Source organism: Lytechinus pictus, chromosome 18 (genome assembly GCF_037042905.1).
Source record: "Lytechinus pictus isolate F3 Inbred chromosome 18, Lp3.0, whole genome shotgun sequence".
In the NCBI taxonomy this organism is placed as follows: Eukaryota; Metazoa; Echinodermata; class Echinoidea; order Temnopleuroida; family Toxopneustidae; genus Lytechinus; species Lytechinus pictus.
This window is the reverse complement of record NC_087262.1, coordinates 19,030,445-19,102,533: the sequence shown is the minus strand read 5'-3', so window position 1 is coordinate 19,102,533 and position 72,089 is coordinate 19,030,445. Positions and strand designations below refer to the sequence as shown.

At 36.3% G+C, this 72,089-nt stretch overlaps 3 protein-coding genes and 1 long non-coding RNA gene across 5 annotated transcripts in view; 2 read left to right on the top strand and 2 right to left on the bottom strand.

Annotated features, from left to right (window-relative positions):
* The window catches only part of LOC129281899 (CCR4-NOT transcription complex subunit 6-like), a 16,478-nt gene extending 8,198 nt beyond the window's left edge, over positions 1–8,280 (bottom strand). Inside the window, exons 1-4 of the mRNA XM_054917829.2 lie at positions 8,085–8,280; positions 5,255–5,323; positions 1,981–2,138; positions 431–585 (exon numbers count right to left, since the gene is read on the bottom strand). Of these exons, the coding sequence (XP_054773804.2) occupies positions 431–585; positions 1,981–2,138; positions 5,255–5,323; positions 8,085–8,256 (554 nt within the window). The 5' untranslated portion in view covers positions 8,257–8,280. The remainder of the gene's footprint in view (positions 1–430; positions 586–1,980; positions 2,139–5,254; positions 5,324–8,084) is intronic.
* Positions 8,281–22,266: 13,986 nt separating this feature from the next.
* Positions 22,267–29,068, bottom strand: LOC129281238 (uncharacterized). 2 transcript variants are annotated; one of them, XR_010296512.1, is made up of 4 exons: positions 28,939–29,068; positions 26,157–26,336; positions 25,498–25,791; positions 22,267–24,356 (listed from the first exon to the last, which is right to left on the bottom strand). It is a non-coding gene; the product is annotated as an uncharacterized LOC129281238 (long non-coding RNA). The 2 variants fall into 2 exon arrangements; XR_010296511.1 differs by having other exon boundaries at positions 22,267–25,791; positions 28,939–29,067.
* A 6,650-nt stretch (positions 29,069–35,718) lies between these two features.
* LOC129281178 (large ribosomal subunit protein uL1m-like) lies at positions 35,719–55,159 on the top strand. The gene is made up of 9 exons (XM_054917121.2): positions 35,719–35,806; positions 41,354–41,477; positions 43,409–43,574; positions 47,507–47,635; positions 50,284–50,364; positions 51,249–51,438; positions 51,810–51,913; positions 52,534–52,615; positions 53,881–55,159. The coding sequence occupies exons 1-9, from the start codon at positions 35,740–35,742 to the stop codon at positions 54,015–54,017; spliced, it is 1,080 nt and encodes a 359-aa protein (XP_054773096.2). The 5' UTR covers positions 35,719–35,739; the 3' UTR covers positions 54,018–55,159.
* Positions 55,160–58,042: 2,883 nt separating this feature from the next.
* LOC129281971 (extracellular superoxide dismutase [Cu-Zn]-like) lies at positions 58,043–64,772 on the top strand. The gene is made up of 6 exons (XM_054917901.2): positions 58,043–58,391; positions 58,831–59,213; positions 60,583–60,696; positions 61,503–61,669; positions 63,038–63,158; positions 63,791–64,772. The coding sequence occupies exons 1-6, from the start codon at positions 58,280–58,282 to the stop codon at positions 63,872–63,874; spliced, it is 981 nt and encodes a 326-aa protein (XP_054773876.2). The 5' UTR covers positions 58,043–58,279; the 3' UTR covers positions 63,875–64,772.
* The last annotated feature ends 7,317 nt before the right edge of the window (positions 64,773–72,089 follow it).

The window sequence follows — 72,089 nt, the reverse complement described above, 5'->3', positions numbered from 1 at the left end:
CTACCATGGTATCTATCTTTGAATGGTATATTATCATAATCGTACACACAAAGAGGCCAAGATTCACAGTCATCCTTGTCGTTCATGTTAAAGGGATTAAAGGGATTGTTTAACGTCATTCAGCATTGGAAAATATTTGCCTTTCTCTTGCAGCTTTTGCTGTAATCATAATTGTAAACCTTCAAGTCAGACAGGAATAACCAGAGTTTATACAGCTAATCAGTCGCTTAATTGTTGCGATAATGACAAATTCAGTCATAAGCGACCACATGGACGCTTACTAGTCTAATGACGCTCGTAAATTGAGATTTTTTTAGGTTTCTTCTTGAAACACTTTAGCATGCACAACAACATGTAGGGCCCTACAGCTCAGACTTTTGCAAAACTCTATAATTTACTTTATTCCTTGAAACTAATCCTATAAACTTACTTGCTGGTCCTGAAGAATATGGCACAGCCATCAACGTATTTTCTGTCCTCCTCTGACATGGTCTTAGCCCTGGACTTCGGGCTGAAGACACTGTCGTAGCCGTGCTGCTTGAGGGTTGGGCTGAAGAAATTGTAATACTGTTCCGTTTCGACTTCCTGGAGAGGAGATCAATCATTGGAAAACATGAAACAAGGTGAACTCATGTTAGCTGTCACTCGATGAGGATTATTGTTATCCTAAATCAAAAGTATGGACTGAAAGGGGGTATAACCCAGTTCCAGTTTGCAATGGGTTACTAAGCAGTAGTGCGCGTCCTCTTAGTATGATTTGACCAATGCGGTGATACCTTTTATATACCACGCGAAACTGGATTTAAGTGCGACTCTAAGTGGAACTCACCTCTTTGTGAAACACCCCCCTGGTATCATAGCAGCTAAGTAAATAAGTAATAAGTGCTTTACTATGGAAGGTTTGAGACCTATCAAGCACTCTCCTATTCCATTTTCATGAAACAGACCGAGAAGTGCTAATTTACTATCAAGACATTAATAATAATGTATTTACCAAACCTATTATCTATTTTAAATCATCAAGAAAGAGAACGGGGTTTAATCAACTTTTGTATGCAAAAAGCAACTGAAAAATACATCTAAGCTAGTAAGCATAAATAAAAGGTCAAATTGCCAAACTTCAAATTACAAAGAGAAAATTAATTTGTCTGATCCAATAGATTTTTATTCTCTGCCTCTTAAAATTAAAAACAAAATATCTAATATCAGCATGGAATTCCTAAAAAAAAAGATCAGAGCAAAAAATGAGAAAGATCATTCTCAATTGAGAGACGCAAGTCTACACCTTTCTGGTTTTCACTTGGCAATATGATGACCTGGAAACAAGAGCAGGAGGATATGGACAACAAAATGGAAATGGAGATTATATACAAAGTGTCACGTTTCTGTAAACACAACTAAAAATAAAATACATATGATTTCCTGAAATTGTTTTAGCATTGTTTCAATTGTGGTGTATTACAATAAGTACTAGTAAGATTGATTTATGAAGTAACATGTTGGAATGCCTCTTTAGCCCCATGCTGTCTAAGGAGTAAGTTTGTATGAACTTAAAGGAAAACACTAAAACTATAATAGAGATGTAACACAAAATTGATTTCAGAAGAATGCATGATTAAGATGTTTAAACTGACAAACTTCAAATAATAATCTGTGCTTTTGGCAAAGGACTCTAGATTAATGTTTGTTGCCATTTTAGACCATGGTTTATTTAGCCCTAAATGTATTCAGATGAAATAATCCATGCTCATGGATTACACTGTAGCCCCTTTGGCCATAAGCACATTCATCATTGGACATTTTGCACAATCATACACAAAATCTGCAGAATACGTGTTTCGAACCCCCTTCTGTTTTAAAGCTCTTTGTGAATTCGGAATGGCCTTAAGAGTTGAATTTTATCAAGTCTCGTAAAAACAGCCTCTAAAACCTTGGATGGGTTCAGCTGGAAATGAAGAATTGATTCTAAATCCCACATACCTGGAGGCATATGATGTCTGAACTTGCACCAAGGATCTCGTCCATGATCCCTTTTCTTCTATACTCCCACTCCAGCGCCCACGTAGGGCAGTAGGCATAGATCTGCTTGGTTGCGTACTTGTCGCAGAGAACGTTGTAGCTCATCACAGAGAATATGGCTGCAGGAACAACGAGGGAGGAATTGGGTTATTTGTGATGTGCCTATGTAGGCTAGGATTTTGAAGCATACTTTGAAATGATATATTGTAGGGTATGCTTTGATAATACTTCCGGCCTATGACATCATACTGTATATGAAGGGCCTATTCCATGAAATAATCAATCTTATTTGTCTGTCCAGCACCCCCCCCCCCCCAAAAAAAAAAAGAACTGTTCAAACCATGATAATTGGAAAGCTTTATAACTTTTCATATGAACTACAAATCAGAGACAAAACATTTAGGAAGGTCCGACATGTAGGGGGCTGGACATACTACTTTGTGGAATTGCCAGGGAGTGCCGTTTTCTATGGCTAAATACTACAGCCAGTTGCTGTAGCAAGGATTATGAAAAAAGGTGAGAGGACCAAGAATTCAAGGATTGGAGGAAATGCAAGAAAAGGCAGATGAAGGGATCAAAAAGCCTTTATCTCCAAACACATCTTCTTCTAATCCCTTCTTGTGTTTAATCACTGTGGCTATTCTGTATATCTACCAACATAATCTCAGTTTTCCTCTATTAACGCATCTGTCTGTGTGTTATTCCCTTGAGCACTTCTCAATGCAGGTAAACAATAGATTTTCAACAAGATACACCTACACAAATCCGTTAAGGTGAATATATACAATATTGATGCGATATCTGCAATGATATAACTTATTCATGTCATTAGAGCTTTATCTCTTGCTAATTGCATTTGTGTTGGTGCCAAACACCTCATTACCTGAAAGCAAGGTCATGTTATGAAAGGCAAACTCAGCCAAAAGTGTGGTTTGCGGGTTTTGATTTCACATTAGCCATGTCTGATTCAATGTACAATACTGTCATTAAAAAATATGCTAATATGTTGGATGAAAACAGGATATCTTAGAATTCCCGTTATTATTCTCACAGAGGTTACTAAAATCTTATCAGTTCAATTCATAATTTCATCAGAATTATTCGTGGCTGCTGGGAGCTTAATTGCTTACAATTAATCTATGCTTACAGCAAATTGAGGTATGCTACAATATCAGCTCGACACAGAAATCTCAAGGTTCAACCAATATGATGTGCTGTAAATATCGCCTTGACCCTGTTATCTCTACCAAGGGTTTCGCTATCACAGCTAGACTCTTGCCGTGTAAACTGGGAGAGCCACTGGCATCCAACAAGATGCAAGCGTTATCTATCTTAACACTCCTTTTTGGGCAAAAACCTTGATGTCATCAACTCCGGAGCTCCACAAAATCAATTTAAATGATTTCTTCATGCAGAATGAGTATAGTTGCATGGTTCAAAGATTATTTAAAGAACAGAATTCAATACACTGAGGTCGACTTAAATAAATCACAAATTTTAGAACTCCAGTGTGGCGTCCCACAAGGATCCATTCTTGGGCCGCTTCTTTTTATAATATATATGAACGACATTGTAAATTCTTCCAAAATGCTTAGCTATGTGTTATTTGCAGATGATACGACACTATTATATTCTCATCATGATTTTAATAAAATGATCGTCACTATCAATGTAGAATTACGTAAACTAACCAACTGGCTACAATGTAATAAGTTATCTCTAAACCTCAGTAAAACCAATTATATTATATTTCACAACCCAATCAAAAAGATTATGAAAGACCAGTGCCAAATCTTAATAGACAATACCCTAATTGAAAGGAAAACTAATGTTAAATTTCTTGGCGTTGTTCTCGATCGACATTTAAACTGGAATTTGCATTTTCAGCATCTAAAAACTCATATTTCTAGAATAATTGGTATAATGTTTAAACTTAAAGATACGTTAATGCCAAAGTCTATTATACTATTGTACAATTCTTTCATATTATCTTATTTATCTTATGCTAATATTGCGTGGGGTTGTGGAACCAAAAGAAATGTTAATTCCTTATTGCTACTGCAGAAAAGAGCCATAAGAATTTGCACAGGTTCTCCTTACTTAGCCCATACTGATCCAATTTTCAAAAAACTGAACATATTAAAAATATCTGATATCAATATCTTACAAACTGCAAATTTTATGTTCAATTATACTAATCACTTGGTTCCAAGCAATTTTAATTCAATGTTTATACGCAATACCCAGGTTCATGAACACAATACCAGAGGTTCTAACAATTTTCATCTTAGTAATCCCAAAACAGTACTTGCTTATAAATCCATCAGACATAGAGGACCTGATGTTTGGCACTCGCTGCCTTGTGAAATTAAAAAATGTTCTTCGCTTTATTCTTTTAAGCGGAAGCTAAAAAAACACATTATATCATCATATGACTCATAAATCTTCTTAAAGTGTATTTTGATAATTTATATATTGTTACACTGGCTTCCAGTTCCCGATGGGGGAGGGGGGGGGGGGTTAGGACATTTGTATTTATATTTTTTTCATCCTGTTCATGTCATCATTATTTTTAACCTATGCCAATATATGTATTGCCATGATGGCACTCGGGGTCTGCCTCGTCAAGACCTTTCGGTCTTTTGCAGTCTCCCAAATTTCATTTTATATTTATGTATGTTTAATTGTTTTGTTACTATGTATTTCTCTGATATTGTATCTTGTATTTTTATTGAATGGAATTTGAATAAATTGCATTGAATTAATATACAGTCACATGTACAATGTAAATCATAATTCTTGCATGGCTGTTTTCATCAGATTCAATGTGGGGGAAGATGCCATCTCTGGCCAACAACTTGCAGCACATCCCAATGAGGTTTGCTGGTAGTGAACCACTGAGGTACACGCTTTAATGATGGAGCCAAAACAGGGGTGGGATTTCACAAAGATTTCATACATGTCTCATTGGCAATCAAACTTAACATTCCAGTGTGTAGTATACAACGAATCACCAGATAAGTCAGAGCATGCTCATGGGACGCCCTCTACTGCATATTAATTGGTGAGATTACGTATTAAAAATGTCATGTGCGTATTGTTACTTTAATAAGCATGACTTTTAATTAGATTTCTCTCTCTGTAAAACACTATCATGGTTTTCCCTGCATTGTGTCGTATAAGAACAGGGCCACAAATCATAAACTCTTCAATTTAAAATGTATCATGATCTTACCTGAAGGTTTATTTCTGTTTGGATGCGATACATGTATCCAAGGCCTTGCTGGGGGCAATGTGCCTGGGGCTACGAGAACAAAAAAAAAACAAAAAAAAAGAATTGTTACGATTATTAAAAGATAGAATGAACATCAAATTGACCAATATTGCAAAAGTCAAAATTAACAAAATATGACACAATCACTAATTGAAATGATTACGTAGCACTTGGGCAATATACTGTACAAAGAACATGGCAAAGTATTTAGTTTCAACTTTCTGGTCTCCAATTTGGGGCACACATCGCTAGGATCCCTCAACTAAAAATCAACTTTCAAAGTTGTCTATGAGAAATACATGTGACATTACTTTGAAATATGAAATGGTGATGATCATTCATATAGCACTACATGCATGTACATGTATATGTACAAAGGTGCCTACAGACTCTTTAAAAAAAAGTTCAAATTGCAATTTTGTAAACAATCAAAAGAATTCTGCAGTCTTCTGAATTCATTAATTAAAAAAAAAATTGACTGGAATATCGTGAACAATACTGGCATGAAATCGTAAACATTGATTGATTATTCTATCACGATTTCACTAAGTTGTGAATCCCTTAAAACGTAAAGGACACATGACACTAGAGTTGTGATTACTGTATCTCTTAAAACCTTGGTAATTATCAAGACTTAAAAAAACAACTGGCAGTGCATTTAAAATAGTTTTCAACCTCAATAGTTATAACCTATACACCTACATGTACATGTACAGACTATTGAAGGATAATAATGATAATTGCTCTTTTTTACATTTTCTTAGATTTTTTTTCCTTCCTACTGCACCATTGATACCGATATTTATTTTGTAGATGTTACATACTACATGTATGTATCATTTTAGGTTTGGTGGTACACATACATGTATGAAGGAGAAAAACTAAATACTGTACCGTACAATCATTGACTTCGTGTAAATTTTGAAGCATGGCTTACATACATGTATGAACTGTTCATTTGACAAAGGAAAAAATAATAACAGAATGGAAATTAGACCAACTAGGCATTAAACAGGCTGTAAATGAGAATTGAACTAAAGAGGTTATTAGACAGCGCGTGACACTGGCACTGGTCCGACGGTCCCAGACCGGTAAAAATTGCTGTCGGCCCGGGCCAGTAACTATTCAGAAATAGCCAGATTTACTGGTCCGACATGACCAGTAAAAAATATATCAAACTGTTACAAATTGATATTTTCTTCTCTTTTGTAAATTATAAAAAATGGCTCTGCCATCTAAAAAAATGGCTCTCATGAATTATGTTGTGGGTGTGTGTTTGTATTCTTTTTTTTTGGGGGGGGGTACATTATAACAATAAGCAATGAAAGACAGCAAAATGAACTAAATCCTTTTTTTCCCCCTTAATTTTGGGGACCATTGAATTTTAGGTCCAGACCAGTAAAAAATTGAAAAACTTGGTATCTACTGGTCTGACATGAACAGGCTGGACCAGTAGGGTAAAATGGTTAGTGTGGAGCCTTTAGAACAAGTGCAGTGTAGACCAAATTGATAGTAGACCAAATGGTTTAGCCCAAGTGATATTAGAATATCTGCGACGTAAATCGCTATTAGACCAAGTGAACCCAACCTTTAAAGATAAATACCTGTTGTGGTAATGATCTCAAAATGAGTTCTAACAGAATCCAATAAAATTTCCACCCATGTGTTTGTATGCACAAATAAAAAAAAATATACCGCTTATTGGATCTGGAAGAAAATTTGTTATTGCTGAGAAATGAGCAAAATAAGCACAGAATTCTATCAGATGTTGGGTATTTTTTTAAGCAATATTAATACACTGTCCCTAATTATGCTTTTCTCTGTTAGTGATAATCAGAATTATCGGTTTTCAGATTAGATTTCACAAAGATAAGTTTACATTAATGTACCAGATGTAGATCAATTATACATGTAATATTGTGACCATTTGAACCTTTATTTAAATTAAAAGACTTTGTCATGAAATAATAGTTTGCTGCAACTACAGTACTATCTTTTACCTTTAAAAGATGATTCAGAGTCAGGCAAACCACAGCCATAATCAGACAATATGAATCTTTTCAAAGACTGATCACATTTTGTTTGATTGATTCCATCAGTGGAGAAAACTCGATTAAGAACACAGCAAAGGTTTAGTATGAGCAAAATTTAACAGCCCTCATCGCTGCTAATTTACAGAAGCAGGCGCCCATGGGCCAAGTAAAAGGTCGACATCCCGTGATGCGGTCTCATGTGGTTATCGTTAGCCAGGTGTGCTTCAATACTGTATATTGCCAATTCAACTAATTAGGTGGTCACTTCCCTTTTACTGCCATTCAGTTATTAATAATATTAAATACAAGTATGAAAAGCTTTGAAAATCGTCTTATTGGTGCACTATGAATAAAAATGTGTCAGTTTGAGTATTAATACATGTAAGTCATTTCTAATAAAAGGCAAGAGCGGTGTGTGTTTTCAGTGTGACTGCCCCCCCCCCCCCAGCCTTGTTAGTGTTAATACTGGCCTTAGATTAATTTGAACCTTGTCATCCCACCAGGGGCCCGTTTCATAAAAGACTTGCAACTGTTGTAACTTTGCCATTATGGCAACTACCATGGTAACAGGGCTCAGCAGCCAATCAGAATCAAGGTTGCCATGGTAGTTGCCATAATGGCAAAGATACAACAGTTGCAAGTCCTTTATAAAACGGGCCACAGATCATCTTCTAAAAGATGAAAACAATGTCATGTGCAGGGTCTTACTAAGAACTGATGATTAAAAAAACCCTAGAGAGGGAAATATAAAAACTTACGATGTATGTGGTCCAACATGTAGGAGAGAAGCTTGTGGGTTCCTTTGGGTTCATTGTAGATACCCATGACATCTGAGGCAAGGGGATTTCCCTTCAGACCTAGCACCTGGAGGGTGATGATGAGCCGCCCTAGCTCATAGGGTAACAACCGCAGCTGGTTGTTGTTCAGCATTAATTCCCTGAGGTGGAGAAATGAACCAAGGAGAGAATGGGAATGAATTGGCAAGTAGGCGATTTAACTGGCAAGCTTTCAATGTTGGATTTAATGTTGGCACATGAATATGGGTGTGCAGAGCTACACTGTACATGTTCATGCACAGTTGGGAGTCTAGAGTTACCATACACCTTGCCAGGAATGATCTCCATGTACCGTAAGTAACGGACTATAAACCGCACCCGTGGATTAACCGCACCCCCAACTTTGGACTAAAAAAAAAAAAAAAAAAATCCTTCTCACATTATATTTGAGGTACGAAGAAACAAAAACTAAGTTAAAGATTTCAAAGTATCCAAAGAGATTACCGGTATGCGGAAATCTGCTCTTCTTGATCAATTCATCTACAAATGTTAGCAAGAAAGAAAGGTCCCGACAATATTGGACACTTACACACTCACTCACCTCAAAGTCACAGTGTACACACACACAGCACTGCCGTTCTTGTACATTGCAAACTACGATACGGTACCAGTACATCTTATCAAATAATGATCTGTGTCTTTCCCGGCGTAGGAGGAAGAAGCATTCACATTTCTTGCATCACAAACTCACAATCACTTTCAGAATTTGTCTAGCATTCAATGTCTTAGCATGAATTTTGGATACAGGATTACAGGAAGGTTCAAGAAACAAAGAAATTGGCATTTTTTACAGTTGTTATTAAGGCTTCGTGCCGTCTTTCTCGTGCGTGGTGTACATGGTATCTTATGAAGAGCAAACGGGAAAGAAAAAATAAACGGGACTTTGGAGGGGATCGAGGGTTAAAATGAATAGCGCCAGCTGAAGTCGCACTCTAACCACAATACAACGCAAGCTAGCTCAGCTCACTCAACTCTCGCTCAGCTGTGACAAAATATTACCGAGTATGCTTGGCATCTCTTTGAAAGGGAACTTCGCTGCTTTGAACCGAGAATAAAGTCGAAATTAGTGTCATGAAGGTGGGTGCGTATTTTATGGACAATATTTGATAAGATCGTAATAATCGCTTCTCATTACCCGCGGCTCATACCCCTCTAATTAAACGACATTGCCCTGGGCGGCTACGCCTGGCCACTCGATGTGTTGTGAACTGGCAGTCGTCTTACATGTTCGGGAGGCTGAGGGGTTATGACGGGCTGGCTCAGACCCGTCTCCGTGGATAAACCGCACCCCCGACTTTTGCTTCTATCCCCCGAGAAAAAGGTGCGGTTAATAGACCGTTACTTACGGTATATGCAAAGAAAGTGCTTGTGAATATCATTAAAGATAAATGAAAGTAGTTGCAGTTAACACTGATTTCACAAGAAAGTCAGTAAAACCAGGCTTAATTGTCACTATATCATAGAGGATCTAGATCTGGTATAGTTACATAAACTGAACTTTGTGAAATCTTGAAATCTACGCTGAAAAATGTTCACACTGAAGATCACCAACACAGATAAGCGCACGTGGGACAGTGTATTATTATTGCTTTGAATGTCGGCCCGACGCTTGACCCGAATCCCGTGCTTATTTATTTATTTCTCATCAATTACACAATTTCTTCCAGAATCCTTCGGCACATATTTTTTATTTATAAATACAAACAGACACTTTGGTGGTCATTTCACTGGATTCTGTACGAACTCATTTTGAAATCATTACCACAACTGGCATTTATCTTTAACCAAAGCTTTTCTCCAAAAAGAAGTCCAGGGGGTAGGGGGTAAAGGTAGTTCAAGGTAGTACGGAACCATTAACATTTATTGTTGGAGTCTAAGCCATATTTAGAAAATCCTTTGTTAGGATTTTTTTACAGTGTTAAGCTGCAAGACCCACAGTGCACATCTAGTATTACCCTTGGAGTCATTCAACATCATACTGAACAGTGTAATCCTGCGCATTCTGAAGAGAGGAGGGCACATCCACTACTTACTATTAAAATGTACTTACGGGAGCAATCTATGTGTATTCAGAGAGTGTACACCATTTTCTACACAAAAATGCCCAATTTGTTTCAACCTGTGCTGTTCAAAACTGTTAATATTTTTCAGAAATAGTTCATCACATTAAAAAAATCCAGACTGTGCATGAAGGCCTACAGTACATATTGTACATGTACACTGTATACACTGTATGTAATGTACAGGCTCGTAGTCTAATACATTGTATGTGTTGTTGTTGCATAGTTAGGTTGACAATGTACTGTACATAGATAAACATAAAACAATAATTCAATAACATGAAGAAAATTAAACAAGTGGAACGCCTCTGGCTTTCTCGCCTGCATTACGCAATTCAATATACTGTAGCAACAGTGCTAACTTTGAAAACAGCTATTGAATAATTATTCACAAAAGAAAAAACTCATATGATAATAAAATATTATGTCCATAAGTCCATTGACCTTGGCTTTGACCATAATCATGTGACCAAAGACGTATGCAAAACATACTTGTTATTCATGTATGTCTATGTTTCATGAACTACATGTCCACATGTGTAGATCCATAAACTTTCGAAGTTATGATGCCAATTCAACAAATACATGTACCCCAATACGGCCAAAGTTCATTGACCTTAAATTACCTTTGATCTTGGTCATGTGACCTGAAACGCAAACAAGATATTCAGGGATACATGGTTACTCTTACATGTATGTCCAAGTTTCATGAACTAGATCTATAAACTTTTAAAGTTATGACAATTCCACAAATATCCCCAGCATTATCAAAAATCGTTGACTCTAAAATGACCTTTGACCTTGGTCATGTGACCTGAAACTCGGGCAGGATCTTCAGTGATACACTACGGTATTACCATTATAAGTTTCATGAACTAAGTCCATATACTTTTTAAGTTATGACGACATTTCAAAAAATTTAACCTTGGTTAAGATTTTGATATTGATTCTCCCAACATGGTCTATAAAGTTCATTGACCCTAAATTACCTTTGACCTTGATCATCAGGGACTCGATTTTAAGGCGCGCGAGAGCGATCGCGCGCTACATGCGCGCCTTAATCCATTTTAGGTAGCGCGATTAATAGCGCGCTCGCGATCGCTGAGCTGCACGGAAATGCCTAAAGTCGCCCTCGAAATCACCCAAAATCATTGCCGAGTGATAACAACCCAACGGCCCACTAACGCCATATGTTCAAGCTCCGCTTACCATTTAAAAATCATCCAATATCCACACTCAAAATCATGAATAAGCCTTGAAAATAGCGAGGAGCGCAGTTTCAAATTCCGAAGTTGCGTCTTTTTTTCTGTACCACGTATTTCCATACACATGGTACCAGGTATGGAAAAAAAATCAACGCAACAGTCGGGAAAAAACAGGGGTCCATTATGACTACCACGCACGATGTGCAATTTCTAATGCACAATTCAGAGTCTAGTAACCTAGCATTGGTGAGTTGTCATTCGGCTTTGCTTTTCAAAACGGCCTATTAACATCCAAAATAAGTTACCTTATGTATTAATTATAACTAAAAAATCATTTATTTTCTTTTTCTAGGGGATGAGGTAAATATCAGAAAATAAATCATCAAACAAAGCTCCATCTATTTTAGAAGGCGGCGGCAGGCTCACGCACGAACACATTGGCGCATGTAGCCAGTCGGAGCTCTGTCTCTCTGCCAGAGCTCTGGGGGACGATTCGCTCAGTAAAGGCCTCAACGATGGTGATTTTCTGTTTCAGACAGAGTTTACATTTCATGTATATTATTCAAAACTGCCAATAAAGTTTGATGATTTCTTCATTGTCATGTATATTTAAGTTCTTAATGAATACATTCTCACCGAATTTAGACTCCCCAATAGAGAAATGCAATTTTCGTGGAGATCTGCGTTTTCAAAGAACTTCAGGAAAAGTTAGGGTATGTGGGCCTTTATTACATGTACATGGCTGAGTACAGGGTATTGTACTGGAATAGACGGAGTAGAAATTAGATATTGAATTCATTTATATCCAAGTCCAACTCACAGTCACACACACACGCACAGTGCCACACACCCACACACACCCACATCCAAGATTCTAAGCATGAAAAAATAACTTAAAAAATCATACAATATTTTAATAACAAAAAGTAATAATTCATTAATAAGTGAACAGGTATTCCTGAAAATACAAAAAAGTAGCATTTAAAAAGAGCCCCCAAAATGCAAAATTAGCCCTAAAATTTGACAAAAAAATTAAAATGGAGCCCCCGAAAAAAAAAATTTTCAGTGACTTAACTTCTAGCCAAAGTCAAAACCTCACTCAAACAGGTTTTACAATCTAATTACAATACATTGTAAAACAATTATAAATATTGCATATTCGATTGTTTCCTTCCTTTGGTTGTTGATTGTAACTTAGTACATACATGTATATTTCCTCCATCTGTTTTGTTAATTGGACAAAAAGCTCCCCTTGTATGTTGAAGAAGAGCTTTTTGCAGTGCTCCTCTACCGCTCTCCTTAAAAGTTCTAGGAGAGCTTTTTATTGCTCCCCTCATAATTATAAAACTGAGTCCCTGGATCATGTGACCTGAAACTCAGGTATGATGTTCAGTAATCCTTAATTACCCTTACACTCCCCTCCAAAAGTTTGGGAACACCTGCCTTCAGTGTGTGTTTTTCGAACTTTGGTAGACTTTACTGAGGTTAAGCCTCATAGTACAGCTGTATTTTTGTTTTAAAGTGAAGGCTATACACCAGTGTACATTTTATCATTGATTCATACAAATTCAAAGCTCTTAAGGGACGTGCAGCTGCCAAAGAGGGCAGGCTACCAGTCAAGATGGCATTCTCTAAAAAATGCTTACTTCTTTTAACATTGTTCTGTTTGGGGTTCTTTTCTGAAATTCTTCCCAATATTTTGTGAATGTTACAGCAGATGTCCTCAGAATTTTTTGCTCAGTATTGTTCATAAGACAGTTAATTTATGGAAATCTGCATCTTTATCCTGGAAAACATCTGAACTTGACAAATGCCTAATCCTTCTTTAAAGAAAATACATGGAAGTGGAGTAGACATCAGTGCAATTTGAAATTCATGAATTCAAAAGTTATTCAGAGTTTTTTACACTTATTCCAGTGCACCTTCACTCATTTTGCCTATTCAGTTTTCTTAGTCAGAAGTCAGTCACAAAATTAAAATGGCTAAGACAAGACAGCTTTCTTTGGAAACACGTCAGTCAATTGTAGTTTTGAGGAAAGAAGGCTACTCCATGCAAGAAATAGCCAGGAAACTCAAGATCAGTATCCATGCGGTTCACTACAGCCTGGAACGCAAAGAGGTCACTGGGTCTAATGGGAACAGGAGACGAAGTGGTAGGCCAAAAACAACATCTCCTGCTGAAGATAAATACATTCGGGTGAGCAGTCTGCGCAACCGTTGTCTGACTTGCCCACAAATTACAGCTGGCCTCAACAACACGCGTGAGATGCCTGTATGTTCTTCAACTGTTAGAAGACGTCTCTGTGGAGCAGGGCTGATGGGCTGTGTGGCTTCAAGGAAACCACTCCTCAAAGAAAAGAACCGGAAGAAAAGGCTTGCTTGGGCTAGGAAGCATAAAGACTGGTCTTTGGAGCAGTGGCAGAAGGTTCTTTGGTCTGACGAATCAAAGTTCGAGGTGTTTGGCAGCAAGCAACGTACCTATGTGAGACGGCGAAAGGGAGAAAAGATGCTGTCCCAGTGTATCAAGCCAACTGTGAAACATGGTGGTGGTAATGTCATGGTTTGGGGTTGCTTTGGTGCAGGAAAGGTAGGCAGCTTGCACAGAGTAGAGGGTATCCTCAACCAGCACGGCTATCATTCAATCCTACAGCGGAAGGCCATCCCTTCAGGGAAACGCCTGATCGGAGAAGGATTCGTTTTCCAGCAGGACAATGACCCAAAACACATGTCAAGACTAAGCAAAGACTACTTGAAGAAAAAGGAAGAGAAGCAAGTCCTGGAAATCATGGATTGGCCACCCCAGTCCCAAGATCTCAATCCCATCAAGTTTTCCATCGAATTTTCCATATCAGTGAAACACTGAGTATTGTTTGATTTTATTTTTGTGTATGACTTCTGACTAGGAAAAGGAAAAATGAATGAAGTTGCACATGTTTTAGTGTAAAAGCTCTGAATAACTGCAATAACTGCGTGTAATAAAAGAAGTTAGCATTTTGAAAGAATGCCTTCTTGACTGGTAGGCAGACATTTAAGAGAGTATAAATTTGTTTGAATCAATAACAAAATTTACAGTGCTGTATAATCTTCACTTTAAAACAACAATTCAACTATGCTATGAGCCTCAATATCAATAAAGTCTACCAAGTATATAAAAGCACACACTGAATGCAGGTGTTCCCAAACTTTTGGAGGGGAGTGTATGTCCAAGTTTCATGAATTAGGTCCATATTCTTTCTAAGTTGTGATGACATTTCAAAAACTTCAGCTTGGTTAAGATTTCAATGTTGACGACGCAGCCACCGCCGTCGGAAAAGCGGCGCCTCTATAGTCTCGCTCTGCTAAGCAGGCAAGATATAATTGAAAAGATTATTAAATAAAATCCTGTTCATACAAGTAGGTCTAGCAACTCTATTGTACATTTTCTCATTAGTCTTCCAATGTAGGCCTACAGTGAAAAGTATATTAATATATTGAACAATGGATCATTCTGTGGTCATAAACAATACATGTACATGTACGGGTACTTTGAGTGACAATTGTTTGTCCCAGTGCCAAACTGTATGATAATTATACAAAAAGAAATAATATCAAAACTTGGCAGAAGTCCATAAATAATTCAATGTACATGTACATCCGTTTACATAGCACCCAACAATAGTAAATGGAAAAAATTACAAAGAATCACTTCACAACAAAGTCAACATTCCTTTTCTAAGCATCTGTGACAAGAATCGTTCAAAGGCCAACACATTTTATATTGCACAGTGTAATGTACATGTATGTATGTGTATATTAACATACAAGAGGGCATAGCCTCTGGCCTACATTTCATGTACATCATGTAGGAATTTGTGACAAACTGTACAGTCATAAAATCAATAAATTCAAAAGGCACAGCATGTGCATACATGTACATGCAACTCTCCATGCAACTCTGTCTCTACAATACATGTACATGTACATGTTGTGGGTGTGTACTACATGTAGTGTACATGTGAACATTACAATGTTAAACTCTTTTTTTATCATTAGGGGCATACAAAAGAGCTACATGTACATGTAAATGTAAGTTCCAGTGCAAGAACAAAACAAAAACAAAAACGCAAAGTACATACATTGTACATACAGTACATGTACATGTATGGATTACGGTACACTGTACACTATTCTATACACAAACTGTATTGTGTGAATAATCTAACCCTTACTGTACTGGGTATGATCATATCAAGTTGCAATTTTTCTTAATCTTTCAAATCAAATTTTATTCTTGCCACATAAAAATTCCAATCTTTAAAGTACTAGGGGAAAAAAAGTGAAGGGAACTTACATGTATATACTGTATAATGGCTCACAGATTTGCATACAATCCATCATATCACTTTTCCAAAGAACAAGGACAAAAAAAATATATTTTTATATGATTTTGCTGATGAGACAATTTGCAAAAGGGTTTTTTTTTCTCTCTCTCTCAATAAATTTTACACTCTCAAGATACATCTCTGTACAAAACGGGTGTGATCTTGGAATTACATGTAATTGCATATTTTGTTTATTTTTAGAGTTCAATATTTTGATGAACAAGCTTGTAATGTACATGCGCATGTGTGCTGTCAATATTGGACGGCAATACAATGCACAACAGCATGTTATGAATGTCAACTCACTCTAGATCTAAAGCCAACACTATAAAATTTGGCAATAGTGAAATCTTGGCAACATCAAATTTAAGGGGTGTACATGTACATACTGTACATGTACCACCCTAGCCAGGCATCCTTCACCCACTATACATGTACATGTACGTCATGGAACTAGTAGCTCCATTTATACCGGTACATGTACTTGTAGCTCACATGTACATACATGTACTACGTGTTTACATCTTTTTTAACTTGGGTACATGAAGACAAGTAGGGGGTCTACATGACACCCAACAAAAAAACTTTGCATTTTGAATACATGCAGTGTACAGAGATTATAATACATGTTGAACCCTACCACACAGGGTCATGACAAATTTGACAAAGGCTGTTTTTATCAATAGGGCATTGAATTGACAACAATGTGGGTTTCCAATGAATACAGTCAGTCTACAGGGAAATCCCTCTCACACACATCACTGCGTGGGAGGGTGACTCCATTGCACCTCACACACAAACAATGAAAGCAAATTTGTGTGGGAAGCTGATGCCTGCAAACCACAGAACACGTTCATAGAAAACTTTATTAAAGTGAGTACAGGAGTGTAGAGAACTGTACATATTATTAAAAAGTCATGGACATTTATATGGAAAGTGACACAGGTGATGCATGTCCTTTGTTTACTGACCAATGCAAAGATTGAATGACTTTTGCACTTGAAAAAACAAGTGTCTTCAGACACCCACATTTAATGAATGACAATCCTATACAGAACCATAAACAGGGGAGAGGTGATATAAAATGATATACAGCCTCTAGTATGTTTATTACTTAAAATTCAATGTAACTTTTCATACACGTATGGTTTGCCACAGACACTACAGTTACATGTACATACTACATTTCCATGTACAATTAAGTATTGAATTGATTGTATCTAATACATGTAAGTATTTTTCATGGGAAAAGGCTTACATGTACATTTTAATGACAGGTGAAAAGCAAAAAAAATCTCTGGAAACATGCAAACATTTGGGGGGAGTTCAGCTACATGGACATGTAAATATGTAATGTACACCGTATGGTACATGTAGTCCTCATGTACTGAAGGCCTACAATGAGTGATTTTAAGTACGGTGTTGAAATCTGGTGTTGGTGTTGTGACAACACCAACACCAGCCACAACACCGTACTTGAAATCAGGCTGGTGTTGGGATTGACCTCGGAAAATATGACGTATTTCCGGCAGTTCGTGTTGAAGGCTGGTGTTGAATGTCGTCTGCTGAACCCAGCACTGCGGCTGGTGTTGACGATCTACGTGCAATTTCCCCATTCACCAACACCAACCCCCAAGGATTGGGAAAATCGTGATTTCAAGTTCGGTGTTGGTGTTGATGTTGATGAACTGTAGCTCACGAACAGGCAGCGAACACGATGAAACATCCCCGTAAAATTATCTTTTACATTTAAGATGAGCGCAAATCATTAGAGTTTTACACATTTTCGTGAAAAATAATATTCATGCTTTCTGATTATTGCAGTGATTTTAACCTTTGCATTCTGTACGATAAGATTTTATTGCAGTTTATTCCCGATTTCAATTTCGTCGTCGAGAATTTCTTGCGTAAAGTTGAGATGATCAGCAGCGCAGCACAGAGGCGTGACGTCATAGGATATCGATAACGCGATCGGTATCGCTCCTCTGAACTCAGCTCGGTGTTGGGGCTCGGTTCAGCAGCCTTTTCACGCTCTCAACACCAACACCAACTCCGAACACCGTACTTGAAATCACCCAATGAGCACTTTTAGAAAGGTACGTCGACATAGAGGACTGGTACGAGATGACGTAATTTTTTGGCCTGCCATATGCCTCAGGTCCTCACACACGTCCACTATCAAAATCGAGAACCTCGCCACATCCATTTTGCGGTTCTCCTAAATCATAGACGACGTGCACGTGAGTGACGTCATTTTAACCGTTCAAGCCCAGCATGAAGATCAACCTTTCTCTTTTAAAACACAGTTTTCAGTGACTTTTCACAAAATTAATGTAAGTTGTACGATGCATTATGTTTATCATATTTGAAATTGCTTTCTGATCTCCAAAATATACATCGATATATATTCTAATTCGCGTAAAAAGGAATCAAAGCAAGTGAAAGGGCACATGTGCACACGTTGCACCTTGCATCACCCGACTGGGTCGCCAGGCGATGGTGCCCCAGATCTTCCGGCTCGGGCAGCGTGTCATGACCCGCTGGTTATCGCGCTGTTTCATGTGGACGTACATACGTACACGTACAAGTCGAGTGAAATCTAAAGTATTCGCATCTGTAGTGAACAAGGGCAGACAACGACGTTGACTCGAACGATCAGATGACTGCTACGTCGTTCACGTTCACTACTCCTAAAACTCTCCAGTATTCCTTTGCTCCATTCAGCAAATTTTGGGCCAGGGTTGGGGGGGGGCAACCTGGGGGGGAGGGGGGAGGGTGATAATGACTCAGATGAAGCATTCATTGGTCATAAACTGTTTCAGGGAGGGGGGGTGTACATTCAATAAAATCATAGGGATCCCAATCAGTACCGATATTTCTTAATCGCACTGTTTGTATACAATCATGTAAAAATCTTTACAAGCACTTTATTAGGAGAATGAAACCCTTGAAACCAGCTGAATCCATATAAAAGAGAAAAATCAAAGAAACATATTGTTGAAAGTTTGAGGAAGATTGAATGAATAATAAGAAAGTTATGAGCATTTGAATATTGAGATCACTAATGCCATGTAGATCCTCCCATTGGCAATGCGACCAAGATCTGTGATGTCACACACGTACAACTCCCTCATTACTTTAGTACTTTTTATTTCACTTATATTCTCACTTTTATAGAGTCTATCACAAGGTGAGGTGTTCTCTTTATGAGAGGACAAGTACAGAGGTTTCACAACATTATATCATTGATGAATCGTTTGTCATATGATTAGAATGAGCAAAAAGAGATGTTTTGGGGTATATTTTCAGTGTCCAAAACTAGACAAATCTCCCCTTTTGGACACTGAAAATGTACCCCAAAACATCTCTTTTTGCTCATTCTAATCATATGACAAACGATTCATCATTGATATAATGTTGTGAAACCTCTGTACTTGTCCTCTCATAAAGAGAACACCTCACCTTGTGATAGACTCTATAAAAGTGAGAATATAAGTGAAATAAGTACTAAAGTAATGAGGGAGTTGTACGTGTGTGACATCACAGATCTTGGTTGCATTGCCAATGGGAGGATCTACATGGCATTAGTGATCTCAATTTTCAAATGCTCATAACTTTCTTATTATTCATTCAATCTTCCTCAAACTTTCAACAATATGTTTCTTTGATTTTTCTCTTTGATATGGATTCAGCTGGTTTCAAGGGTTTCATTCTCCTTTAATAATACACATTCTACATGTATGGCAGTATGGACTTTAAAGGACAAGTCCACCCCACCAAAAAGTTAATTTTAATAAAAGGAGAAAAATCCAACAAGCAAAACACTGAAAATTTCATCAAAATCGGATGTAAAATAAGAAAGTTATGACATTTTAAAATTTTGCTTAATTTCACAAAAACAGTTATATACACATCCTGGACGGTATGCAAATTGGCAGACTGATGACGTCACCCACTCACTATTTCTTTTGTATTTTATTATATGAAATATGAACAATTCTAATTTTCTCCCCATTGTCTTGTGAAACAAGATTTTATTACTCCCTGAACATGTGGAATTACCATTATTTTAACAGTTTATGGTTAAGTCAAGTTGGTCCTTATTGTCAAATCTGTAAAAATTGAAATATTGTATAATTCAAACAATAAAAAACAAAAGAAATAGTGAGTGATGGACATCATCGACTCTCTCATTTGCATATCGCCGAGTTGTGCGTTTAACTGTTTTATGAAAAATAAGCAAAACTTAAAAACGTCATAACTTTCTTATTTTACATCCGATTTTGATGAAATTTGTAGCGTTATGTTTGTTTTATTTTTCTCTATCGATTCAAATCAACAATTTTCTGGGGTGGACTTGGCCTTTAACAACAAGGATCTTTCAGCAGCATAACGGTACCCTATACACTAACATCCAAGTAATACCCTAAACTTGCTGTATCCGTCAATGTGAATTTAAAAAGACTCCTAATTAGCATGATAACTCTTCAGTCTTCCTGTTTTCACAGAACACAATTACCTCCCCCATCAATATTTCCGCTCCTACAATATCATTTCACATGCAGAGAAGTTACCCTGCTGGATACATGTAAGACAGTTAACAATTACCGTGTTTACACATGCATCGGCTTTTGGTTCAGAACCAAAAGCCGATGCAGAATCGGCTTTTGGTTTATCTTGCACCGCGTTTACACGCTGTCACAGCTTGCGGTGCAGAATCGGCTCGCGTGGCAAAAAAAAAAAAATGATCCGCTCACGAACAATATACGTGATAATAAAGATAACGCTGGATCCGTGCGCTTACAAGTATGTCATAATGGTAAAGTAAATGAAATGCGTGCTAATTGCCGATGCAGAATCGGCTTTCTGTTTACACGTAAAGAAAGCCGACTCTGCATCGGCTCGCGGTTCTGAACCTACTACTTTGGTGGTGCAAAATTGCAGATTCTGCACCGAGAGGCAATGCAAGTTAATCGCGTTTACACGCAACAAAAAAGCCGATTCTGCATCGTGTAAACACGGTAAATATTAATATATGTTCAAGATTTTTTTTACATTGCTTGATACTGGGTACCAATGACAAAACTGAAACAAAAATTAATGTAAGCACCTGTAGCGAACACCAGAAATTGGGAAATTTGATCATGAGTTGATCACAGCCTTGTCAAGGATAATCCTACATTGTACAATCACTGTAATTAAAGTGACATTCAACAATCTATTAAGGCCACCGCACACCTTACAACTGTTCGCGATCCGATTTTGGAACAAATCGCATTTTCTGAAAATGTGAATGTTTTGGAACAAATCGCATTTTGCTTATTTTCTGAAAATGTGAATGGGACATATCATTTTATTTGAGGTTGAAATCAATTGAAAGAATACTAATATAACCATTTTGAAAGATTGCAAGCTTTTATTTTTGAGTAAAGGCCAAATTAGTTTCAAATCGTAGTCAATCGTACGACTGCTATGATGTCATTATGACTAGATATTGAATTCGCTTTTATTCTAAGGAGGATGATAGCATAGTCACAGATTTGAACATAGGTATTCGTACGATGATTTAGAACATTACACAGTAAGATATTCCAAGTCTCAATATTAGCATCAAAGTCTACTACATTTTATTCTGAAATCGAGTCGCCGATCAATCGTAAGGTGTGCGGTGGCCTTAATACACACTATACATGTGGTATATACCATTGATAATTTTCATTCCACATCCATTGCAACTTCAAGTTACAAAAAGTTGTATTGCTATTGATTAGTAACGAATGATGCATGTACTGTTTGTAGAAAGTAATATTCCATGCACTTTAAACTAAATGTCCCCATTACATGTATACAAGGATACATGTAGGTACATGTAGTACAGTACATCATGCAGTAAATTATTAATGAACAAGAAAAAGATGAAAGTAGGCCTACAGTGTCTATGTAACATGATAGTGATACAAGCACTTTGCTGAAATTGCTATCACATGATGGTACTTCATTCCTGTTGAGTTCGCAAAAACAATGTGGTACATGTACATCGTACATGGACATGTACTGTACATGTATTAACTACCTCCATAAAAACAATGACAAAAAAAAAACAGACACTAGGATACTTTTTTTACATTAATGGGGTGTTGCAAGAAACTTACGATCAATTGCAAATCTATTTTTGGTCCCTAAATCAATCATATGTCTTGTAGTTAATTGCAAATTTAATTGATTGCTAATCTACTTCTCCTTGAAACAGAAAGTTTGATCTGATTTGCAACAGCTAATGTTGATCTATCAGTTGTAAAATTGGAACAGAATATTTGCAATTGATCGCAATTATTTTCTTGCAACACCCCCTAAGACTACCTACATTATGTAGACAATGATGAATTAAGAATAGATTAAGATTATCAATTGATCATTGATTTGACTGCACATGAAAAAAAATAGGCACAGGTCTGATAAACAGCAGAGCTGCCAACAGTGTGCAACCCAAAAAGGAAATTATAACATTTGGCAAAAAAGGGGGAATTTTCAAACGAAAAAAGGATTTCTCAACACGACCCTTAAAACCAGAATTGCCAACCTCTGGGAATGAGAAAATGTATTCAGTGATGCTCAAAACTGTTATTTGAAATATTGGTTTACCTGAAATTACATTATTCATCCAATATATATACCTACATGTCATGTACATGTATTAAGTTTTATAAAATAGAGACATGTAGAGACTATTTTTCTCAATAGGATACACTTTTCTTTTTTCTTTTTATTATGAAGAAAGAAGTACGTAATGCCATATTAAACTTTATGGCAAAAAAAAGTTAATTACAGTTGGCAGCTCTGCAATGACCTTAAAAAACTTCAAGTTTATAAAGCACCCACAAGCATGTTCATTTTTGCCTATTCTTGAAAATCTCTTGTCCACTTGAATCTTTTAAATATTTTCATAAGATTATTATTTTTTCATTCTTCTTTGAGCTTGTTCTTCATATTGGGCACCTTCTGTACTGTGTTGATATTTGGGGGAAATGGAATGTAAAAAAAAAAATTAAAGCTGTTGGGAGTCCGAAGATGATGACCAAAGACCATGATACCAAATCTTCCTTCACAAATTTATGACAAATACATGTAGCGAAAGCTTTGATGCTTAATATTCATAATAAGAAACATAAAATGTAACGTTTCTGAGCTGTAACATGAAAAATCTATCAAGTACATGTACATGTAAATCCATATTAAAAGAAAGGCTTGCATAAAAGGAAAATGAAACCCTTGGAATGAGTTAGCTTGTGCGAAAAATAATGTAATTTGACAATGGGAAGATGTACACAACACTCAAATGCCCAATGCTCAACTTTCAAGTCCATTTTTTTTTCCAAAGTTTCATTGATCTTTTCTTATTCTTTGATTCTTCTGTTTTCACACCAGCTAAACACGTTCCCGGTGTTTCATTCTCTTTTAATGAGCAAGAATCTATAAGAGAATCTTTCTTTAAAGTACACTTGTCTTGTTCAAATCAGAATCAACGCCCACATTACAGATCAACAGGTTCATACAATTTACGTAATGCACATCATCATCACCATGACAACAAGATACTTGAAAATGTGGAGTCCATTTCTAATAGGCAAAATACATGTTGGCTTATTTATGCTAAAGTTTTTGAAAAACAATGAACTCAATTAAATCAACAAACCCACAAACAAACCTAAATGTACATACTCAGTCACGAAAATTGAGTATCCCCCCCACATTTTTTTTTTTTCAGGGATCAAAATCTAGTGATTTTGGTGCATTCTTTCACAAGATTTTGTTATATTTGATGATTTTTAAAGTAACTTCAACTTTCATCCTCCATGGAAGTACAGATAGATTTCAAAATCAGTTAAAAGGCTTTACAACATACATGTATATGGAAAGATAAATGGTTCATGTCTTAATTTATCTGATTCTCTTTTCACAAACCGCGCATCAACGGTCTTAGCTGTCATCCAATAACAATTGGAAGTGACTCTGCGGAATGAGTTTCTTTAATAAATGAGGAAAATATGTAATTGTTGCATGAGGAATTACTTGCTTTTATAGAAACGTCTATATTTCAGAAATTCGAAGCGGTGTGACCCAAATACCTTTAGCATCAATACAGCATACAGAAATTATCCCTAATCTAGGAAGTCAATTTTGAAAAAAAATTATAAGAGTTGCTTCCTTTTGACATGGGATGGTAGCATGTTGCATACAATACAAACCATGAAACCAATTTGATCAATTCAATGATATCACCATGAGAACTGCATACCTTTAGACAGTTATCTCTTCAGTATGCTTACAACAGGGGTGTGTTTCACAACACACCTTGACACAGTGAAAAAAATACACGGGGGCGGCGGGCGAATTCGCCCCGGAAATGCCTAAAGTCGCCCTCGAAATCACCCAAAATCATGCTTTCGGGGGCGACATAAAATCTGAATGTCGCCCCCGAAATTATTGCCGAGTGATAACAACTCAACGACCCACTAGCGCCATATGCTCGAGCTCCGCTTACCATTTAAAAATCATCCAAAATCCACACTCAAAATCATGAATAAGCCTTGAAAATAGCGAGGAGCGCAGTTTCAAATTCCGAAGTTGCGTCTTTTTTTCTGTACCACGTTTTTCCACACACATGGTACCAGGTATGGGAAAAAAAATCAACGCGACGGTCGGGAAACAGTTGCATGTATAGGGGTCCATTATGACTACCACCATGTGCAATTTCTAATGCACATGTTTCCCCTACAGATATCACAATTCTGTGATAAAATAATTCGAATTACACAGGAAATAAATCCCAGAGTCTAGTAACCTATCATTGGTGAGTTGTCATTCGGCTTTGCTTTTCAAAACGGCCTATTAACATCCAAAGTAACTTACCTTATTTATTAATTATAACTTAAAAATCATTTGTTTTATTTTTCTTGGGGATGTGGTAAATATCAGACAATAACTCATCAAACAAAGCTCTATTTTACAAGGCCGGCAGCAGGCGCACGCATTGGCGCTTGTATTAGCTAGCCAGTCTGAGCTCTGTCTCTCTGCCAGAGCTCTGGGGGACAATTCGCTCAGTAAAGGCCTCAATGATGGTGATTTTCTGTTTCAGACAGAGTTTGCATTTCAGGTATATTATTCAAAACTGCCAATAAAGTTTGATGATTTCTTCATTGTCATGTATATTTAAGTTCTTAATAAATACATTCTCACCAAATTTAGACTCCCCAATAGAGAAATGAAATTTTCATAGAGATCTGCGTTTTCAAAGAACTTCACAAAAAGTTAGGGTATGTGGGCCTTTATTACATGAACATGGCCGAGTACAGGGTATTGTACTGGAATAGGTGGAGTAGAAATTAGATATTGAATTCATTTATATCCAAGTCCAACTCACAGTCACACCCACACACACACACCCAAGATTCTAAGCATGAAAAAAATAACTTTAAAAATCATACAATATTAAACAAAAAGTAATAATTCATTAATAAGTGAACAGGTATTCCTCAAAATACAAAAAAGAAGCATTCAAAAAGAGCCCCCGAAATGCAAAAAGTAGCCCCCGAAAGGTAGAAATGGAGCCCCCGAAATTTGACAAAAAATTTAAAATGGAGCCCCCTAAAAAAAAAAAATATTTTTTCCCTGCCTTGACAGTGGTTTTCACTCACTAATTTTTTTTAGCCCCCCCCCCCCCTTTGTTTTACAGGATGATTTGACTCATCATGATGATCCTCAAAATGATCATTAATTAACAGAATATCGTTAATATTCACTACAGTGACATCTTACCTGAGAGATATCAGGTCCCCTATCTCTACCGGTAGGCTCCTCAGCTTGTTATACGACAGGTCTAATTTGACAAGATGAGTAAGCTGACAGATATCAGCAGGCACTCGGGTCAGTTGATTGTCAGTCATATACAGCACGGTTAAATGATTTAATTTCCAAAGCTGCGGACTGATATTGCGTATAGTACCTGGGGGAGAAATTGACAAGTTCTTTAAAAGCGTTTCTAAGCCAAATCGTCTGTCACATGGAAACCTCTTCTTTTTTTTATGTCTTTATGTACACCCTGTCCCTTACAGGTTAATACATGTACTTTGTTGTCAAGATATAAAGACATCTAAAACAGAAAAATGGGGATGATTTGTGAAAAACATAAAAAAGAACATCATTTCCAAAGAAACTAGAAGGAAAATTATCAAGGCAAGGTGGTTCCTGAACCACGAGTCTCGCCTGATATCGCGATCGACAAAATATGCAATATGATCTTTTGACCTTATCATTCTCATGGACACACGTGTAGTATTTGGATAATCAGGAGGGAAACTGATTGCTTACCTGTAAGTTCTAGACCCTCCCAATGTGACTTCTTGCCCCCAACCACCTCGTCCTGTGTCATGATACGATGACTCCTATCTCTTGATATCCCATTGTGGCCCTTGTGAGTGTTGATTCCGTTGTGGTGACTATGGTCGTACTTATCTTTATCATATTTATCTTTGGGCATCCTGGTGGCCACTGAGATACATAAGAGAGGAAGAGAAAGTAAGAAAATAAGCATTGATCAATTAAATGAAAAATCAACCAAACATTTTTACAATAACAATTCAACATCATCATTCATTCAGCATAATTATTAACGTCAACAAAGCACCATTACCCCCCCCCCCCCCATAAAGGATTATTAATGTCACCAGACACCAGCAATGGCAAAATCAAAGACAGTGGAATAATAATAGACATTTGTAGCTATTGTAGCCAAAGTGTCCATATTTTTCCCATTTTCAGGAAAATACTTTTAGCTTTACTTTTGCCCAGATTTAGATCTACTCTTTAATTTCTAGTTTAAAATTGATCTAGCCATGTTGGGCCCTGGAAATAGCACTGCATATATTTCTGCTCAAATAATGACTTAGTCCACTCACACTAGTGCGGGGTTAACTATACTAACCTCGCACTACGAACGGGATTACACAGTGGATTTTTTAGAAGTCGGTAAATATCGCTTCATAACAGAAGAAATGTTTGCCAAAACTTGTTTTCGCTACTCACCGCGACTCTTTTCGGTGAGTAGCTAAACATATGTGTATATTTTTTTTATTTTACGCATTGAAATTCCATTTTCACGGAAGTAAAAAGAAGCCCGATGGTGGCGCTATTAAAATTCACAACCTTAATTCAGCTTGTCGGTATTTTTATAATTGTCTAAATTCTTTGTATGATTATTCGATAAAATATGGGTACCAATAACTACAATACCTTTGAAAACAAACTTTAGATTATTTTGGGTGACAACACTTTTTTTGGAAATCATTTAAACCAACAACAAATTGAAAAAATTCTTTGCCTTGAACAAAACCAGCAGTACGAGCCTTTGTTCATTTGTCAACAAACGATATACCGGTACCAAAGTCACTCTATACAATAAAAAGACTAAACACTTCACTGATCGCATAACACTTTGCATCGATTTGCATGTAAAATAATTTGAGTGCCTAGTCTTTTCCATGCAGTGTCTTTGATATGAATATAAATCGCATGCCCTCTTTAGGTGAAATATTTCTATATCACTTCTGATATACGGCCCTCGTGAACAATAATTTGGAGAAATCAAGAGAAGGATCAAAAAGTGAGAAAGTGACTTCATATTGTTCGGTAAGTTTAATACAAGTTTGAATCTATCAACGGAGTGATTAGGCATCGAAATGTCATACAATCCCATGGAAGTGTTGCATGCGTTAACTTGTGCCTGTGATATTTTGTGCATGGCACATGTACAAATGTTTCCATAGGTGGACTTAGTCCAAACTCTCAGTCGGAGCGTCATTTCTGCTGTAGTTAGATTATAAACTGAAGTCAGTTATCAAAATTCATGCAAATGCACAGCTACATAACATGTATAGGCTCTTCTTGGTTCTCTTCAGGTAACACTACAGGCCATCGTCTGGCAGTAGAGGAGCTGGTCAGAAAATTGAGATCATCCCAGTTTACTTTCTCCGTTATTTTAGATTTCTCCAGACGAGAATTCTAGTAAAGTTCATTAACATGTCAAGAGCGGACACCAATCTAGTCAATGTAAACATATCAGGTTTCATATTAGCAATTCATAAAAAACGTAGAACATGAACCATGAACTGGCAGGAATTGATGTCACTGGATCTATTTTAGCACTCGCAATCCCTGTAATTGCCATTTGCTTTTCTGAATATCGCAATCGGGAACGGCTGTAGACTCTATTTCAGCTTCGATCTCGGGTCGTTTTTTTTCTCGAATTTTCACACATCGCTTCACTTAGATTCGCCATAATTTTGATATGGACTGAAGTAAGCGACCAAAATCATGCAAACATGCTGCAAACGAACAGGAGAGCTGACATAGGTCGTTAACTTCAGTCAATATCAAAATTACAGCAAATCCAAGGCAGCGAAGCAATATCTGGCTGAAAATTTTAACGATGGCATCAAGATCGAATCCGAAAATACAGCCGTTCCCAATTGCATTATTCAGAAAAATGGTGGGCATATTCACCTCGAGCCCTGCCTTGGCCTTGAAATTTGTTTGTGGACTTGCTACATGACATTTGCAAACAAATACTGGTGCCTGGTGGGGAAATTCTCTATAAGTATTACGACACGTTAAGTGTAAGTTATAGTTGACCGGTGCAAAAACTGCATATTATTAGGGGCCTGATTAAATTAGCGCCAAACTTTGCCAAAGAAATTTGTGCTGCCATGCCGACTGCCAGGCAAAAAGTGGCAATTAAATTATTTACCATGTTTACAGTCAATAGACTGATGACAATTTCATAATGCCTACTGCACATCAAATGTATAAAAATCATCATAAAATTATTTACCTGCGAGTGCTAGCTGCTTGCACGCTACCTATCCTACGACACAACTCAGTCACACTGCACTGGTACTGCTACAGTGCTAGGCATTCAATGAATTATTACACACGATTCTCTCCAATACATATCAAACAAAGGGTTTCCATTGGAAAGCGTTACTTACGAAACTTCACGTCCACAACACGCAAATTCAATGCCAATTTCTACAACATACACCAAAGGATCACACTCAGTAAATGGCTCTAAAATTGCTTTGATAATTAAACTTACCTTCATTGAGTCGGTTTTCACCAGTTCAGGAGGCAAAAAGACAAATAGCACATTTAACTTTTATGTTTTCTTTCCACAATTTCACAAAATGGCAGGCAAATTACGGGTAAATGAACCTTACGTACGTTCGCGCGTCCGAATTGATGGCGCACGTGCACGCACATACAATATATACGCCGCGCGCGCGCACGGACCATTCTCGTTATTTTCTCTATAAAAAAAAGGAAATCCAAAACTAAAGGGGGGCGCTTGCATAGATTTTTTTTTTTTACATAGGGGCCAAGAGCATCTTTTCGAGGGGTCGAATAAACTGGGGAGACTTCGGCCAGCGAAAGGGCGTGGAAAGAGTAGTTACATCCAAGGCCTGGAGATATATAAATATTAGTGCATGAAAAATGGTGCAACAATTAGTCTTTCTTTATTCACTTTTTTTTTTTGGGGGGGGGGTAGGGGTGTTAGGATAGGAATATGAAAAAAGAGGTATATTTGCTATGGATGGTATTTCGGTTTACCTGCAATCTAATGTGGTAGGCCTACAATTCTAAATATCTTCCTCGTGGCTGGCCAGAAAAACAAAACAAAAACGAAAATGTAGGTAAAAAAGGTATACAATGTGTAAAAACAGGAAAAAATAAGGGGGCGATTGCCTTGTCCGTGCCAGATTTTCCATTTGGCCAGACCAAGCAATCAAACTGGGCAATTCAACATATAAAGGTGAATCCATGCAGGTGGGGACCCAGCCCCCCCCCCCCCCCCCCCCCCCATTGGCGGAGCAAAAAAAGGGGGAAAGAAAGAGAGAAAAGAAAAAGAGGGGGATAGAGAGGAGAAAGACTAGTAATTAGGTGAAGGGAAGACTTGGAAAAAAAATACATTCGTGTCACCATATAAAATTATCGCTCGCGCTTCACGTTCGCATCTCATGTTTGATGATATAATAGGCTATCGTATTAGCTATAATATATGGAGCTTAAAATATCAAATTTTGAAGTAAATATGCAAAACATATTTCAGCTCTGTCGAGCTTTTATTATTTTGATTTACAAATTGATTTGCTCTATTTTATGGTCTGACTATGATCTTCAGCTCGCGCTGTGCGCTCACATTTTGATCTGTAAGTTATGTATACCACGTATTAATTAATTAATTATTCTATAACAAACTACTTAAAATCCCCTTTTCATATTAGTATATAAAAATCTCTATCTCTAAAAATAATCTTATTCATATTTACAATTATAGTGCTTAAATTATCCAGTTTTCAGGCCTTAATATCAACAAATTTCGCGCTCTCATTAAGCCTATAAGATAATAACATTTTTATGAATTCCTATTAAATTTTCTTTTTTTTCAGAATGGAATATCGACAAGTTTCATCTCGCGATTAGGAAGAAAAATAGGGACGACAGTCATCATTTTCATATGATGACAAAATTTTCTTAAAATGTCCCGGCCTTCCTAGATAAAAATGATAATTTAAAAATATCAGCTCGCGCTTCGCACTCACATCATTTATTAAGTGCGATCCATATCCACTTCAGGTCTAAATCTAATTTTATTTCCGCTCGCACTTCGCGCTCGCATCAATTCTTTAATTAAATACCTACCTTGTTCATGATGTCAAAAAGTGCTTAGAATGTCCATTTTTTAGATCGGAATGTCAAAAATTTTCAGCTCGCGCTTCGCGCTCACAATATTTTAATGTTGAATCGTCTTCATGGCTAACTGCAAACAGTAAAACAGATCCCTTTTCGATCAGGCCAATAAAGAAAAAATTATTTAGTTACAAGGGCATCACAAACGTTGCCAAGAATGGTCAATTTTCAGGACAATTAAAATCCATGAAAATAGAAAAAATAGCTCGCGCTCGTACTATTTAAATAAGGCTTATGAAATTATTATACTTTCTTATTGTTTTACAAAAATAAAGCTAAGAAGTGACTGTTAGGAATTAAAAACAAATAAAAGTCAGCTTTGAGCGGCCGATCGAGGAAAATATGGGTGATTTTTTTTTTACACCCCCTCCCCCTATTGGCGAAAGCTGGATCCGCCCCTGATTCAATGTTTTTCATATTTTGTTTAAAGCTATATGCAAGCTTTGGGGTACCTTTAAGCAATATTTATCTAATGAATTCCAGCATTTAGTGCCAATAAACGTAAATACCTTATTTGCAAAAACGGCTCTTGTCAATGGAATGTGAAAATAGTCTGAATGTCTCATTGGGTGATTACGTATGGAGTTTTTTTTAAGTGAATGAATTTTAAAAGAATATGTTTAGCATTTTTTTGCGTTGTATTTAAACATCAATTGTCCTAATTAATTGAAAGTAAAAAAGATCATCGACTTTCAATATTTTATTAGCAAAGAAATTGGATAAAGGTGATCTAACTTTTTTTATACAGAATGTCCATTTTTTCAGATAGGAATTAAAAAATTATTGTTCTGCGCGACCCCCCCCCCCCAAAAAAAAAAAGAGAGAGAAATATGCCAACATCAGAGATCACATTTTTCTCCTCAAATTCATGTTAATTCTGGGTCTAGAATAACGTTTTGAAAATGTTACAATACTGCAATCGTGGTAATTCGGAAGGCATTCCTTTAAATGTGACAATTCGATGGGGCGCAGAAGACGAAAAAAAAAAAGGGGGGGGGGGAATGAAGAATAATGAAAATGCACACAATAAATACACATATCAAGATTTTATGGAGCTCATTGTTTTGTTCCGTCGCATGAATATTTTTCCTCTCAGGTTTGCATTAGAAAAAAAATTATTATATAATTTTTTTTACATACTTATGACAAGGCTCGACATTAGCGGTGGCCCGGTGGCCCGGGGCCACCAAAAATTCACCTCGGGCAACCATTATTGATAAAATGTTAAGTTTTGGTGGCCCGAATCGGGCCACCAATAATTTTCAAAGTAGCGCAATTTTTCTCCCAATTTTGCACGCATTTATCAACTTTCTACAGCTCAAATTGCAAGCCAATTCGTCATGCGCCCTTTTTGTTGATCTACACACAAATACACACACACACAAAGTTTGCATATTAGGCCTACAGCTATAGCATACAGTAGCTATTATCCAGCCAGCCGCGCCGGCCGGCTGGCGTGAGCTTTGCATGAAGCCACTGCATAGCTCTAGATCTAGCTCAGCCTATTCAGACTCAGGGAGCTGCGATACAAAATGTTGCTGCTGAGAAATCTTCCACAGAACTTTGAAAATCTAAGTCAAAGTCACATTTTACACCAATGAAATGCAATTCTACAGTCTATATTACGAAAATCTGGTGTACCCTGATTATTTGCAAGTATTAAGAAGAGGAATTATGACCTCTCTTTTGACTCAAAAAGACCGATTTCCACATGAATTAATACACATAAAAACACATAGGCAAGTACATCACAGTCCCACATGTGTATTTGTATGTATGTTGATACTTGGTTTCTTTCGAAGCTGTGTATTTTCTAGCCAAAAACAAACAGACAGTTTCTTTCTTTCTTGTTTATAAATGACTTCTTAAACCACTCTTGAGAAAGTAAATACTTTGGGAAGGCATTTCATTGATATGAACTGTGATTTTTTGTCCAACATTTTGGCAAATATAGGGAAGGACTTTTCTCACACTTTTTTTCCAGATATAAGTTTTGCCGTTTTCTTAGTTTTTTTTCTTTCATTTTTTTTTGACAGTGGTTAAACCATTTATACCCCTTCCCATTGAATATGCCTTATTAAAAAATATGATTCTACTGAACATAAAATAATACAAACTAAAGGATATAAAAATAGAAATGTGCCATTCCCAAAAGGTAAGTGAAAATTATTTGCTTGGCTTTTAATTATATTCCAGTCAGAATAGACTGTTGCCACAGCTGTTAAAAAATATATGTAATGGCTTCTTAATTTTCCCCTTTTCCCGATTTTTATATTAACTTTGTTTTATTAATTTTTCTTTCATTTTCTTTCCTTTTTTCTCTCTAACTTTTTTCTTTTCTTTTTTTCTTTTTTCCCTGTTCTTCGTTTTTTTCTTTTTTCCCTGTTCTTCGTTTTTTTCTTTCTTCATTTTCTTTCTTTTGTTTTATTTCACTAATTTCTTTTATTATTTTTGTTTTCTTTTTGTAATATACTTTTTGAAAATTATTTTCGTTTGTTTCCCCCTTTTATGCATTGTTCTAATTTTGCAGCATATTTTCTGTGATTTTCTCCTTCTATAATATGCTGCAAAAGAGAAAACAGAAATAAACTGGATTTGGGGCATGCATAATCTAGGTTTTAGGATTCAAAGAGGAAGGAAGGAAAAACCATTGTTTTGTACATCTATCTGAGTTTGCTATGCACTATTTATTTACTTTACCATTATCTCTATACAGAGATTTTTAAAAAAGTCCACACAACCTGCGAACAATACAATTCATTCACTTTCAATCATTTCATTTTTACAACGATACAAACAATTATCAATTAGCAAAGTAAAATAACAGCAAACAAGGTTTACATATTACAAGATGTATAAAGTGAAAGTAATTTAGTGGTAGTGGCTGCAGATAAGTGAAGAATTAATATTTCAGAAGTTTGTTTTATTCATTTTTAATGTTTTTCTTTATATTTTTCGGGCCACCAAACTTTAATATCGGGCCGCCAAAAAAAATTATTTGATGGTTTTGGTGGCCCGAACGGGCCACCACCAAAAAAAGTTAATGTGGAGCCTTGCTTATGATAAATTATCGCAACTTTATATAAGAAATATATATATCTCCAAATATTACAGCTCGCGCTTCACACTCGTGTTATTCATTTTCTGACGACTGACAATACTGTCCTCTTTATGATTCTTCTAAAAGTAAAACAATGCTTTAAACCAGTGGCGTAACTACGGGGGGCATGGGGGGGCACGTGCCCCCCCCCCCCCCAATCGGCTGGCCAAAAAAAAAAAAAAAAACGGGGAAAAGGAGAAAAGAGGGAGAAAGGAAGAGAAACGTAGTGGGGAAAGAAGAAATTATAATGTTACATTATATTATGTTATGTTATATTACATAAGAAGCATTTTTTTCATAGATTTATGAAACATTATTTGCTCAGGGCCTATGTCTTCATTGTACTTGGTGCTCGCATAGTCTGTTTAACGAGATATATGATCCTGTTGTACTAAAACCTCCCGTTTTCAAATCAATATACACCAAATATATTTCCTCGCAATTCGAGTTATTATTGTTTTATGTAGTGACATTTACTTCTTTTTCTTGACTACTTTAAGTGATTGCCCAATTTTAAGGTCTTAATATAAAACATTTCCTGTCCGTGCTAACGTTCGCATTAGTTGATTGGTGAGATGTCTGCTCTTCATGAATTCTTAAAATCAGTCCTTAAAATGTCAATTTTTCTGATCTGAATATCAAAATTTTTCAGCTCGCGCTTCGCGCTCGCATCATTTGGTTAGTGAAATACGTACGGTCTTAGTGAATTCCTACAAACAAGCATTAGAATGCCCCTCTTCAGGTCTGAATTTCATAATATTTCAGCTCGCGCTTCGCGCTCGCAGTATTTGATTAGTGAGATGCGTATGATAACCATGATTACAATGACTACAAAAAGTGCTTCATGTGTTTAGATGTAATTCTAACAAAATCAGCAAAGGATGGCACTAGCATTAGATGACTATGCTGAGAGACTTATACTCTTAAAGGATACCTAAAATATATAGTCCTTAAAATGTACCTGTTTGGGGTCAATATATACAAAAATTTCAGCTCGCGCCTCGCGCTCGCATTGTTTGTTTAGCGAGACAGGTACGTATCACGATTACAAAAAAATTGCTTATAATGTCCCTTTTAGGTCTGAATTATCAAAAAAAATTAGCTCGCGCTTCGCGCTCGCATTATTTGGTAAGTGAGATACTTATCCGTTAAATGACATTGCATGTCCTTAAAATGTCTCTATTAGATCAGTATACCTGGCAACTGAGCGCGCTTCGCGCGCTCCCTAAGTTACTTGAATTTTTTGCTGGTGCCCCCCCAATGCCGTGACCCACGGTACGCCACTGCTTTAAACGTTCCTTGGTCAGTAGAATACATTATCACCTCGCCGCGTTTCGCGCTGCGGCATTCATGCAGCGATATTCATATCGTCTTCCTATACAAATCGCCTAAACAAGTTTTTCGCGGGCTTTATTTACACATTTTGGCCCCTAAACAAGTTGTCGCCAAAATGGAGACTTGTCATGCTTGTCTTGTGATTTTAGACCTTGAATTCCACAATTCATTTTACTCAACATAAAAATGTCGTTTGGAGATTTTCATAGTATAAACAGAAGCGGTTCCAGTATACCATTTTTTTTGGCGGGGCGGGGCCATTTTCCCAAAATAGTTGACAAGCCACCCCCATGCAGACCATCACTCGAAAATGAAGGGTGTTTGGTCTCCATAAACAAGAGACAAGCAAGCAAAAACAGAAAATAAAAAATCACTCAAAGATGAAGGGTGAGTGTTCTCGAAAACAGTGGGAAATACAAAATATAATAACATTATACTTTTCTTAGGCCTATATATGATTTTCCCCTTTGCGCTTTTCAATTTAAAAAACAAAAAAATAAGCCTATATTTTTTATTCCAACTACTTCTTAGGTCTCACTATTATTTTGTCTTTTAACCAAAGCTGGAATCCCTTTAATCAACATGATCATTTTATTTTTTAATGTCAATATTTATACTTTTAAAGCACGTCTATATAGTGTACCTGTCAATACCAAGTACCGGTACCGTACCGGTATGTCTCCCTCTCTTGTTAATGTTCACTGTTCCTTCAAAATGGCAGCCTCCATGTCCATGAGAACTGAAATTCTTGCTCGGGTAGTGCGTGGATCAATCGGGATTGGTTTGTTCATTAATTGTCTATTTATTTTTGTATGAAAATGTATCTATTGTAATTGGTATGTATTATTTTGACCAAAAGTCATGGTAACACTAGGAGCTTGCGAATTTTGTGGTTCGTGGAGTTAGAGAGTGTCAGTCGGTGATTGAGACTGAGTCTGAGATGAGACATCGCCATCGGCGGATCTTCTCGCTGCGAGTGCCGGCTGCGCAGGGGCGAGGCCGAGGGTCTGCCACTGCACTGCCAGTGCTGGTGTGGATAGCCTGGAGGCTTCTGAGGAGTAAATTTTTTTCTACTAGGCCTATACGTAGGCTTACTCCCCATGAAGCCTGGTGGTACGGCATGCCATAGGCCCACACGCTCCAAGACTAAGTAAGAGTCCAACTCCAGTCCACTCACACAACATGCGAGGTTAGTATACTAACCTCGCACAACACATGTGATTTCATAGTGCATTTTGACGTTTTCATTCATCACACGAATGTGAGGGACTAAACTACGCCCAACCTTTCAATATTTGTCCACTATGTTAATCTTGATCGTATGATCAAGTTTATTTGAAAAAGCAATTATAAATTATTTATTAAAGTGTTTTTATCGCTTACCTCCAAATCTCAACCAGGATAATTCGCTCGGTCCGTCCTTAGTCATCCTTCGTACTGCGGTGGAAATTACGCAAACAACAATCGAAATGCGAAATTTTCCTATCGAACATTCTCGATTCAAGTCGTCGGCGCATAATAGGAAATTGTACCAAAAATCAACATAGTTCTCTATTTATTCAAACAATTTTTTCTGGGGTGCACTCGACCTTTAAGAGATTTTCCAATGAAAATATTACATGGAACTTGGAAATACAAATCATAATTTGGTTGAACAAAATGTTTTGTGTTAAAGTATAAAACAGAAGAGGAACATATCCTTCACGTATTTTTATATCCAAAATATGTTGCCTTAGTATGGAATAATCACAATGACATAAAATGAAAATGGGTAAAGTACCTTTCTAATGATCATTGAGATTTCGCCTGTGGAATCATTGTTTGATAATTTTCAAAGCTTTAAATAGATGAAAATGTTCATTGAGAAAATATACATATATATGTATGAACAAAATGATAATGTCCCGATTGTTTCGCATTACGTGTGTTAGATTGCGGGCGTTTGTGTGTGTGTGTAGGAAGCAAGATGTTCGTGTTAATGTTTGCACAAAAAAGGAGAGGGAAAGGGAAAGGAAAAGGGAGGGGGAAAGGTAGAGAAGAGAGAGGGAAAAGGAGACCATAAAATAGAAAGAAAACAAAGGAAAGGAAGAGGGGAAGGGAGAGGGAAAGAAAAATGGAAAGAGTATATAGGGGAGGGAGAAAGGAAAGAAAAGAAGGGAAAGGAAAAAGCGAGAAAGGGAATGGAGGGGGCGGGAAAGGAAAGGAGAGACAATAAAAGACAGATCAGGGGAGGGGGAAAGGTAGAGGAGAGAGAGGGAAAAGGAGACCATAAAATAGAAAGAAAACAAAAGAAAGGAAGAGGGGAAGGGAGAGGGAAAGAAAAATGGAAAGAGCGAGAAAAGAGTAGGGGAGGGAGAAAGGAAAGAAAAGAAGGGAAAGGAAAAGCGAAAAAGGGAAGGGAAAGGGAGAGAAGAAAAGAAGGGAGAACGAAAATGGGGAAAGGGAGAAGGAGAGGGGATAATGAAGGGGATAGGAAAATGTCAAGTTTGAAGATCTGAATATTAACACTAAAACAAAATTAGACTCCCATGTTTTATTTATAAAAATACCATCTTTTTCATGATTATAAAGGTTCAACGTCCCTGTTCTGGGTCTAAACTTCAACATAAATCTACTGGCGCTTCGCGCTTGAATTCTGGAGGTCATTCCTCTTTTAAAAGTATAGGTAATCTGTCGGACTTTTCAAATCCCAAATTTAAATCTTAAGCGCAAATGCCCTCGCATTATTTTTCATTTAGATACAGTCCTGTCATCAATATCAAAAACTCTAAGCGCGAGCTTCGCGCTGGCATCATTTTTGTAAGTGACATTTATGATGTTGTTCATATTTTAAAAATGTCCATTTGTTGAGGTTTAAATGTCCAAAAGTTCAGCGCTCGCATAATTTGTAAGGTAAATAGACCTACCCTTTTAATTGTTATACAAAGGCGCTTATACAACGTCCAGAATGCAGTTCGGAATATTGAAAATAACTATTGGTCCCGCTATTTCTGCCCGTGCGACAAGCATTTATCATTTTGAATCATGAGATTCACCTTTAAAATATGATGAAAAAGTATCGTTAAGACTGAATTAAGAAAAAAAGAAGCTCACGTTTCACGCTCGCATTTTAATTGATCCGTTAGCTTGTGATAATAATGGTGACTTCGTTAATATATCTTAGCGGACATGTCCACCTTTTGGTGCTTCAAGAAAAATAAACACAACACACAAATAATAATAGAAAACGAACAAGAATAGAATAGATAGTTACCTATCCCACTCATGAATTCTTATTTAACAGTCCCCAAAACGTATTTTTTTCGTGTTAGCTTATTTCATATACATATATATATATATAAATATATATATATATATATATATATATATATATATATATATATATATATATAGGCGTAAATAAATCAAGCATTTTATATATATATATATATATATAGGTCTCCTCATCATGGTTATAAAAAGTGCTCAGAATGTTTTATTTTCAAGTCCTTGTATCAGAATTTTCAGCTCGGGCAGCTCTATCGCATTTTGATTACTATCCTGTTGATTTATTTACTTGAACAAAATATTTAAAATGTCCAGCTTTTAGAACAGATATCAAAAAAAGGTATTCACCTTTGATCATAGATGAGGAAGAAGAAAAAAGTGAAAAAAAATAGGAAACAAACTAACGAATTAATGTGACATAATTTTTCTTCATTTCAAGGCGACTCTTTACATTTCATCATCGCTGATGGCGCTACAATAGAAAATACCGCTTGACAGCAAAAAAAAAAACAGAAAGAGGAAAATAATGCTGAGCATCTAAAATGCAGCTAGCAGTACAAGCTGCAGAACCGTAAACAAACATCTTGTGAATAATATCGCGCGCCCTCTTTAAGCAAAAGTTTACAACCACAATGACCCTGCGGTATCTACGTGAAGATCACGAGAAAATGCATTTTTTTTCTTAAAAACACACCAAAGAGAAGACAAGAAACGATCCATATGGTTCGGTAAGTGTCATAGCACAATTAGAAACATTATTTTAAAAGGAATGGCTTAGTTATTTTAGTAAAAAGGGTGTGAAAAATTCGCGTGCACCATGTGCATATGAATCCTTCGCACGCGAGATGCATTGATCCCATGAGTGACTCCAGTCCAACGACTCCAAGTAAGTATGTTGGACTCTGGAGACAACAAGTCAATGTTGCTCCAAAATACACTTGTTCACTGCAACCACCCTGCCTGTGGCCTGTGGGGAATCTACAGCCTACAGGTTGGACTGTCTATGGCATGCCAATGCAGTACAGAGCACACACTTTAAAAAATGATTAAAATATCACTTTTGAGTTTTGTGACCAAAATTACTAATTTCCATACAGTTGCAATTTATTTTTCATTTGTAACTTGGGAATAATTTTTGTATTCACTAGAGCGCTCAAAAACTCGAATTTTTGGCATATTTTTGTGTACGCCCTCTAGTATTGGTGGAAAATAATATGGCAAGAAAATTTTCATTTTTTAATCTCTATTTTTAATTAAGAAAAAAATAATTTAAAGAATCAAATTTACTTAAGGGTCAAGTTGTATGACAAATAGGAGTAATAGAAACTGTCAGTGTAAAAAAAATCAAGCATTTGTCCCAAAGAAAAAGAGAAAATAAGCCAAACATTGCCATCCTTATTTTGCCACACATGGAGATATAACTGAGAACAAGGTTATAATCATAACCTTGTTCATTGAATGAGTGTTCGTAGCCTAGTTTCAAGACGCGTAGAAGAGAGGGCGACGATATCATGAGCAGTGCCAATTTAAATAATATATACTTCAATCGGCCGATAAATATGAATTGTAAAATACTTGCATTAGCCAATAAATATTATAAAATATGACATTTATTGGCTAATGCAAGTATTTTACAATTCATGATTTAGAGCCAACACGAAGTCCCTCACACATATAAATAATTCGCTGCCGATTTCAAAACATCGCATGCGGATGCAATATGCGCGAGGTACCGGGTCCGGTCCGAGCTCGGACCCTCGCGCATGCAATGTTTTGAAATCGGCAGCGAATTATTTCTGCGTGTGAGGAACTTCATGTTGGCTCTAAATCACCAATTTTGAGACTGATAGAAGCATGGAAAAGAAGTGAAACTTTGTGTAAAGTAAGAATATTAGTTTTGTTTTTAAAGATCGTGATGTTTCATGAATTTTATATTCCCCCCCCCCCCATAAAATCCCACCTTTGTCACTCGGAATATCAGATCGAGTTCACGGTCTCGAATTTCGGGTAGGTGGAGCGTAGTATAGCGGTAGTGAAGTGGAGTGGAGCCTGCACGAACTTCTCTCGAGGTAATCTCGATCAAAATCCTTTTGAAATCTTGAAGGAAATCCAAAAAATTTGATAGTCCACTTCACCATAAGTAACTTGTTCATTGAATGAGTGCACTGCACTGGAAATAAAGCTTGTAAAATAAGAAAAATAATATGGTGTTAAATCAACGTTAACTAGGGAGTAGGGTCTAACTCGTAAGTTAAGTCTAACTGGTATGCTTACTAACTGGCTCTGAAATATTGACAAAGATATTCCACTCTACAGGGGAAAATATACAGATTTTGTTCTATCATTGTAAAATAAAGGAGACCCTGTTGAACTTTGAAGGCTTGTTTGAGTAGGGTTTGGGAGATACTATAGGCCTAGCCTAGTGACTTTTTGAAATCTTGAAGGAATCCCAACAAATTTGATACCATTTGAATTTTGAAATCTTGTGAAATAAGAAAAAGAATAGTGCTTACCCTAAATCAACTCATGATGTCGAATATTGACAGATATATTCACATTTAAATGGAAGAATGTGCAGATTTTTTTTTCTGCAGCAAAAGCAGATTTACAACACCAAAAAAAATGCAATGACTGGGACTGTGTAATATATATATATTTTTTTAAGTGCAATGTGTTGCTATGTGAGGCAATATATGCCCTTGATTCATAATGCATCATTTCATTCATGAAACTTCAAAGTTTCTCATGGTATTAGTGTGGAGGTCTTTCCCCTTCTTCATGGCTTTTTATACAAGGATACATGGTTGCAGATACAAATTATGAAAGTGGTATTTTACTGATCTCTCAAACACAAGTCTGGAAAACAAGTTTGGACTCAGAGTTGGAGAAATAGAGTAGATCTAGATCTCGACCTATAAGTAAACACCAAAGTAACTGAAATTGTATGCTAAGCATAATTATTGTTTGTTTCATTCTGATAGTGATAGAAAATCATATAGTATGATTATATTATATAATTGTATGATTTTAGCCTCACTTTCTGTTGTTCTTTTGTTCACAGGCTCTCAGATTGGGAAAGATGCAAGCGGAGCAATGAGGATAGCCAGACAGATGAAAGTGTCCCTTAAGCCTCAGAAGAACAAATACATGATCCCCTTCCTTCACAGCAGATGCCTTTGTCATAGGTGAGATTGCACCATAATGTTTTTTAAATAATTTACCCGGTTAAAAGGTTGCCTATCAAATGATGTATGTCAGGTGGGATTAGTAATACAAGTCTATGGGGAATAAATGTTTAACTGAAGAAGGGAATAACACAAGCTCAATCACACATCAAACAGCAAGTTGAGAGAATAACTAACTCTGGAAAACAACCAAATGGAACTGAATTTAATGAAGTCTGGTAGTGCACTGTTTTATTGGAAGGGCTGCTTTGTCACATCAGAACTCAAACATATATTCAAATTACATAAAAAGCAAACTGTCAAATGGAATGGAGGAGCGAACTAAAAGTGGAAGAGTATAATTCATAAAGATAACCAATAATAGACAGTGGATGGAGATGAATAAGATGTTGGGGATGATTGCATAATAAGAATGTTGAACAAAAGAATCAGATGTGAGAATGTAATGAATGAACACATCTGAGTAGGAAAAGAAAGACAAGAAAAGCAGGTTGAAAGTCGAATGGAAATGGATGACAATAAAAGCATGAAGAATGTAAACAAAGCTGAACTAAAATACCAAAGCTGGAACTGTAAATAACTAAACTCTAAAAGGAAATCAAATGTCAAAATAGCAGTCCTGCATAAACTCCTATAAAAATAACATTGTCCTCAAATAAATTTAAGAAAATAATTCAGATTGTACTGTAACAGCTTTGTAATTTTGTGACTGACATATATATAACTATTTTAAAAGACATAACTCAAAGGGATCGTTTAACTTTGTGAGCAGCTGATTAAAAAAATTCTCAAACTGAGTTGAAACGTGCGTATGAGTGCCTGTCTTTGTCCTCAAAAACCCTGAAACAGACCACAATATAGGATGAAAAACTCTAATTTAGATACAAGTAGCAATTTATTAGCCTGATTTTGACAGCTTATGACCAGTTTTCTCCAATTCAAAAAGTCCGTTGGCTATTTTGACTGCCTTCTGTTGTGTGTATCTCCTATACACACACTATTAGCTGCACTGTACATTCAGTGTATACCTTGTACACACTGTATGTAGGTCATGCTGTGTTCATGTAGAATTGATGTGTTGTGGTGCACAGATTCCCTGTATACACATAGTCATTGAAACCAACTCCCAATTATTTCAAACTTTGGTTTACATCTCCAAGGTTTTAAAATTGATCCTGTACATATAATACTTTGAAACTTTTTGGATGGTATTTTTACACTATAAGCCTAATGTTTAGCCCATTTTCAGGAACCAAAAGGAAAATTTTTTAAATCAGAACAAAGTGAAATGATCACTTTAACTCAACTAATACATAGCCTTAGGAAATTTACCTGTCAATGGGACGTTGGATGTTTAATTTTTTTTTTGGGGGGGACAATTTTCTTGTGAAATGGTCTTTGAATTTAAAGATGACATTGGTTTTTTTTCTTCAAGAGACAATACAACATTATGGAAGCACACATTTATAAAAATCTGTATATTCCAAAGGATCAACAATCCAACACTGATAATTATTGTCTGACTTCATATGTTTTTTACAACCAGTTTATCTACTAGCATATTTCTTTTAATTCCACTTGGCTGAATTTGATTAAGTTTGTCTCTTATCCAATTTGGCCTACTCCAATAAGTCTGACACAACTTTGGCAAATTTTCACTAAGGCTGAAACAAAATATTAATCAGACCAAATAATAGTAGTAATTAGACAAGTGGCCATTAGACCATTTGGCAGTTAGACCAGAATAAGACAAAGTGAAACAAAAAAACCAAAACCAAAAAAAAATGAAGAAAAAAAAAGAAAAAAAATGAAGCATGAACTCAAACAGGTTAGCCAATATCAAGATGGCTCATCTGAAAAGAAGATCAACTTATTTCAGACCAAGCTTGTACAAACTAAATAATATCATTAATTTATTCATGACTGCCCAGTGTAAACCAGCTCTCAAGTCAAAAGGAGGACTTTGCCACAGATGAATCAGATGGAGAAGACAGTATCGCATTGGATGAGCTTGGCCTAGAGGTGAAACCTAAAGGTTATATGGCAGCAAGACCAGTTGACGATGTATACATGATCCAACATTATCCTCCACAATTGGTAAGTTATAGATACTGAGTGAGTCAGTAAACGCTAATAATAATGAAAGATGAAAACGCTCACTTTTTCATTAAATTAGCCCGAGGGTTGATTTTAGAAAGATTTTATCAAACAATCCACCTGTTATTCATTGATTTTTATTTATGGATTGATTAATCTTTTTTTGTTGGGGGGGAGGGGGCTATAAATTTTACTGCAATACTCGTGCCTTTATTGACTATAATACTTTCATGGACACCGGTTTCATTCATTGCAGTTATGCCTTATATTTTGACACATCAAATTCTACATCTCATCAAAGAACATCTCCTAATTATCCGAGTGTAAACATTTACTACATAAATTTATGTCAATGTATTTGAGAGAAGATACTGTTCAGGATATACACATTTTACTGACAAGTCCTACATAAAATAGTCAATTATTTCCAACTACATCCTGTTCTTAATTGGATATTGTGTGTCCAGCTTAGCCCAATAGCTGTTGAACAGGATGTATTAAATATCATTGATATCACAATTAGATATATTTTGAATGGCTTCCATTTTCTATTGTGTGAACAATCACCAACTGTGTGTGTGGTCATACACAAGTTGCGATCGAAGGCAAAGCACAAGCTCACAAATGTGTGCTCCTGATTGGTTGACAGTCAAGTTGCATTTTACGTTTGGAGTTGTGTTTGATTGCAGCTCTCTCAGCAATGAGCCCCTGTTCAGTAACCCTAAAACAAACTTACAAGGTTCCATGACATTTGCTCCGGCAACAATTGCTCCACTGCAAATTCCACACATTGATAGAATGACCAACTTCAACCCTGGATTTAACACAGCATATTCTAAACCTAACAAACCCCTATTGCAACCCTAACCTTAACCTTGAGGCCATTTCATAAAGCTGTTCGTAAGTTCAGAGTGACTTTCAGAACGACTGGTGATCCTTTCTTGTAGTACCGTATTTTCCGGTGTATAAACCGCACCTTTTTTCCCGCTTTGTAATCTTAAAAAATTAGGTGCGGTTTATACAAAGAAACAACAAAATATCATCAGATAACTGACTATGTTTCTTTGATAATTAGAGTTGGTATCAACCAAGAATTATATAGAATATTTAATGTATAATTATTTGTTGGTTACTAATAATAAAGAGTATATTTTGGGAAGTTTTCTTTGAAAAATCTTCTTTGTAAAGGTTGTTATATATTATTTATTTAATTACTATCAATTTAATAATGTTTTCCTAAAAAAAACCTGATTGTTTTGTGATGAAAACTTTTTTTTTTCAGCTAAACTTGCATGGAAAATGCTCTTCAATAGGCATGTAATCGTAATCAATCGTAATCGGTTATTAAAAAAGGCAATAAATAATGTCCTTTATTCTTTTTTTTTTCTCAATATTTAAAAAAAAAATCCCTTTTTATACCATAATTTTGATATTCAAAAATGCAATTTTATGGTCTCCTTTTCCTTAAAAAAACCCTGGTTGTTTTGTAATGAAAATTTATTTTTTACACCTAAAAAATGCATGGAAAATGCTTTACAATAGGCATGTAATCGTAATCGATCGTAATCGTAATCGGTTAGAAACCAGGCAATAAATAATGTCCTCTATTCTTCATTTTTTTCCCTCAGTTTCTCTCATCATTTTTTTTTCATTTTCCGTCTTTAGACTATAAGTTTGATATACAATACTGCCATTTCATGGTCTTTTTTTTCTTTATTCTACAAAGAAATAATTCGTATTCTTTGAAAAATAAAGTTAAAGAATGAAGTAACCATTTTTTTAAATACAAAAATTTGTGATGTATATTTTGGTCTTTCCAATGTTTTCAGGAAAATTGGATGATGACCTAAATTGCTATCAAACTCGGTTTGTCTTTTTTTTTTTTTTTAACCTCCCGATTTTGGGGGTGCGGTTAATACACAGCCGCGGTTTATTTTCCGAGAAATACGGTAAATGATATTCACCATTAAATCATTAAATGTTAATTGGTGATTATCCAGTGCGTAAGAAAGGATCACCAGTCGTTCGTAAAGTTGCTTTGAACTTACGAAAACTTTATGAAATACCCACCTTACATCTTAGACGAAATAAAGCCTGGGGCTGTTTCATAAAGCTGTTGGTACGTTAAGAGCGACTTTAATAATGACTGGTGATCCTGTCTTACGCACTTAATAATCACCAATGAACATTTGATGGTGAATATCATTTACCAGAAGAAAGGATCACCAGTTGTTCTTAAAAGTCGCTCGTAACTTACAAACAGCTTTATGAAACTCCCACCTGGAGCAATTGTTGCCAGAGCAAATGTTGTGTCACCTTTTACAAGCCAGGGGGAAAATTTACATGGGGGCTCGGGGGCTATTTGTTCCTGAAATATTCAAAAGAACCATGGAAGATTAAAAAAAGAGCTCCAGAAAACCCACATCCACTGCTATCTTAAAACTTATCCAAGGTTCCTGATTTAGGCAGGTTGTATAAAGTAACCCTGGAATATTAAGAAAATAATTGTTTGCCTTTTACAAAACATATACTCAGCGTTGTACTGTCCGAGATCCTGTTTCATCATTATTTTCTTTTTCAGCTACATGTACATGTATCTCTATTTTACGTTTGTGTTTCCCTTTCAGGACAAGACAATTAATGGTTTAAAAAAAATCACTAGTCTACGATTCCAATTAAGCAAAGTCTCTGCATCCCGATTCTCAGACTTTAGAATATTGAACTTGAATATTCTTGAGACCCCTTCCTTTTCAGATGTTAGAGCTATCTGTGATTGATAGTTCAAGTCACACTTGAATGTCTGTAGGAGATTTTTTTTTATTCTGTGGTTTTGTAATGCAGATCAGGATCTATACCATACACCATAGTGATTGATCAACGGGGGTGATTTCAGAGCTGCCAAGTAGTACGATTTTTCCGTATTTAGTACGTTTTTGCAACCAAAATACGGCAGTACGTTTTTTCTTTAAAAAATACGTTTTTTGTATTTAAAAAAAAAAAAAAAAAAAAAAAAAAAAAAAAAAAAAATCGGAATTTATTGAGAAAAATCATCTCTATATGTCTCTATTTCATAAACGTACACAAATATGGTTATTAGATCAATGTAATTTCAGGTAACTTGTTTTTTTTTCAATCATTTTGTAAAAACCAGGGTGAGATATACACAAGTTTCAATGTTTTTTTTTTTTCATCTGCAAGAGCAGTGCACATTTTAGCTTGCATGCAGCTTGAGTGCCGTGATGGGCGAGTGCGCCAAGCATTTTATTATGAAATACACTTTTTTGGGGAAAAATACAAAATATTTATCTTGCACGGTAAAAATACTGATTTTTTTGTCAAAATACTGATTTTTGGGGATAAGAATACTGAAAATGCAAAATACAACTTGGCAGCTCTGTGATTTGTATGATTAATTGTATTAATCAGTGTGGGTAAATTGCCAATTCGTCTACTGCCAACTTGTCCACTCACCACATGGTCTACTTTTATTTAGTCTAATGCCATTTCGTCAATGATCATTTTGTCTCATAAACAATTGGTCTAATATCCATTTCATTTTCATTCATTTCGTCCAATTAACACTTAGTCCAATTAGACCAAATGGTATATGGACTAAATGGCTATTGACCAACTGGTTATAAGACAAAATGGCGAGTGGACGAATTGGCAATTAGACCATGTGGATAGTGGACAAACCGATGGTAGACCAAATGATAGTAAACGAGTTTGCAATTGGACAAATTGGCATTAGACAAATTGGAAATAAACCTCAAAATGTATGATTAATCATAAAATCAATCTTACAATCAATATTTAAACTTTGTGTTACATGGTCCAAGTCTTGATTCCACCTCTGTTGGTTGCCCCTTAATAACAAGAACATGAACAGAGAGGAGTACCATTGGTTTCTTTCATTTTTTTTTCCTTCACAGGTTACTTTCCATGAAGCCATGGAAGAGCTGAGGTCACATGATCGATGGGCGCCTGTAAGGAAACCAGAACTCTACAAAAACAGAACAGTCACCATAGGTATTCATCTAGATATGACTCTTGAGAAAAAGGTAAATATATATTTTTTATCATCATGAATGATAATGCAATTCATTGTTTTATTGATAATTCAAATGAATGAAATCATTTCTTCATCAGGCTTCATCAAGCAATTTGCTTGAAATTCCATGATCGTGAAAATTCAACCCTCAAAATTGAATGGAGGGGCAAGGCCACTTTAGAGGGGACACTTTTTCAAATAGGTCTGGCAGCAGAGGACACTAAGACACCATTCTCACTACCGTCCTAACTCCTAGTTTACTGGAAACTAGTTAAGTGGAAACTAGTTTAATGAGAACGGTCGAAGCGATCTTCCAAACCGGTTCATAAAACCACCTCGCGATGTAGTTTTGAAGATCGCTTTGCCTCGTTAAACTGGTTTTAGCGTAAGTGAGGACACAATCGTTCTTCGGGAAGCAATCTTCGCACATTTTGAGCGCGCTACTCCACACACTGTGTGTAGAATGCCTACGCTGCGGTTTCGAATTTTGCCCGAAACGTGTCACCCCACTGAGAGCATTCCCATAGCAACAAGTTTGCTTTACGTGAAGTGATTTTGAAAACCGCTTTCGGGTGATCAAATGGGAACGCTAGCACAGCAATCTTTCAAACTGGTTTCCTGAACCGGTTTCCAGTAAACTAGTTTTAGAAAGTGTAATCTTAACGGTATCCAAGACCACTTCTAAAGGTGCATTTGATGAGAAAATAGCACCATGACCAAATTAAAACGGGCACAGTTTTAGTCGCCTAGAGTTTGATAAAAAGGAAGAGGGTGTCATGGCCATCATTATGGGTGTTAGAGACCACGGCCTCTCTAAAAAAAAAAAAAAATAGACATGAAATTAAATATCGTTGGCCCGGCAGCTGCTGTGTGGTGCCAGATCGACAAGGCTCTATCCCTTTATCATTGAACGCCAAACAGGGTAGCAGCAACTCCCATCTTTTAACGTCTTTTTGGTCTGATGCGGCTGGGGTTTGAACTCCTGACCTCCGGGTTGTGAGATGGACGCTCTACCAACTGAGCCAACACACCGGTTGACCAACAAATTCATGAAATGAATTAATGGGCTTTCATACGTATTTTAATTGGTTACAGAGGACTTGTGGTAAGAACTTGATTTGTGTGAAATGAGGAAAATGCTGAAAGTTTGAAAGAAATGTGACAAAATGGACAATAACAAAAATAATGGTTGCCTCAGATATGAGATGACTGGACTATGTAAATATCAAATAAGAGAATTGTTTTTTTCCTCTAGGCACCTTTCTCCTTGGGGTGGTTATCACTACCATATATAGCTGTTGTAAAATGTCTTCATAAAAGACAAGTAGAGCATCAGTCTGAATATTTAAATCGTTAGTCCTTTATTCTGTGTGTTGGAGCAAATCTTAGGGGAATATTCCCTACAATGTATCACAATAACATTACCCATGTAGTTAACTAGACTTGCCCATCTTGGGATTATGACTTTTAGTTGATTTCTGCATAGGATTCAGCATTGGCCTTCTTATTGGGCCGTTTCCACTATGGCCGCGAGATTCAGGTCGGGTCTTTTGTGTGGAGGTGATAGTGTGTAACCGAGCCCCAGCCGCTATGTTGGGCCATTTATTATCGAAACAGGGTGTGGCACTTCTTGCCGCTGATTTCTATATTGCGTCCTTCTCTTTGTCAGATTGGGTAATCTTTGGAATGGAAGCAGCTATTTTTCCATATACTAGTAGATCCTTCTATGAGATGGTCAGCATTTTGAGATATGTTTGACTGATTTTTCCCTCTGTCTTTTGAACAAAGATGATATTCCTTCTTATGCTGCTTTGTCTGATTTACCTGAGAATTATCACATGATTAGTTTGGTGGTGTGTATTTAAAGGGTTTTTGACCAAGATATTAACCTGTCAGGATGTTTTGTGGTAGTAAGTAATAGTAGGAGTAAAATGGTATTTTTTATAAAAAGAAAAGAAAAATTACAAAAGTTACATTGATAATGATTCAACTTTGATTACATATTTACATTAGCAGAGTCAAACAATTGTTAAAAGAGACAAAGTTCAATGATACATTGATGAGAAATAAGTACACCTTAAGACTAAGTAAAACTTGAAATTAAGGGTTGATACAAAATTTAATTAAAAAGTGAAACTGAACCAACATTAAACTTGTCATATAAGAGCACTCAGGAGGGGCAGTCTTACAGGAGCTTGTCATTCATGCACTTTATTGTCATACTGTCGCATTGAAAGGGATTTGAGCAGAATAAATTCCTATTTTTTGTTATCAACTGAAAAAGTAACAAGTAACAACAATTAAACATAAAAGTTAAAAAAATAACAGTTGTAATTACCAAAAGAAGTATCAATAAATGTCTTTATTGTTTGTTTGCTTTTGTTCAATATTTCACATTTTCACATCTAATTTTTCTTGTCTATTTGTAAACAACTATACATTTGGGTGCGATTTCCTCTTAAGATAAAGCTATGTTCTGCATCACCATTAGTTTCTATACACTTTTCAATCATTTTTTTCCATTCCAGTTGAATAACATTGTTGTCAATGTCTGCACAAGGCAACTTTCTACTGTCATTTTTGTGTGTGTTAATAATCTGATAGATTGCCCTGCCTCAATTACTGTCATGGTGATTTTTTTTTTCTTCTATTTCTCAGAAAAAGGTAGTTCCATTTCAGAACATGGTAATCTTACCACATCCATTTAAAGAAGACAACAAAGTATTGTGCTTTGCTGAGGTGAGTATAATTTCTAGCAAAGCTTAACACTATCCCCCATTGCATAAAAGTTACTACTATAGTAATTTTGTCCTTCAACACCGTTTGCCGTAGAATCCCTAATTTTGATTGGACATTGAACGTTGTTGCCATAGTATTTGCCATTGGATGCCAAGGTTGCCATAGTAGAAACTTTAATGCATTGATTCATTGTGGGTGTACAGCTAGTTTACTCACACTTAATGCATAAAAAATTGTTTATGATCATTCTCAGTTTAATATTCCGCATTTATATAGCGCTTAACACATCAAAACAACGTCTCTAAGCGCTTTACAGATATATTATTACCCCGGTCATCGGATCCTGACATGCCTGTATACAATGTATGCACTTTCTCCACTCCCTGGGTAGCATTCCAACATGAGTTCCGAGACTCAATTGCTAGACATACTACATAGGCTTTCGCATCCTATATTGGGTACCCATTTAACACCTGGGTGGAGAATGGCAAATTGTGGATTGACGCCTTGCCAAAGGACGCTAGGCCATGGTGGGATTCGAACACACGACCCTCTGATTACAAGGCGAGAGTCAGAACCACTACACCACGGCAGTTTGGTTGCCATAGAGTATCTGCAGACCCATCACCAGAAGTCTTAAATCACCCTCATCTCATCACTCTAGACAATTATGTCTGGATATCATTTTTATGGTAATTTGTACCATTGAGCTTCATGCAATCCTAAAAAAAATAATGCACTGATATAGTGATGCATGTGTCCAGTGCAGAATCCATTGGAGGTGCTTTTGTTCTTCTTTGAGAGCCCCCACCCCCATTTTATCCCCCACTCTTCATCTTTGAATAGACTTGGGCTAAATATGATTTTACCTTCCTTATTTCTAGGAGTCTGACACCCAAGTTGCCCTAGATTCAGGATCTCACATGGTTGGTAACGCTGACACTGTTCAAGACATCCTTGATCACAGGATACATCATAGGTCCTTTCACTACTGCGTTGCCACTCCAGAGATGATGCCCAAGCTGTCCAAACTAAAGGAGAAACTGAGGAAAAGATTCCCCGCTTCTAAAAGAGGTTTGTATACATTTATCATTTGCAATTATTGTTATTATTATCATAAACATGTAGAGGAAGTGTTACTGTTTTTTTAAACAAGTGTATATAATATGTCTGTCTAACCCTTTATGTGAATTCTTTCTTTAAAAAAAAAAAATCTGTTTTCTAGTCTACTGCTGTCAAATGATCATGACTGAGGCAGTTCATGAAGATTGATTGATGATGGAATTGCCCATAAGTTATTTGTCTTTGGAATGGTATTCACTATAATTATATATAAACTTTAGAAATATGTTTGGGTTACACAATAATTTCATCTGTAGAATGTGTATGAGATGTGGTATTGTGCTGTTAAGATACATATATCTTTGTCATTGATATACTGACAGGGTCTGTTAGCAACAATATCCCAGCCATGTTGAACCTATACAGAAAGGGGCAGGAATATAAAGTACAAGTCAAGACCGGCACCATCAACTGTGCTATTGGCAAGGTAAGAGAAGGAGTAAGAGGAGGAGGTGGAAGGTGGGAGGAGAAGGAAGAGGTAGAAGAGGAGAAAGAGAAAGAGGGAGATGAAAAGGGAGAGGAAGAGGAGGAGAAAGGGGAGGAGGAGAGAACAGAAAGAAACAACTTATGGAAATTTAAAGTATTTTTTTTCTTCATTTTAATCAGTTTTAGTCTCTCAGTAATATTATATAGTCTAGTTATAGATATACAAAGAAATGAATGGAAAAAACAGTGAGTAGAGTCATATTTTCAATCTTAATTTCAGACCCTCCAATAAATTTGTTGACTTTTATTTATCCGCTTCATTAGTGTGATGTAATTTATAGCCTGTTCATTGTTGATATGAGTCTACACACTTTTTTCTCTATTTAGAGTTATTCTACTTTGGTTACTTAATTAATGGAATTCCCCTTATTTATGAATATGTTGCCTCATCTGTAAATCAGTTAGTGAAGTCTGAAATGAAGATTGAAATTTGACTCTGCTCAGAGTTCTCTCCATTACTTTGTATATTCAAGTAAGATGTGGTAAGGATTTTAGTAAGAAATGAAAGGTACCTTTTGAATTTGAAACTATCTCTTTCTCCTGTATCTTATAAACATACAGCTCAGTCTGACCAATGATCAACTTGAAGAAAACATGGCTGCCATCGTATCTGATGTGTGCTCACATAAACCCCTTCAATATGGTAAGTAAATCGCACAAGTGAGATTCATAGACTTGGGAGTAAACAGTGGTTTTTTGACTGGGTATATGGGATATTGGTTTGTCTGTAGCTTTTTGGGGACATAGATTAAAGGCTTGCTGGGAAAGGTTGAATAATGTTAAAAACACATTTGTAAATTGCACGCAGTAATGTGTTGACATTATTCATACTGCGCCAGCAAACTTTTAACTTTCCATTCAATTGTCCATGGCAGACTAAAATCAAAGATACTGGGGTATTCCCAATTCACTGTGACATCTGCTCTGATCCAGTAATGGCCTGCTGGTAAAATCTCTGGCCGGCAATCAGTAGATGAGAGGTTCAAATCCTGCTGGTTCCAAGATTTTTCCTGACTTAATTTTCAGATCAAGCTTAAAATCTTATTTTCTGGGTATGGGCCAGAAATGTATAAACATGATTGCATTACACTTTGATGACATCAGACACTGAAAAGCAATGGACTTCCATGTTCATACCTGCGTATTTGGGGCTCAGCCAATTATGGTGTACCATTGAATTTGATCACAGGATGGGTAAAGGACACCGCACACCTTACGATTAGTCTGCTATCCGATTATGGAATGAAACGTAGTATAAGTTGATGCTTATATTGAGACATGGAATATCTTACTGTGTGATGTTCCAAATCATCGTACAAATACCTATTTTCAAATCTGACTGTGCTATCATCCTTATTAGAATAAAAGCGAATTTTATATATAGTCGTTATGATGTAATAGCAATCATACGATTGGCTACGGTTTGAAATTAATTTGGCCTTTAATCCAAAATGAATTCTTGCAGTCATTCAAAATTGTTATATTAGTATTCTTTCAGATAATTTGAACCTCAAATAAGAAGATACTTTTCCTTCACATTTTCAGAAAATGAGATGCGATTTGCTGCAAATCGAAACATGGACCAGTCGTAAGGTGTGCGGTGGCCTTAACAAAGCGCTTATTATAGAGCAATCCCCAAGTTTTGCATTACCTTACTTACTATATTTGATTACCACTTTGGGGACTTAACTACCATACTTAGCCTGCCAAACTTCCACCAATAAGTTCCAACCAAATTCAGCCTTTAAAAATCCAGGACACTGATATTCTTTAGATGGATATTTGCTAATTTTTTATGCACAGGTTTTTCTCATTTCTCACCTTTTGTATAAAAGAAATCTCCATTAAATTTTGTGAAATCAAGCCTTCCATGTTTTCATTTTGTTTGTCTTTATATCCTATTTTTAGGGCCATTCATCAAGAAACTCACCCTGACTGCCTTTCTCTTAGACGGTCACAGGATCAACTTCAAGAAATACCTTCCCGTCGCTGATGAAGATAAGAAGCTCAAAGAGGAATTGGAAAGATTAGAACAATCATCGTGATAAGATTATCTTTGATAGGTTGTATGGTCCTGTGGTTAGAGCATTGGACTCATAATCGTAAGGTTGTGAGTTTGAATCCTCGCTCTGCCATTATCTCCACTTTGACTCGAGAGTAATTTCTGTCGTCTGTAAGGTCACGCCTCTATGCCTGATTAACTTAGACGTGAAATGTTTCCTATGTAATTGGTTATACCAGTTTGGCAATATACTAGCAGAAATTGTCCTTCCGAGTTCCTACAGGAGTTACAAGAACAGAAACAGAATATTTTCATGGTGGAATGGTAATAGAATAGTTAATGATGCATCACCATGTGATAGTCCTGAAAAGGACTGTTTGTGATCTTTCATGAGTAAAGAGCCACCAAACCTCCATGAAGATCACCAACACCCCTTTTCAGGAGTGTCACATGGTAATATTCTGTAAACCCTTCTATTGTCCTGCTGCTGCTGCTTTTCATGTAATGAGCTCAAACAAGGAAAATCATCTACAAATTCATACCAGTAAACTCTCGGTGAAACAACCCACCTGTGTAACAAAGCTCAAGAATTTGTGTACAAAGTCAATGGGACGTCGGGGCCCGGTTGCATAAAAGTCACTATTATGGCTACTTTGTCATCCAATGGTAACTACCATGAATCTTTGATTATGATTGGCCATTGTTATGATACTTAGCATGGTATAACAAAGATAGTATAATTTTATATTAATGCAATAGAAAGAGGTCTTTGTCTTGACCTGACTCTGAAAAAATATGGACCAATCAAATCTCTAACATTCTGGCGCACAATCTCACACATGTATGTCTTTATAGGAACTGATTATTTGATTTGAGAGTTGGCACTCGTTGAAATAAGTGAAATTATTTTTTTTGTGCCAAGGGGGAACTTCAAGCAACATTCTTACTCAATCACTTGTAAAATTGATCGCTCTTGTAAGTATGTCATTACTTATGTAATGAAATCACAATTTATTGCAAGTTATGATTGATTAAATGTTTTAGCGCTGTCCTTTTCTGGGGACTTCATTGAATTATGGTTCATGATGAAGAAACAAGGCCCCTGATTTAGAGTAAAATAATTAGATATTATAATTACAAGGTTGTCTTCTGTTTTTGTACATAAAATGCCTATATAAATTGAAAGGATTGTTTTTCACTTCTTTTCTGTTTTCTTCCAGTTCTACCGATGATGATTGTGATTATAATCACAGATATCTGAAGGCAGTGATGGTTTATGAGCAATAAATTATGATGGTAGTGGTGATGGTGAATTAGTTTAGTTGAGAGGAGGATAATGATGATGGTGATTGCAATTGACCGACTGACTGACTGATCGGTCTGTCGGCTGCTCTATTAATTGATTGTTCATGTTTATGAGTTTATTTTATTTCAAATTTTCAATGAAAAATACAAAGTAAGGCAAGTATTTTGATGATGATCGAGATGATGACAGTGGTGGTGGTGGTTATGACGATGATGGTGATGATGATTATGATGATGGTGATGATAATGATGGTAATGATGGTGATGATGATGATGATGATGGTGATGATAATGATGATGATAATGATGGTGATGATGATGATAATGATGGTGATGATGAATATGATGATGATGGTTATGATGATGATGATGATGATGATGATGATGATAATGATGGTTATGATGATGATGATGTTGATGATGGTGATTATGATGATTATGACTGGAATGATGGTGATGATGATGATGAATATAATGATGACAGTGGCATAGTCACCAGAAAAAGCTCTCGAGGCAAGATTTAAGATTTTTTAAACTTAAGATCATGCATGCTCATTGATATGAGAAAGATCAGGGTCCCGTCTTACAAAGACTTGCGATAATCTGATCAATCACAACTACGGCCAGTGACATCAACATTTAAAATGCATATTTATTCAAATTACTTTCAATATTTGATGTATTTTTATACATTCATCGTTTTCTTGTCAATTCAGTGTGCTTCTCTTTGTTCACAAAGTACATTGTACAAATTTTCTGAAGAAAAAAATTATGACATTGACAGATTTCCATATAGTTGAGATTGATTGGATCAATCGTAACTCTTTGTAAGACGGGTCCCTGAAGTGAGTTTGCAGTTAAAAGGTCAGAGGTCAAAGAGTCATTACTTTCGGATTGAAACATCTTGTTAAAAAAAATTTGTGCTGTATATTAATGTAGTTGCTTATTGTTTTTACCCGTAAAGAGCACAGGAGATGATTGAATATTGTTGATGATAAGTTTTATACTCTTTTAAAGCAGATACGGAACCGATAGCGCCATCTTGAGTCCTCAACTACTCATACCTGGCCAGTTTCCTGACCCATAATGCTAGTGTAGTCTAGTAATATAGACCCACTTGAATGATAATCAACTACTCAGTACAGTTATACCGCAATGATTATGTTACCAAGTAGCAAAACAATTACTTTTCCTCTCAAAACATTTTCGTTTCTCTATACTAATACAATTATAGGTCAATTTATTCTCTGTAGTAGTAATAGATATCTGAAAACGTATAACTTAAGACTATGTATTTATAACTCACAGTCAATGAGAGACCACACACAGTTCATAAAGAATACCATCAATACAAAACCCATTTGTATTCTGAATCCATTATTTCAACCTCTCATCGGTCTGTCAACTCTTTATTTGTTGGTCCTCGAAAATGGAATTCCCTAACCTAAACTTCCTACTTCATTTAAAACCAAGTATGATAACTTTTTTTGTCAAATAAACGGATAACCTAGTCTCGCACCATTACCTTCTTTCCTCATGTGATACGCCGCTGGTCTCAAATATCGATGTCTGTCTAGACAACATGATATTCGTGGATTTTATGTCAACTTAGGCCAAAAATGCCTATCACTAAAACCATACATACACTGGTCATGTTTTCACGGGTAAATGATTCTTCTTTAACGAGCTACAGTCATAATAATCATGGACAATAGTTATATCTATTATATCAGTAAAAAATGAATAAATAAAACAATTCTTGTATTATGATTTTAACGTCTCTATATATGCGTTTCCAAAGGACTTGGATATTATTACCCTCGGCCGACTTCAGTATTTTTTTTTTGCATTTAATTAAGCCTCGAACATACTGCTATTGTCATGAGCTTCCAAACGGTGACATAATGAGGTAAAATAAATTAGTAAATCTTGGAAAGGAATATATACAATTCAGGGAAAACTCACAAGATAGCAAAGTGTTCGAGATAAAAAAAAAAACAATAGATGGTTTTTCACTTTAGATTGGGGATGTAAATATCAAATGGGTCATACATTTCAAGGAAATCATGACAAAAATTGTTGAAACTGATTTTTTTTTATATAAAACAGTACAATGATAAAGAGACTGACATTAAGACAAAAGAAAAAGGGACCATGAGGGACTCTTCAGTCCCCCCACCCCAAAAAAACAATGAACCCCTCAAAAGTACGTATTACCCCTCAATTCCAATTATATTAACTGAAGAGTCAATAACATCGGCGCCATGTTTGAAGATAAATTGGCCGTAAAATCCATGGATCGGAAGTATTTAAATTGTGGCAATAGACATTTTATACGTGCTGGTACGTATCCATTAATCACATTGAGACTATAGTGTTTTCAAAGCACATGTATGGCATCAATAAAAGGTGGCTCCTTGCATACCATCCCCTCCCGAGATGTGAAGACGCCACCACCGCCGACGACATTTCATTTAACAAACATTATAATGTTATCCTAACTGAATTTTACATGTAGATTGCCCAAACAGATGCATATGATGAAACTGATTAAAACAAATTAGAATTCAACCACCTGGGGGCCGGGGGGGGGGGGAGGGACTAAAGCCGAACGGAGATACATACTCCCTCACAAGTAAAGACAGTGCAGCTGGTTGGGGGTCAAGTACCAGTATTACAGCATAATGCTTCGTCATTGTAATTTGTGCTGATGTAGAATTATAGTTACTGGTATACCGGTAGGTTATACTCATTAATCTATTTCAGTAAGACACAAAATTTACCATGCTTAAAACTCAATACCTTCTACAAGACCCATTTTTCCAGCATTTGGGAATAGTCATCTTCTTACCCACGATCCCAGTTCATCTTGTCCGAAGGCAATATAACTTAAACGCTACATTACTCCGCTGACAGACGGGAAAATTACTTATTCATCATTACATAATTTAACTTTAGAATAATAATCATCATCGTTTTTTAGCCTTGTTATTTTATTGTATGAATCGTAAGGATCGTGTCAAGATGTTTACATGTAAATATTGTAAACGCTCAACATGGGTAATGATCTTCTTGGTGATTTTTCTGTCGGTAATTATTGTATCGTCACAAGGTAAGATTTTGTTTAATCAGGTATTCTTTTTTCTTTTTCTTTCTTTCATGAGAGTATAAGAGTATTATAACACACCTGTATAAGATTATTATAACACACTTGTATAAGAGTATTATAACACACCTGTACACTAAGTAAGATCCTAGAACAAAATATGTATTGTTATTAACATCTGCAATACAGCTATAGCGGCGAGAAGAATTGATTTCTATGATTGAAGTCATATACCCCTCTCCCCCTCGTGTCACTTACTGCATACGTTCTCTCCCCTTGTTTTTATTTTTTAATCCATGAAGTTCTCTTTTTTAATTCTTATCCGATTTCTGAGTGGAATGTCTATTTTTATTTCCATTGAACTCTTTCATTCAAATAAAAGACTGTTTGAAGTTCGTATTTGACTCCTTCTTCAAACTTAATTTTTATACACTACTCATTTCAGCCATGACGATTTCTCGCGATGAACTGTCCCAACTCTTCGACGGGTTTCTCGACAAAATCGAACAACAGAGCGACGAAAACTCCGCCGAAGTCAAAGAAAGCCCTCGTCAGATCCCGCAGATCGTCGACGACGCTGAAGAAAACCGCTCCAAACTCTCCCAAAAACTCGCATCCATCCTACACGAACTGAATGATGAAGAATCGGATAGTGATACGATGACAAGGCCGTCGATGTCGGATCACGAGCAGGACCAAAATGCCGATGCCGTCCTGATGGAACTCCTGAACGAGGGTCGAAACATGGCTCATCTCCAAAACGAAACGATGGAGAACAATTCTCATGATGATGATGATGTAGCTGGAGACACAAATGAAAATGAAAATGTAAGTATTGTGATAACACTGTAATCATTAAATGTATGCTATTCCCCCCATAATGACAATAATAGGTACAATTGTGTGGGGTTTTTTTTTGTAAAGGCAAGCAAGCGAGCGAAGCAACCAATATTGAGGGCACTTTTGTATTTTCAAAAATTAAATTAAAGGCTAAAGTATGCCTGTTACATCTTTCGATTTGGCTTAGAAGCAGTCGCAGTTTTAGAACTAAATTTCTAAATATGTAGGGATCTGGAGGTTGGCTTGGACCATGCCAAAATATTAGAGGGCGAGGATGATGCAATTGCCATGATTACACTGTCAATAAGTCTTACCCTATCTTTCGTATATTTGAAAATATAAAAGGCGTATTTTGCAACTATATTTTGTTTTATACCGGTCCAAATTTTTCCTTCCGAAATCAGCAAGGTTTATATAGGGCTTATGTAATAATAGTGAGGCGGAGTGGGCAGGGAAACAATTAATATGCACTCTTTTGTGGTAAATGTAGGCCCTACCGTAGGTTTCCATTAATTATAACAAAAATGTTTTAAAATTTATTTGCTTTCCGAAAATATACAAATTGAACATACGTGACAAATGTTACGATGGCCAATGTCTTATCATGATGCTAAAATGGAGGCATGAATAGATCATGATCGCTTTCAGAACTTACTTTGAATTAAATTTGGATTCCTTCACGATCGCGAGCGAATGCAGCGAGCGAGAAAAAATACCAAGTTTGTGTACAAAAAACATCCTGAATTATTATGACTTCAACCTTTTTACGAAATTCAATAGTTGAAACATTAACATCTCCATGCATGAAACATTTTAATTTAAGACAGTTGAGACCCCTACATTCTCAAACTTAAATTGCATGCAAAGCCCATCCCTTTCTCCGGAGAAACCAGAAAGAACGCATGATAGGCCTACATATTGATGGTTCAATTTCGTGTTAATGGTTCAATAAAAATGGCAATTGAATGACTGAATTCTAGAATGAGAAGTATTTTATATACCCTTACTTATTCCAGAATCGTATTAATCTTGCTTGGCGGCTCAGCGGAAGAGCGCCCTTCCCTGCCCAACCGAGTCATGAACTTCTAAAAATCATGAAAATTGGACTTTCTGCCTTATTGCAAGGTGCTCAATGTACTAGAATTGAGATGGGAAATAATAAACTACTGTATTGTATTTATGCAGGTCTTTTGGAAGAACAGCTTTAGCTGAAGTGGCCACACTGGATAAATACATACGAGTCATCATTTTAGTGAATTAAAATGTTAAAAATAATGTCACATGATAAGAACAGAAACATCGTCATGATCATGGTCAAATTGTTAAAAATATTACTTTGCTGTTTATGTTGATATAGGCCTCAGGTATGTACGACTTTGCTACTTGTGAGCTGAGACTCAACGAGAGACTCGAACCCATGACCTTGGCAAAATACCATGGGCTCAGAGGTACAGTCAACTTTCGACAAAACGTAAGTATTTTTTTTATCGGGAACCTTATTATCGTTATTTTACATTATACTACGGTATTTCTCCCTTTTCTCCAAGATCAAGAAAAGTATTTCATGAATACTTTATTATTTTACTAGAGTTTTAGAGTTTGTGATCACGGCATTTCTTTTTTTAAACATAGATTTGCACCGTTCTATAGGAGTCAAAATTACCGTCGCTATACTGCGATACGAAAACAGAAGTTCTCTTTGTTTTGATTGGAATTGAAATGACATGTACATTCTTTCAACATGTCCAATTAAAGGTCAACTGTGACAGCATGATCCGTATTTCTTTCTTTCTTCCTTCCTTCCTTCCTTTCTTTTTTTTCTTTCTTTCTTTCTTTCTTTCTTTCTTTCTTTCTTTCTTTCTTTCTTTCTTTCTTTCTTTCTTTCTTTCTTTCTTTCTTTCTTTCTTTCTTTCTTTCTTTCTTTCTTTCTTTCTTTCTTTCTTTCTTTCTTTCTTTCTTTCTTTCTTTCTTTCTTTCTTTCTTTCTTTCTTTCTTTCTTTCTTTCTTTCTTTCTTTCTTTCTTTCTTTCTCTCTTTCTCTGTCTCTCCCCTCTCTCTTTCTTTCTTTCTCTCTCTTTTTCTTTCTTTCTTTCTTTCTTTCTCTCTTTATTTATTTAATTGATCAATTACTTAATCAATTAATTAATTAATTAATTAATTAATTGATTATTAATTAATTTATTTATTTATTCATTCATTCAATCATTCATCCATTTATTTATTCATTTATCTATTCATTTTATTTATTCAATCTGATTGCAAAATCTTCAATTTTCAGAGATCCAATGGGTCACTTGAGGTACTGATTCGTCTCTTCGGTCTGATTCCAAGCAACATGAATAGCCAAGGTCATGGCGTTTACATCCGTGAGTTTGGTGATCTTCGAGATGGCTGCCATCGGCTTGGACCAATCTTAAATTTCGATATCGAGGATGACTCGAACAGGTAAGAGAGGGAGAGAGAGAGAGAGGGGGGGGGGGAGGGGGGAGGGCAATGGCGGGTCGTCCTCATCATGCAAGGCTTTGTTTCAAAGGGAAATCTGACCCGTAGTCAAGTACGTTTAATAAAAGCATAACGGATTAAAGAAAAATATTTTTATGAAGGATGTGGGGGAAACATACATAAAAATGCAAATAATATTCTTGAAGATAAGTCGTATATCCCCTCCACCCCGAAATAACATCCTCCTTACACTCATTCCATCAGCCCTAATCCCTCTCCTAATATACAGTGCGTATCAAAAAAAGTTTACACTTTGAAAAAATGTTGTAAAATTATACATTTGTAATATCCTGAAGATTTTGTCCACATTTTAACATTGGTACAGATCCATTTAAGCAAATGACGATATAACTGTCGAAAAATATTTCCGCTTGAGTGAGCACCACTTACTTTTGAAAAGTTAGTGAAAAATGATTTGCGCAGAACTTTGAAATAGTTATGCGAATAAAAGTAGACCTTAATCATGAAGAACACATGAAATTTAGCTAGTAAAATTGATTTGAAGATATCTGTTACCTTTTTTAACTTGTTTCCTTGCCCAAAACACTTCGAAGAGTGCATTGCACCCTACCCTACTCCCCAACACACGGAGGCCATCGTGACGATATTTGCTTTACACTGAGCTGTGATTTATATGAAATGGCTTAGGCTTAATTTTCATTTTGTTAATCATTGTCAAGCTTGGGAAAAGTGTGAAGAAGCAAGTATTAAATGAAAAAATGTAAACCCACTTTAAATGATAAAAACTTAATGAAAAAATGCTGGAGATATCTGATAAAAACTTTTGTTCAGATTCAGTTATGTCCTCAGATCCAGCTGGCACAAAGAGGGTAAAGGTTGTGCTTACTACGTGTTGAAATGTCAATTTGGATGGCAAAATTGTTACAAAATGCTTGAATGTATCCGTTTTATTTCAATTGACTAAAAGTGCAAGGGAAATGTATAAGAAATGTTTCGCAGGGTAAGTTTGGTTTCGCCCTTTCCCCTTGACACAGCGTGAAAACGAGCAATTCTGCGCAAACAGATTTCTGCGAGCTTTACAAAAATGGACAGTGCTCACTCAAGTGTAACATTCCGTCAAAACTTTTACTTTCATTGGATAGATGAGACCCAAACCCAAGATTATATGTCAAATAATTACCCACATGTTGTATATTTTTTAATTCCCAGGGCTTTTTCAAAGTGTAAACTTTTTTTTGATACGCACTGTATATCATTCAAATCATTCTATTTAATTCATGCTTAAAATAACTCGTCTAAGAGATAAATTCCTTATAAACAAACTTTTATATATTTCAATTAATTTCACAGATCGTCTGGTATGTTAGCCGTTATATCACCCGATGGGAGTGGCTATGCTCAATATAGATCTACAGAGGTTGCACACTTTGACCTGGCAGGAAGTAATAGTCTGTACGGAAGGTCGATTGTGGTAAGACAATATCGTTTTGGAGAAAAAAAAAAGGAAACAATTACAAGCATAAGAATTACCCATGTCCATGGTAATTCAATTTGTGTAAATCAAGAAAAGGGAAACGATTTTTGTGTTAGCCCAATGATAATTTTGGTCAGTTTTTTTTTTCGGGCAGCACTTCTAGGAGGAATTTGATGTCCTCATGTATAAAGTATAAAAAACAAGTATATTTAATTAAATTTAGCCAAGATATTGACCTGAGTTGTTCTTATATTTATTTCCTGTGCGCCCTACCTTCTTAGGGTCATGTTTAAACTTTTATTTATTAATGCCTTTGTTATAGATTTGACTTACCGGGGTCATTTAGTCCCGTCGTAATCATAGTAACATGTATAACGATGCGAGGTGAAAATGGGGGCATATCAATCGTGATAAAACAATTATCTACCAAAATTCTATTTATTTGGTGAACAATTTTGAATTGAGTCAAATTCGACTTGGACATTCTTGTATGATGATCACGATGATGATGTATAAAAGATAATCAGATCAAGAATTTCCACATTTAAACTCGTTATTATGTCAAAGCTGGTTGAGCTGATTTTAATGACTATAATACAAAATCAGTACCTTCTCTTTTCTCATTTCAGATTGAGGAGAATCAGAACACATTCAGTGCTCCGTTGGGCTGTTGCGTCATCGGAGTAACACGTGATGTCGGGGATTGGATGTGATTGGACAGGTCGAAATGGTCATGTGACCTATCTCTTTTGAACACAAATCAAACCCAAGAACTTGTGCAATTTTGTAAAATACCCAATCGGATACCATGGATGATTGTTGATTATTAGACCCATTAGACCGTGGCATGTGTTGATATTCATCATTTCTTTAAAAGAAGAACTTGCGACTTGCGAGTCCGGCATTCATGAAACGACTTATCAATGGTTTTGTGTTGTTAATAGCTGATGTTCTGGCATCCCATTGGCTGAAAGTTACATGTCAGGAGGAATTATCGACGACATAGCTAATTAAACGTTCCACTCTGTCAAGGAGAGGAGAGAAGTATTCCATGGGTAGGGAGTCGACGACCTCTGTGATTTTTTTTAAGTAAGAAAAAAAAAGGAGGAGAAAAAAATTGAACTTGCTCTAATTAAGCTTACCTAAAGCGTCAATTTGCAAATATTCAAAATGACACTAATAATAATGATATTATTATGGTCCATCCATATCGCACAGTTACTATATAATTGCATATACTCTACAGCGCTTGGTACTTGGTATCATAATTATTATCACCCCGGCTGTATATAGCTGAGCCGCCATAAGAGGCGCTAAAGCATTCAAGGAATAAATTCTACCGGGTACCCATTCACCTCACCTGGGTCGAGTGCAGCACAATGTGGGTAAATTTCTTGTTGAAGAAAAACACGCCATGGCTGGGATTCGAACCCACGTCCCTCTGATTGAAAGACGAGAGTCGTAACCATTCGACCACGACGCGACGCCCCATATACAATGACCGAGCGATTTGCAGTTTCTTTCAGTATATGCCACGATCACTACAGCAAAGGTGGAGTTATACAAGTTTAAACCAAATTGTTTTCATTTCAATAAAAAAACAAAAATGTATTGTTTAATATTGTGAGTTTGCATAAAATGAATTACTTGAAAACCACTTGCGATATGATGAGTTTGTCGTTAAGGCAGGTAACTTCAATGTCCTCTCCGGCGGTGGGTGATGATAATGATGATGAAGATGGTGATGATGATGATGATGATGAAGATGGTGATGATGATGATGATGAAGATGATGATGTCGACGATGATGGTGATGATGGTGATGGTGATGATTGAAGACGACGACGCCAATGGCGATGGTGATGAATAATAATGATAACGATAATAATGATGATAACCATGCCTGGTGATGATGATGGTGACGGTGATGGCGGTCATGATTAATTATGGTGATGACGATGACGATGGTGATGGTGATGATGATGATGATGATGATGGTGGTGATGATGATGATGATGATGATGGTGGTGGTGGTGTTGGTGGAGCGCTGTGGCCCAGTGGATTAGTCTTCTGACTTTGAAACAGAGGGTCGTGGGTTCGAATCCCAGCCGTGGCGTAATTTCCTTCAGCAAGAAATTTATCCACATTGTGCTGCACTTAACCCAGGTGAGGTGAATGGGTACCCGGTAGGAAGAAATTCCTTGAATGCTTGAGCGCCTAGGCAGCCCAGCTAAAGCCGGGGGGATAATAATAGCAGAGCCCGCTGGGAGAACAGTTTTCAGAACTTAAGCGGCTTCCCTGGGTAAACATACCTATATTATTATTATTATTATGATGATGATGATTGATAATGACGATGATGGTGATGATCATCAAGTGATGATGATGATGATGATTGGAGACGACGACGTCAATGGCGATGGTGATGAATAATAATGATAACGATAATAATGATGATGACCATGGTGATGATGATGGTGACGGTGATGGCGGTTATGATTAATTATGGTGATGATGATGGTGACGATGATTGATAATAACGACGATGATGATGATGACGATAATGTTTTTTTTTTTTTTTTTTTTTTTGGGGGGGGGGGGCTGATGGGGGCCAACCGTGACCGAAGCAACAAGCTGAGCTCCTTCTTTCCTGAATTACATTCATGGTTTTAACGCGTTTCGGGTTCAAATCTTATGGTCTCAGAGGGGTGAGTTGAAATGAAGGATGCTCTCGGCAAGTGGAAAACGGTGTATGGAGGAGGGGTCTTGAGCATTTTTTTTTTTTTGGGGGGGGGTAAGGCCTTGTGCCCCCAAAGCCCTTCCCTATATATAGAACCGCGCCTGCATATCCCGTCCCTGTAAAGTCAGTATACCGTATGATACCAGAGGCCTGCCTTAATTGAATTCAAGTTGCCTTGCGATGCAGGTCTTGCAGAATGAGTAATAATTAAAAATGATTTACCTATGTCTATTGATTTAATTATTCATTTACAATGCAGCAGTTCTAAGTTGTATACTAAATCGTGTACTACCGTGAACTTTGTTATCACGGAGTGTTCAACCGACCGTTTCTTGCAGCTATGTATTGAGATAAGTCACTGTCAGTTAAATTTACATAGTATATCATAGGACACTTGCTATGGGAAATAATCAATTTGAAATCTAAAACTGCTTTCTGTGGGTAACATTTACATAAAAATGTCAAAACTTTGATTGGATACTAAAAAAACCCCAATATTTTCTTGCTTTCTTATAATCTTTTTAAAGTATAATATTTATTTCCGATATCAATTGCCAATAATATAGGTGCTTTAATAACACTACTGAGTACCGAATCTGTTCAAAGTTCAAATTAAAATTGTTGCACAGAATCTAAGAAAAAATGATATTACATCACAACATTGTTTTAGATTAAAGTCTAAGAATAAAATTCTCGTTCAATTTCAGACTATTGAACCTATACCCAAATCTTAGGCAGATTATTAAAACACGCTACATGTAGCATATAGATTTACTACCCTGTCCATTTGATCTTTCCCGCTTATAAAATGATCAGATACACCAATAGAGAATCGGAAACAATAAATCATCCACGCTCTTGTTAAATATCTCAAAATACATTAAATTCTATAAAATATAGGGACTCGCGTTGACCTATGAACTTACTGAAATAAGTTCTATAAATTGCCAAAAAAATGTTTGTGCGATCCGAGTTTAAAGATGCAATTCATTCACATATCTTGATTACCTGTGCATATGCATAGGCAAACTAAAATGTCAAGTGATAAAATGACATTTTATTGTATCAACAATAAAAGGGTGAGCTTTTTCAGCGTTGGCAAAGAAAAATGTTTAAAAGAAATAAAAATTAAAAATAGGGCTGATTAAGAATATAACGAAGACATCAACTCCACAGCCATCACAGCCGGTTGTACCTCATTTTTCAACTTGCCTCGAATTTAACTGTTATCATTTCGATATGGACCCCTGTTTATTCCTTCTTGCTCAAGTCTGTCAGTTAAGAGCCTTGCCCCCTCCACTTCATAGAGCGCCCATAGGGAGGAATCAGGATTTAATTTAAAGAAGGGAAGACAATATAGCAGGGGCGGCGGAGTGAAGTTGAAATTGGGGGGGGGGGGGGTACAGGGAAAAGGGCACATTTTCTTTCGAAAAGGGCACTATCTTAAAACAAAGAACATTTTTTTGTCTACCCCACTCACATGACTCATGAAACTGATAACACCTAGGATTATTCTTACAGGGTTTTTTCCTTCTTAAGTAGTAACATAAAAAAATGAAAATATTATATTATTTTTTCTTAGCAATGATGCTGTATGGGAATTTGCCAAAGTATTGCAAACGCTGGCTGTTCCTGTCGACAATTTTTTTGGCAATGGCTGTGAGGTCCAGGGCATTGAACACGTTTACGTTTTCCTCTGCGCATCGTTTTGTTTCGAATAGCAACAGCCTCGTATTCCTATAGATGATTATTTGTGAAATTCGTCAATTTAGATTTTTTTTTCTTTAGAATCATGTAATAAGAACACTTGTACAAAAAGAAAAGGGACGCCATCAGAACATTAACACACTGATCATTTTGAACAAACTAGAAAAGAATAGGGGAATTTATCAAAAGTAAATAAGGTCATGATAAAATAGGGCATTTGATTAGAGGTTAAAAGGGATGAATTTTATTATCAAAAGAAAAAGAAGTAGCGAAAGGGGCAAATCATATTTTGAAAGGGATTATGCGATTAAAGGATGTACTTGCAGAAGAAACCAGAAAGCTAAATAAAGAAATCGGGCGCTCATCGGGCAAGAAAAAAGTAGTTTTTAAGTCAACTTATCTGATACAAAGAACAAACCTACAAGGCAAGGGGGCACTCGTTAACACATTAAATGGGTCCTCCACAGGTGAAAGGGGCACAGTACACCATCGTGAGGGGGGGGGGGGAAAGCATTTTTCTCGAGTAAAAAAGAGCACTTTTCAGTGCTTCAAAAAGTGTGGGGAGCACTATGTCCCCTGGTTTTCCCCGTAGGATCGCCGCCCCTGCAATATAGTTTTGTTTTGTTTGGCAATCGTGTTGGAAAGAAATTACCAAATTGTTGCTAAAATTAGACAAGGAATTTTCTTTTATATCTAACAATGTGGCCATAATATTTTTCACAAACACCTGACAAGCCTTTAACCCTTCCCACATAAAATATGAAAAGAAGAGAAAACAGGAGACAAAAGATGGGCTCACTTCTCCATCATCTTTTCTTTCTTTTTCATATTCTCTCTTGGGGGGCGGGGCTAATCCGTCAATGCCGCTCCACATTCTTCATTACTCAAATCGTCGTTCGCGAGAAGGAATTATCTTTAAGTTTTATGTTAAGCAAATTCTTCCAGGTTTATTTATGTTTGGTCGGATCATATAACTTTATCCCATTCGTCCGATATACTTCGCTAAAAATATCTTCTTTTTTTGTGTGCTTATTTTCCAGCTAGGATTCATTTGACCTCCATCATTGTTCAACAGTTCAACCAATAAGAAGTTGCAGTTGCAAATATATATCCAAGGTGTCATGATGATGTATGGCAAATCTGAAATCCAACGTACTTATCCATGTTCGTATTACAGCGTATACAGGGAAAAATTGTTGCTTGAAGTACAAACACACACACACACGCTCACCCTCACTCACACACCTGCGCACCCACACACACAATAAGAAATAAAAGGCTCACAAAGATAAGGATGAAGAATGCGGCAAAATAATGCACGTTGCAGAAGATAAACGGTGAACAAACGGTGGGATTTCTATCGGACAAAAAAATAATCTGAGATTTTTAGGTGTCATTCTAGATGAGTTTTTAACATGGGATGACCATGTATCTAAAATATTGACGTCTGTATCAAGATGTATAGGTATAATGTTTAAAGTTAAACACTATTTACCTCCTCAAGCATTACTCTCAATTTATAATTCTATTTTACTTCCACATATCACTTATTGCAATATTGTATGGGGCTCATTCAAATCAAAGAATCACCACATCCTTTTACTTCAAAAGAAAGCTATTCGTTTGTGTGCCGACGCTGGTTTTTATGAAAATACTGGTCCCCTCTTTAACCGTTTCAAGACTTTAAAAATTGATGATATACATAAATTTCAAATTGCTTTGTTTATGTTTAAGTTTCACTGTCGCCAATTACCATTAACATTTGATCATATGTTCCTTTTGAATTCGTTTATTCACAATTATCCTACGAGAACCTCAACAAATGTACATTTATCAAATCCGCTAACTGCCTTAGCCCATAGGTCAATAAGACATACTGGTCCAGATACCTGGAATGATATAGCTTTAACAATACGTGGTGCTCCTACATTGAACAAATTTAAGTTTGAGTTTAAGCATTCCATTATTAGCACTTATTTGAGTTAAGATATTGTTCTATCATCAGTTTCATGACTTTCATCATATTGCATACTTTATTTTTTGTATTATTTTATACGACGTATCTATGTTAAACATAGTAATATTAATCGATACACGGCTGGTGTGTTATTATCATTTGATTTATTCTTGACATGCTTGATGTGTTTTCCTTTTGGCCCTGCTTTTACTGTAATTTTTAAATATGACTTATATTGATTTTATTCAGGGCCGTAGTCTTTCTTGAGGGGCGTCCTTTTCAAGCCTTGTGCTTATGACTGTTCCCTCCCATGCAATGATTGTTTATTGTTATTTTACCATGATATATTGTCAATATATTTTCTGTTGTATGATTTATTTTTGCATGGAAATAAAGAATCAATCAATCAACATTTGACATGCATATCGAATCGGTTTAAAATGTGTTTAATCGTGAGGGTTTTTTTATTTCTAGTATATTATTAATTTAAATGAATGAAAGAAAGAAAGAAAGAAAGAAAAAAGAAAGAAAGAAAGAAAGAAAGATTGATTGAATTAATAGATGAATGAATGAATGAATATATTACTTAATTAATGAATATATAGATGAATAAAGAACTAGACGAGTAATCAATATTATACAACTTACAACTAAATATATGAATACAAATTATAGAATTCTAGAATGAATGAATGAATGGATGAAAAATTAAATTCATAAATAAACTACTTAAATCAACAAATGAATTAATAGGAAATATATCAACTGATCAATCAATAAATGAAATGCTAATTATGATATGCACGTTTTCTATTTATCAGTGTCAATTGATTCAGGGGCGCCGAGTAAACAAACATACAAATCATTGGCGTTATCTTCACGGTTTATTAGCTGCTTGCATGCCAAGTATCCGTGCTCTGTTTGAGTTTAGCCGTAACCCCTCAAGTCACACCAACGATACCGAACCCTGACCGATCATAGCTGTCATCCAGTTCGTAGTTACTTCAGGGACAATTTTGGTCAAATGACCTTTCATTTCTTTCATTATGATAGGCAGATTTCAAAGCAAGATATTATGTAAGGATGCCTTACATCGCAGGTTGAAGAAATTGAATAGACCAGGGGGGCGTTTCATGAAAGGATTTGTCGGACGTTTTATCCGACAAGTCCCATTTTATCCGACAGTTACCATAGTAACAGTACCTCTCAGCCAATCAACATCAGAGAAAGATGTCAGATCTGACAACTTGTCGGATGAAAATGTTGATGAAACACTCCCCAGGTGACTAGAATAGCACACCATTGAACACTCTATGAAGGTATTTGTTGCATTTCTACTTTGAATGCATATTAGAGCATGTTGTACAATGTACTTGGCAAACTGTGAAATACCAGTCGTTCGTGGACGCATTGTTTTTTTGTGGATGTGAATGAAAAACACAATTCAAAAGAATATATGAATAATCAAGACGTCAAAGATGGTGCTTATCTCATTAAATTTTATACCACCATGTCACTTTAGTACAAATGACCTTCGTCTGATCATGCGCAGAGTGGAACTACGAACTGGCTTAATACAGGTGAATCCCCCAACAAGCTTTGACTTCTAGGTACTTACGCTTTCTTCAATAAACGTAACAATTTATCAGGGGCGGATCCAGCCTTCGCCAATGGGGGGGGGGGGCCCGGAATTTTTTTTCAGCCACATTTTCTCCGATCCGGGCCGCTCAAAGTTGATTTTTGTTTGTTTCTTTGAAGGGGTAGTCCTAATAATCACTTCTAAGCTTTATTCTTATAAATCAACATAAATGTATAATAATCTCATACGCCTTGTTTTAATAGTGCGAGCGCGAAGCGCGAACTTTTTTTAAATTTTTTGTCTTAATATCTAAACATTCTGGGCAATGTTTGCGATCCTAAATGAGATGTGTATCCAACTGTAAACAATTACTGCGAGCGCGAAGCGCGAGTAGAAATTTTTAATATACGTTTTGATATGATCAAAAAAGGATCTGTTAACGGCTGCATGCTTGCAGTTAGCCATGAAGACGTTACCTATTTCAACAAACAAATAATGCGAGCGCGAAGCGCGAGCTGAAAATTTTGACATTTCTACCTGAAGAATGGAAATTCTAAGCACTTATTGCAATCGTGAAAAGGAAAAAGGAAAAGGAAAAGTGGGTTTACATTTCATTTTTCATTTAATACTTGTTTCTCCACACTTTCCCCAAGCTTGACAATGATTAACAAAATGAAAATCAAGCCTAAGCCATTTCATGTAAATCACAGCTCAGTGTAAAGCAAATATCGTCACGATGGCCTCGGTGTGTGTGTGGGGGGGGGGGGAGTGGGGTGGGGCGCAATGCACTCTTCGAAGTGTTTTGGGCAAGGAAACAAGTTTAAAAAGGTAAAAGATATCTTCAAATCAATTTTACTAGCTAAATTTCACGTGTTATTCATGATTAAGGTCTACTTTTATTCGCATAACTATTTCAAAGTTCCGCGCAAATCATTTTTCACTAAC

Bases quoted from the DNA above. Each gene is read 5' to 3' on its own strand.
- LOC129281178 (XM_054917121.2), top strand. From the start codon at position 35,740: ATGGCAGCCTCCATGTCCATGAGAACTGAAATTCTTGCTCGGGTAGTG. The intron at 35,807-41,353 runs GTTTGTTCATTA...TTTTGTTCACAG, and splicing joins GCGTGGATCAATCGGGATTG to GCTCTCAGATTGGGAAAGAT. The intron at 51,439-51,809 runs GTTTGTATACAT...ATATACTGACAG, and splicing joins ATTCCCCGCTTCTAAAAGAG to GGTCTGTTAGCAACAATATC.
- LOC129281971 (XM_054917901.2), top strand. From the start codon at position 58,280: ATGAATCGTAAGGATCGTGTCAAGATGTTTACATGTAAATATTGTAAA. The intron at 59,214-60,582 runs GTAAGTATTGTG...ATGTTGATATAG, and splicing joins ACACAAATGAAAATGAAAAT to GCCTCAGGTATGTACGACTT. The intron at 61,670-63,037 runs GTAAGAGAGGGA...TTAATTTCACAG, and splicing joins ATCGAGGATGACTCGAACAG to ATCGTCTGGTATGTTAGCCG.